The sequence below is a fragment of the Lotus japonicus genome, chromosome 4 (genome assembly GCF_012489685.1).
Source record: "Lotus japonicus ecotype B-129 chromosome 4, LjGifu_v1.2".
In the NCBI taxonomy this organism is placed as follows: domain Eukaryota; kingdom Viridiplantae; phylum Streptophyta; class Magnoliopsida; order Fabales; family Fabaceae; genus Lotus; species Lotus japonicus.
In genome coordinates this window covers 64,383,620-64,455,708 of record NC_080044.1, presented here as the reverse complement: position 1 = coordinate 64,455,708, position 72,089 = coordinate 64,383,620, and the positions used below count along the sequence as shown (strand labels likewise).

General features: G+C 35.9%; 4 protein-coding genes and 1 long non-coding RNA gene across 7 annotated transcripts; 3 read left to right on the top strand and 2 right to left on the bottom strand.

The window, feature by feature from the left end:
- The first annotated feature begins 18,681 nt into the window (after nucleotides 1-18,681).
- Nucleotides 18,682-19,981, top strand: LOC130711263 (calmodulin-like protein 7). The gene has a single exon (XM_057560807.1). The coding sequence runs from the start codon at nucleotides 18,943-18,945 to the stop codon at nucleotides 19,609-19,611; it is 669 nt and encodes a 222-aa protein (XP_057416790.1). The 5' UTR covers nucleotides 18,682-18,942; the 3' UTR covers nucleotides 19,612-19,981.
- A 9,422-nt stretch (nucleotides 19,982-29,403) lies between these two features.
- LOC130715565 (uncharacterized) lies at nucleotides 29,404-31,800 on the bottom strand. The gene is made up of 4 exons (XM_057565683.1): nucleotides 31,419-31,800; nucleotides 31,155-31,317; nucleotides 30,209-30,417; nucleotides 29,404-30,071 (listed from the first exon to the last, which is right to left on the bottom strand). The coding sequence occupies exons 1-4, from the start codon at nucleotides 31,590-31,592 to the stop codon at nucleotides 29,811-29,813; spliced, it is 807 nt and encodes a 268-aa protein (XP_057421666.1). The 5' UTR covers nucleotides 31,593-31,800; the 3' UTR covers nucleotides 29,404-29,810.
- Nucleotides 31,801-35,300: 3,500 nt separating this feature from the next.
- LOC130715564 (serine/threonine-protein kinase PBL34-like) lies at nucleotides 35,301-39,309 on the top strand. Of its 2 annotated transcripts, none has more exons than XM_057565682.1 (6): nucleotides 35,301-35,656; nucleotides 36,549-36,871; nucleotides 36,973-37,108; nucleotides 37,853-37,986; nucleotides 38,114-38,237; nucleotides 38,455-39,309. In XM_057565682.1, the coding sequence occupies exons 1-6, from the start codon at nucleotides 35,566-35,568 to the stop codon at nucleotides 38,907-38,909; spliced, it is 1,263 nt and encodes a 420-aa protein (XP_057421665.1). In that variant the 5' UTR covers nucleotides 35,301-35,565; the 3' UTR covers nucleotides 38,910-39,309. The 2 variants fall into 2 exon arrangements, with proteins under 2 accessions (XP_057421665.1, XP_057421664.1); XM_057565681.1 differs by having other exon boundaries at nucleotides 35,302-35,728.
- Nucleotides 39,310-41,712: 2,403 nt separating this feature from the next.
- On the bottom strand, nucleotides 41,713-47,613 carry LOC130714804 (uncharacterized). 2 transcript variants are annotated; one of them, XR_009011424.1, is made up of 4 exons: nucleotides 45,978-47,613; nucleotides 45,661-45,841; nucleotides 42,792-44,848; nucleotides 41,713-42,246 (listed from the first exon to the last, which is right to left on the bottom strand). It is a non-coding gene; the product is annotated as an uncharacterized LOC130714804 (long non-coding RNA). The 2 variants fall into 2 exon arrangements; XR_009011425.1 differs by having other exon boundaries at nucleotides 42,792-43,091; nucleotides 45,978-47,591.
- Nucleotides 47,614-55,270: 7,657 nt separating this feature from the next.
- On the top strand, nucleotides 55,271-67,635 carry LOC130710866 (uncharacterized). The gene is made up of 15 exons (XM_057560251.1): nucleotides 55,271-55,483; nucleotides 55,600-55,770; nucleotides 55,863-55,914; nucleotides 56,013-56,120; nucleotides 57,556-57,640; nucleotides 59,826-59,880; nucleotides 60,230-60,628; nucleotides 62,560-62,619; nucleotides 63,684-63,782; nucleotides 63,907-64,017; nucleotides 64,680-64,751; nucleotides 64,846-64,962; nucleotides 65,636-65,785; nucleotides 66,469-66,569; nucleotides 67,171-67,635. Exons 1-15 carry the CDS (start codon nucleotides 55,418-55,420, stop codon nucleotides 67,496-67,498), a joined length of 1,974 nt encoding a protein of 657 aa, XP_057416234.1. The 5' UTR covers nucleotides 55,271-55,417; the 3' UTR covers nucleotides 67,499-67,635.
- Nucleotides 67,636-72,089: the final 4,454 nt, after the last annotated feature.

Sequence of the window (72,089 nt, the reverse complement as noted above, 5' to 3'; positions counted from 1 at the left end):
GACACAAAATCAGTTCGCGTTTACAAAAGGTAGACAAATTGTTGATTGCTGTTTTATTGCGCATGAGGTAGTGGATACCTTGAAAAGTAAAAAGGGGGGCGGTTTTTTACTGAAGGTAGATTTCGAAAAAGCTTATGATAATGTTGAATGGAATTTCCTGCTGGATGTGCTAAAGGCAATGGAATTTGGCGAAAAATGGCGGACGTGGATGAAAACTTGTGTGTCAACGGCTACTCTAGCTGTTTTAGTCAATGGATCACCGACTGATTTTTTCCGAATTCAGAAAGGGTTGAGGCAAGGGGACCCCCTTTCACCGTTGTTGTTTAATCTCTGTGTTAATGGGTTGTCCTGCATGCTAAATCAGGCACTAGTAGGGGAGAGCCCATGTGGTGTGGTAGTTGGTGGAGGAATCAGATTAAATCACTTGCAGTTTGCAGATGATGCATTGCTTTTTTGTGAGGGAGACATGGGTCAAGTGAAGCGTCTTGCGATGGTATTGGAAGTATTCTTGTTTGTATCAGGTCTGAAGGTTAACTTTCGTAAATCATCTCTGATTGGTGTCAACACTCCTCATGAGGTGGAGGTTCAGGCTGCAATGATTCTTGGTTTCAATAGAGAACAATTACCAGTGGTTTACTTGGGACTTCCGTTGGGTGGGAATCCGGGAAGAGTAGCCTTCTGGAAACCGGTAATTGATAGAATGGCAATTAGGCTGGCAAGCTGGAGCTCAAAATACTTATCACTGAGCGGCTGAGTAGTTATGTTAAAATCAGTAATTGGGGCCATTCCACTATATTACATGTCCGTCTTTAGAGCCCCAAAAGGTGTAGTTCAAGAGATGGAAATGATGATGAGGCGCTTTTTGTGGGGGGGGATCTGCTGGAAATCGCAAAATTGCTTGGGTGGCATGGGCTGACATTTGCAAAAGTGTGCGATATGGCGGTCTTGGGATTGGTTCCCTTGAGTGGAAAAATAAAGCTTTGTTGCTCAAGTGGTTCTGGAGGTTTGGTTTAGAGGAAAATGCGATGTGGAGAAGACTAATTTGTGTCAAATTTGGCTTGCCTGAGCAGTTTGTCATGCCTCACCTAGATGGGGTGCGAGCTACTTCTGGATCGTGTATAGCAAGGACCTTGATGCTTCTGTGGAGGGAACAAAATGCGTTGGTAAGTGAATTCATTAATGGCTTAGCTTGCCAGGTCGGAAATGGAAGGGGAACGCGGTTTTGGAGTGATGTTTGGTGTGGCGTTTCGTCGCTGCAGATGATGTTTCCCAGGCCTTATGCATTGTCTCTAAACAAGGGGGCAGCAGTGGCAGATGTAGGAAATTGGGTTGAGGGGAGGTGGGAATGGAACTTGAGCTTCAGGAGGAGCTTTTTTGATTGGGAATTAGATCAGTATCACAATCTTTTGCAGCTGATACAGGTTTTTGCATCAAAAAGAGGGTCAGATAAGCTGTTCTGGAAAGGGGATGAGATGGGCATTTACTCGGTGAAAGGCCTATGTAGTGCTTTGGAGGAAAAATGGTTTACAGAAGCTGGTTGGGTGGTATCTAGACAATTGAGAAAAATGGTGCATGCGAAGGTGTCTACGTTCATGTGGCAACTACAGTTGGATCGAATAGCATCTAAGGCTGGACTTCTGTCAAGAGGTTTCAGCCTTCCAGATGAGGGTGCTTGCAGCCTATGTGTGGCAGATTTAGAGACATCTTCCCATCTGTTTCTTCACTGTAAGGTGATATGGCTTGCATGGTGTGAAATCATAAAGAGAGAAGGGACTTGTTGGGTCATGCCTCATTCTGTAAAGGATCTGCTGCTGATGTGGCCTGAGCTAAAGGTTAAATCTGATGCCATCTTATGGGATATGACTCCCTTCGCGTTATGCTGGTCGGTGTGGGTAGAGCGGAATGACCTAGTGTTTAATGACAAGATATTCAATGCTGAAGCCGTTTGGGACATGCATCTTGCGCGTATCACAGGATGGGTGAGAGCGTGGTGGAATCATTGTCCTTACAGTGCAAATCAAATTGTTTTGGGATTTCAGCATATTGCGCTGCCTAAAAAGAAAAAGATACGTACGGTGCAGAAATGGGTTCCTCCCGCTGCGCCAATCCTAAAGTTTAATGTGGACGGGTCGACATTAGGAGGCCCAGGTAGGAGTGGGGTGGGTGGGGTGTTGAGAGACTATCGGGGGGTGGCGCTGGGTTATTTTGCTTTGGAGGTTGGTCAAATATGGGCTTTTGAGGCTGAAGTACATGCGATTTATCACGCTCTTCTGTTCTGTAAGCAGTTCAATTTCACAACGGTAGTTATTGAAAGTGATTCGAAAGTGGCAGTTCGTTGGGTGGGGAGCAACGAGAGGAGACCATGGAGGCTTTTCCAGCTACTGTATAAAATTGAACAATTGATGCCTTCAGTGAACTGTTTAGGGGTTAGGCACACTCTCAGGGAGGCTAATGAGGTAGCTGATTTTTTGGCCAAGAGTGGGAGGGATGGCAGAGTGGTGTTGTGGCAGTTGTGTAACTGAAGTATTCTTTTCATACCATTGTGCTGTCTGGTTTTACTGCATTGCATCACTGGTATCTAGTTAAGTTGTGCAGGGAATAATTTCTTCGATATCTTTGAAGGATTGTGCAGATCCTGGTTTTTAAACAATGAGGTGGTACAGTATTAAAACAAGGTTATTTAGCTGCGGCATTATGACAATATCATGACTATTCTGGGAGCTGGTGCTGTGCTGCATTATTGTGTTGCATTTTTTTGATTGAGCAGAAGGGGACTACTATGGTTCGTGGGATTGGCTGCTGGCTTTATAATATGGAGGCTACCTACTAATATGGTGTTTCTTTCAAGTCGTTAGGCCAGATGTATTTGCATGTAGTTTGGCTTTTTGTACTTGCTATTTAAATATATGATTGGGTGTGGTCTGATGAGGTTATGTTTAGTCTTAGGAGGGATATTTTAATTTGGTTCCATTTGTAAGGGATGACCTCTTTGTGATTTGGGTACTCTTTTTCCTTACCTAGGATTTTTCCCATTGGGTTTTTCCTAGGAAGGTTTTAATGAGGCCCTGTCTCAAAGTTTCTTTGTGGTCATTGGGTGGGGTTTGTTCACTCTAGATGAGCAGGTTTGCTAGTTCATGGTCATGTTTCTCTGCCTGTTTCATGGCTTTCAATAATATGAATTTTGTTGTCAAAAAAAAATGATAGCTCCAGTGGTAAGAGACGGGGACATATGAGTTGGATAGGGGGAGGTCCAGGAATCGATTCCTGACGAGTGCAATTTATCTTTCCGATGTACTAAAAAAAATGTAAAGGAGACTTGAGTTTTACATTAAATACATTAAACTATAAACAATAAATATTTATTTGCATTTGACAAATATTAAGTATTTATTTAAAATTATTTAAGTTTTGCATTTTACAAATATTAAAAATTAAAATTATTTTAAAATTGACAAATGCTGCTACAAGGTATTTAATATTAGCTATAACATATATGTGCATTATTGAATTTTTTTTATCTATGATATATTAATAAAAATTACTCAAGGAAGCATAATAGAGAAAATAATAAAGGTCAAAGTTGAATAAATGTTTGCTGTGAGAGGCCTGGTCTATCCACTTAACGTGATCGTAGAACCTCAATGAATTAGTCTCATGGCTATTGGCTGTGAGAAAATACTCCAAAACTAAATAAGTTGAAAAAAAATTAAATTCACAAGATAATAATTTGAGTTTTTTTTTTTTTAAAAAATGTTATTTAAGTTATCACTTATTATAATTCAAAAAGTTAAAATTAATTTATTCTTCTTGGTCTTGACATGTCACACCAAATGGCTTTTCCAGGGAAAAAATATAAAAAATGATATTAAACTTAATTTCATGACATTAAACACTTACAACTTAACATTTTTTTAGTAATTTAAATATTTCATATTATTAAATAAATAAAAAATTTAATTTTTTAAACTATTTTATGCTAATAATTAAATTTGGGTAATATTATTTATTTATACAAAATGAACTATAATAATATTTATTGAAATGTCTTGACATAATTTTTTTATATTTATAGTGAAAGATATTTTAATTTTGATTATTTAACCATAATAATTTTTATATAATATTAAATAATATTTCAAGTAAGCCCGTGCATCGCACGGGGTATGATATCTAGTAAATTGAATTATGCGCTGCTCAATTAAATGCTTATAAAGGGTAGAGCAGCCCTCAACTCTTGAACTAACTTTCACGCTGAATTAGATCATCCTAATTTTAATAGTATCAGAGTTTGTCCTAGATCCATTAGTTGTGAAAACTTCCCCAATTTGGGTCACGCGTTGATATTCATTCCACGCTCCATATGTCAAACCTTGGAGGTGAGGGGGCGAGTGTGTTAGAAGTCCCACATTTGCTAGAGATGTGGTCAAATATGTACTTATAAAGGGTAGAACAATCATCAACTCTTGAGCTAACTTTGTGGTTGAGTATAAGCCTCCTAATTCTAATATGATACTATAGCCTATTCTAGATTCATTTGTTGTGAAACTCCCCATATTTAATTTGGGTCACCCATTGATGTTCAGTCCACGCTCTAGATGTCCAACCTGGGCGCGAGGGAGTGTGTTAGAGTCTCACATTGGCGATACCATATTAGAATTAAGGAGGTCTAACTCAACCCAAAAGCTAGCTCAAGAGTTGAGCGTAGCTCTGCCCTTTATAAGCACTTGATTGACCATATCTCTCTAGCGAACCCATTCAAAAATAACTCACATTAGGGGTGTCCACCGGTCGGGTTCGGTCGGTTTTGGGCCCAAAAAGCTCCACCGACCGAACCCGCATGACACAAAACTGGGCCCGTAACCGACCGTGAGATGTTTCGGTTTGGGTCGGTTTCGGGTTGGTCGGGTTATGAGGCGGGTCGGTCGGGTTCAACATAAACCCTAATTTCATTAAACTAAGAACAAAATTAGCTTATCAAAAAAAAAACCCAGAACAAGTGTCAGATCAGATCCAGTCATCCAGAGATACCAAGTTTCCCAGTGCTTTCCTCATGCGAAAGAGGTTGTTCACTTCATCCTTGTGATTTCACATCAGAATCGATGGCAATGAAGATGAGCAAACTCTTTCGAATCAGAGAAGCATGGAGGTTTGAGACGTGTGAAGGAAAAAACCATGCACTGTGGTGGTGGAGTGGCTAGGGTTTGACTTTTGAGATGTGTGAGGACTGAGGATATTCTGAGATGGGTGATGGAGATGTTGAAGTGGCGGCGGAAAGGAAGAGGAGAAGGGTGGTGGCGGCGGCGGGTTTGAGGGTTTGAGAATTGAGAGAAGAAGAAGAAGAGGAAGAGGTGAAGACTGAAGAGAAAGAGAGAGGAGCCGGATATTATTAGGTTTAGTTTGGGTGGGTTGGGTTTGGGCCTTATTGGGCCGGGTGAATTTTTTTTTTATATTGGGTTCGGTCGGTTCGGTCGGACCAGGCTCCAAACCGTAACCGACCGAACCAACCCAAATGGAGCCGGTTTTTTTCATTACTCAACCCGCCACCCGACCCGACCGAACCGAAAAGGCCTTTTTTGGTAGCGGGCCGGTCGGTTTTGGTCGGGCCCAAAAAAGTTGGACAGGCCTAACTCACATAATGGTGTTAGAGGTATTCTCTCACATCCAATTCATCAATCTAAATGACCAGTCTCCGTAGAGGATCTCGCATGCTATAGGGATTTCGAACTTAAAAAACAGCTCAAGTTTTGTTGTTTGGCACTTGAATTGGATGAATATGGAATGCGCCTTCTCGCATCTAGTTGATGGAGAGATGCATGGCAAGAGTGTAAGGATGGAGACCGCACTCGACTTGATAGGTGGCGATCACAATGAATACATGAGCCACCTATAGGAGAAGGCCAACAAGTTCTAGGACTAAAGGAATTTAATACCCTGCCATTGGATCAAAATCATTTTTATGTTAACCTTATATTTTCAAAAAAAAAACCTATCTATCTATCTATCTATAATCTATATAAAAGCAAAGTTTTTGCAGTTTGGAGGGAAACTTTGTCATTCAATATTTAATTGTACATCACTCTCAAATGAAGCATGGGTATATAGGTAAAAATGCTACTTATTTCTGTTAGATTGGATCAGGACCGTTGATTGCATCTGCAATGTTGTGGGCATCCATCATATGTTTATTCCTTTTCCTCTTCCACATTCAACAGTTACAGATTCTCATAAAACTCTTGGGCTTCAACAACCTTCTCACCTTCCAATGAATTTACTTCATGCTCACATGGGCACTCCTAAGATCAAACAGGTTTGCATGTTTCTTCCTCTTCCACCCTCTCAAGTTCCACCTTATCACCCACCTCTCCAGCTTCAACAATCTCCCTATAAAATATTTTCAACAAGCTTTCCTCACATGCACTCTTAATCAAAGACAAACAATATTCTACCAACCTGCACCACCTACGCCAATTTCAACATCAAGGTATGCTTTAGTCATTTGATTATATTTAGATTCCTATCTCAATAATCCTTCTTATTGATACTGATTGTATCTTGGAGCATTCAACCACTCTTCTTCTGCCTGCGCTCCTAGCCTCTGCAATTGCTCTTCCCAACCTATCATTTTTACTCCCAAGGTATTATCACTTCTTTCTCTTTATCCCTACATCTCATTTCGAAGTTATCATCTTTTCCATCAATTGCATTCTTTTGCTTTGGGTTTATCTATTTCCTTTTTTAACTTTCAGCTTGCTGAATTACTCTTTTTCCTTGGCATTTAATCATGTTTTCATACCCTACTCTCAAGGAAGGAAGTTGTGGTTTACTTAGGTATCACCTTAATGATCTTTGATAATTTTCTTTATTCATTTTCTTATATTTAGGTAAAAATGTCTTTCCTTTCTTTACTTTGTTTCCTTTATTTTCTCTCAAAACCAATTTTTGGTTTTACTTAGAAAAGTTTATTTCTTTGCAATTGAAATAAGTCCAATAATATTAAATTATGTTGCACTGATTTGCTAACTTCATCTTCTTTTTCGTTTTCAAATGCATTTTAATCTACTCAAACTTTGTTCATGCATTATTAATAGATTATGCTTGGACAGGTGATAGAGAAGCTCACAAATTCAGGCAGCTATGGAACTTAGTAGATTATTATGCAGTAAGAAGAGGTACGATTTGGAAGAAACTGGAGTGATGGTTCTATGATTTATTTGAAAACTATGAAGCCATTGAAGCTGCTCTCTATGCTCACTCTATCCTTACCTTTGGCAGTGAAAGGTTGGTTCACTCACCCTCAATATTCAATGTAAACTTCATTCATGTCCAAAATACCTCCGGTATCAAGAAGTTAAGAGTACATAAAAGAACAATTTACTGCCAAAAACAATTGTTTGCTCATTAGCAGAATTAGAGGATTTAAAAAACAACCAACATAAAAAAATCATAAACCTTTTACTGCCCCATGATTAGTTTTTTCGCCCCATGATTAGTTTTTTCTGGTGGGACTAAGGAACATGTTCTTGGTAGGTAATAAAGCTTGCAATTGGTTATTAGTGGAATTTAGTACTATACCGTCATGATTATTTCAGCAATAGTATTGTATGAAACACAAGGCAGAATGTAAATTCCTTATTATATATAAATGCTTTCAGAAGTTTAATTTGCTTTTGGTGAAACCTAAAAAGCCTGGAGGGTAAAATTATCCTTCTATTAACCATGACTCATTAATATATTTTTTACCATGTATATTTTTGTAATTGTGTATATTATTTTATAGGAGATCAATCATGACCGTTCGTTAGTTTTCATCTTGACCGTTCTTTGTAACCTTAATTAAAAAACCAATTAGGAGTTAGATAGAAATGTAACCTTCAATAATGAATTTAAATGTCAATTCAAATTGTCAATTCATCATTAAAAACAAAGAACTAAATCCATGAGGCAAAAAACTTTTCACATCCCCAACTCCATAAAACATGTGTAACATTTACATAAATTTAATATCTACAAATGCATTATATTCTTATGAGTGTAAAATAAAAAATAAAAATAAACAATCTCATTATAAAATTTTAAAAAAGAAAAATTTATTAGAATTGTGCTTCATTTTATTCGTGGATAAACAAATATCAAATACATATTACTTATATATATATATATATTAATTTAAATTATAAAACTAAAAATATAAAAAAAGACATATATAGTTACAAATTATGAATTTGAAAAGTACAAAAACGAAAAATGTATTAAAATGCTATTAAAATAAGTCTTAAAACTTAATATTGTGCATTGATATTATTTAGGAGTTATGTAGAAACTCAAAAGGTAAAAATCTTAAAGTTTGAATTTAAATCCAACTTCAAAGTGCTTAATCATGACACAATTCAACAATTAAATTCATGAGGTAAAAAAATTTCCAATTCTACACTTCTATTTACATGTGATTACTATTATATATAATTTATAAAATAAAAAAATATTCTTAACATGTTATTTCATTATTTGAGAATTAAAAAATAAAATTGAACTAAAAATTAATTTCCAATTTTAATGTAAAATTAAAAATAAATAGAAATGTTTCTAAAATTCATCTAAAGAAGTTTTCTTTGATTTACAAACAAAAGGTGGTTACATATTATGAACTAATGTCATTAAGTAGTTCTTCATTTCTAATGACTTGCTATATAAATGACTGAGATTGTTCATCCATCTCGATATTTGTATGAACTTCGTGCTCTCTGAAAAAAAATCTCTCACATAAACTATTTATCAATCCAAATATTCATCAAATTTTGACATTGTTTCTCAGCTTTTAATGTTGTTGCATGTGCCCAAACCTTAAAAATATATTTTACATTCTTTGAGAAAGATGACTTACAGATAAAGCTCGCAAGCATAATTTATTTAGTGATGATCTTCTTCCAACCACACAAGTAAGTGTAGTTCATATCAAAATAAATTTTAGTTATATTGTGTCAGAGTTCAATTAATTATAATGCAATAATTTTTTACACTACTACTTATAATGTTGTTGTAGATTTAAAACTTACTACTCTTCCGATGCACACAAAAAAAAAGATTTAAAACTTACTACTGAGGAGCAAATAAAAAAATTTGTATTTTAAAAAATAATCACTTTATTCCAAAGCAACAACAGGTCATTAGTCGCTTCCCCAAAATGACTCAAATTGATAGATCCTCAATACCAACTTCTCAAAATAAGCTTATTATGGATGAATTATGTTATGATAGACAAGATCTAACAACATAGCGTGTACATCTTCATATCAACAACATAGCGTGTACATCTACATATCAACATAACGGAATATAAAAGTGTTTATGACACAATCATATCAGCAATTAATTATGATAAATGGGTATAATTTGTTTCCTATGGTTATGGCGGATTAAAGACAATTTTCATTTGGAGAGCATTAATCGCAACTATAAGATCAAAGGACGAAGAACTCACAAGCATTATTTTCAAGTTGTAGACTGAACACTCAGAGATATTATAATATTTACTAATAAGCAGAGTTCCAACCAACTTTTCGGAGGAGAAGTTGATGTTTAGGTCGAAAAGTTGTTGTGTGGGATGACAAGAGAAATTCAAAGTTTCAACCTCCATGAAAATATTGTATCACAATTTTCAAGGAAAAAAAATTAATTCAAAACAAAAAGCTAAAACCAGCTGAACTAGATATTGAAACAGAAACATCAAAATTGGCCTTCACCATATATGGAGGAGGTCGAGCCCGGGCCAGAGGAAGCTCTCGGGAGGTTAGGCGCATATGAGGTATTTGTTGTCACCAAAGATGGTTGCAATGCAGCAAAGCGTCACAACAAAGAACCCAATGAAGCGGCAGACCGGTGATAGAATATTTTATTTTGATCCTCCCGAATGGAGTAGAAAAGAGACATGAAGATAGCTGCACTACCAACATCAGCCAAGGTAAAATAAAAAATGGCAGATAAAACTCTACATATAGATAATACAATCCACTATATTACCAAGGCAACACGAAAACGACAAGGGTTGGAAAACAAGACAAGTTAAAAGTGTGTGGTGTGTCGTCGCAAGGGAGACAAGACACCGCAAACACACTAAATTCATCACAAGGCCACGACCAAACAAAAAAAACACATTTATTACAAAAAAACTTCAAAAATTCTAATATAATTAATACAAAAATATATTTTAGAAAATAACGTAAAAATATAAAAACACACAAATTAAATAAAAATGAATACTAGTATCAAAAATACTAGTTAGGAGGATAAAATTCAAGATCTCTCATTGTTTGTAATTGAAATCAAAGTATCAATTTGTTTTTTTTTTTACTCAAAAAAAAACAATTTGTTTTTTCAAAATTTCCCATAAACATGCTCACAACTCATGAGCCTCTAATCTTCTTGTACGGGCATCATGAGCCTCTAGCTATACCACTATTTCTTCTTGTTCCGGCAAACTTTGGATGATCAGAGAATTTCCAAAACGAGGCACGAACATACACAGCGCAGAGGTAAAAGAAAACGATACATTTTGGAATAATCCAAAGCCATACACTAGTTGACAATTTTTCGTAGTCACATCTTTCAAGGCTTAAATACCCTTTAGGTCCCTGATATTGTAAAGGAAATCAAGTCTGGTCCTTAAAAAACTTTCGCATCAAATTGGGTCCCTAAAATTTGTTTTTTTAATCAAATTGGATCCGAAGTCTGATGTGTAATATTTTTTGTCCGGTCAGCTTTTCCACATGGCTTTTTTATTTTTCCATGTCATATAATTAATAGATTTTTTTATTTATTCCAACTCATTTCCTAAACCTAATCCTAATCTTTACTTCACCACCGTTCTGCACGCACCGCTGCCATACTCCCCACCCCACAACGATTCACCACCACCAGCAAGCTGTCGTTTCCTCTCTCGATCCCTAACCGCACCCCCCACACGAGAAAAAGTAACTGTGTTGGAGTTCCAAAATTGGTGGGTTTTCTGGATCTTGAAGGGCAGGAAAAAGAAGAGGTGGGATATGGGTTCAGTGGTTCACCAAGCTTCAAACCAGCCTCCACAACCAGCAAATCCCCAAAGCCATGGTCCTCTTCCCTTTTCCCAGAATCTTCTTCTCTCGCTCAATTGCTCTCCTTCTCGCACCCCTGTTTTCTGCTTCTTCATCTTCTCCTTGGCTCTAGATGGGGTTTGTGGGTTTCAGTTTCTGAGCGGGGGTGGGTTTCTGTAGTGGGTTGCGATGGGTTCTGGGTAGGGGTGGGTTGCAGGTGAGGGTGGAGATGGGGGTGGACAAAATCTGCTACTGGGTTTACTGTTCTTGGTATCATGAACAAGTTGTTGACAGTGGTGATTAATTTGGTAATATGGGACAAGCATTCAACATGGGTGGGTACAGTGGGGCTTTTGATTTGTATGCTAGGTGGGGATATGTATCATCAATCCACAAGCAAATCAAAAGCTGCAAAACAAGCAAATGCACAAGAAAAAGACGAGGAACAACAGAAGCTGATTGAGATGCAAAATTGGTGGGTTTTATGGGTTCTGGGGTGAAGAAAGGGGATTCTTTTATGAGATTTGGGGGTTTTGGAGAGGAATGAGTTGTGGAGGGAGGAAGATAGTGATTGAGATTGCAGTTTTTCTGGATTTATGGTGAGTTTGTGATTTGTGAGTTTGAACATAAGATGGTAGAAGATGATTAATTAGGATTATTTAGAGATTAATTGGGGCTAAGATGATTAATTAGGGTTTAATATTAATGTACAATTAATCATAACAAGTGGCATTACTTAAATTTACAAAAAAATTAAATAAGCCACGTGGAAAAGCTGACCGTGTCAAAATCTTGACACATCAGACTCACACACACTTCAGATCCAATTTGATTAAAAAAATATTTCTAGGGACCCAATTTGATGTGAAATTTTTTCAGGGATCAGGTTTGATTCCCTTTACAATTTCCGGGACCTTAAGAGTATTTAAGCCCATCTTTCAATTCTTGATTCCCACACTGTATCTTTCCAGTTTTCCAATCTCGTCGATGCAGGTGGTTAAATATTTATATTTATTAATTAGCCAATGTCCATGTTCCTTATTAGGAGTCAGTTTCTTGATCCAATACCCTACCACACAAGGTCACAAGCACATATATATACTTGACCCCATGTTGTTTTTCACCCAAAAAAAATTACACTTATTTTATTGTGTATGTACTTAATTATCTTGATATATCTCCAGTTCAGTGTTATTAAGCATTCTCCCCCAAACACGGCTTTCTCTCATTGTTCCGATACTTTAGGTAGATGAAGATAATATGTGTTTCACATGGTGGAAGATACACTGTGTGGCATGGCATCATGGAATATTAATGGTGCATAAGAATGTCATATTCAAAGGTCTTTTAATTTTTTTTTTGTTGGTTTGTTCGAGTAACCATGAATGCATGATTATAAATGACGAAGATTGACAAAAAAATGATGAAGGGTGAAGAGTTTAGGTTCGAACTCTGAGTAGTGACTAATTTACTAACATTACTAACAACTAACATTTGCCCAATCAAAAAATATGAGTAAATCAAATTAATATGCAAATAAATGAACTTTTTTATATGGAGTCATTGTCGAGCTATAGCCTAGCCCACCTGAAGACTGGGCCTTGCCTGCTATTCATTTAAAACGAGTGTTATCAATGATTATGATCATCACCCAAGTGCCCATATAGCTGATAGTAGTGAGATGAATTTCTCGTCCCACTGTTAGGATGACAAGAATTTTTTTCATGCATTCACAAGAGTTAGTAATAGTTAAGCCTTCAAGGCTCCAACCACCTGCTTAATGAATGAAGTGATGAATTATATATAACGCCACTCGTTTAATGCAATTCATCTCATATACACTCATGATTCTTCATACAATTGGCTAAAGTTAAGCTAGAATTATATATATGTATATTTTGGGCGTTATTCGGTTGTAGCTAGGAATTTGAAAACATGTACCAATTTTTTGAAGCTATTGCTCTTCAAACTTTGATAAATAGTAAATTTCAAAAAAAAAAAACTTTGATAAATAGTAACCATTAAGAGCTTGCTTGTTAAACAAAGAATTTGGATTCACTTAGAAGGTGCAAGGTTGAGTGAGCAGTGGTTTCATGACCTTCATATTAAAGAGAAATTCAAAGTCTATGAAGAGCAATAATGACTAAATGATGAGTTATACTTTTGTAATTGAACAATCAAATTTGTATTTATAAAGCTTATAACATGAATAAATAGTAGATACATTTATCCTTAACTTAGCTATTGTGAATAAACTTCCGGGATAATGACTATGCCTAGGGGGCTTTGGAGATCTTTAAATTATTACACTTGGCTGTGCATCCTTCAAGCTGACCAGAACGATAATGGACATTGTGTCTATTTAGGTCGTTTAAAGAAAATGTTTGCATATCATTTAATATTTGTCACACATCATAACTTGTGATTTTAACCGGTTAAATTTTAATTGGTGAAACAGAATTGGAGACACAAAATGAGACAGAAGATTTGAATCCCTCACTAGTCACTAGGACTTCTTTGCATGCCAACCCTGAAAATGTGCAACTTCTCCATCCCCAAACTTCCTAGAGGGGCAAAACCATGCAAGAAACCCAAAGAGATGTTATATCATTTACCCTCATAAAGGATTTGGAGAAGGATTCCAGCCCCGAGGGGCCAGCCATTGCCTCAATTATATGTTTATCAATGACATCAGCACCAAAGTGGGGGAAAGGGGAATCAGAAGAAATTATTCCACCTTCGGACAGTAAATATATAGAGTTCTTATACATAGACATATAAATTAAGACTGATTGATACCTTTTCGAGACACGCATTAGCGACAATTTTTAACCATTGCAGACTTTTGCAGTAGTTAAAACTGCTGCTAGTAATTGTGTGTCGGAAGGTGTCGGTCAGATGTGTATGTTCATTAATCATTTCCAATATATCAACGATTGAGTTCAGTAGTTTAAACATAGTGGGGACATGGTTGGACTCAAGTCACTCAGCACTCAGCTGGAGTTTGTCTTCTTGTTCATCTTCATAGAACCAAATTCTGGGTTTCAAACTTATCACAGTGCAAAAGTAGGGAGAGTTCTTAGGCTTTTAGGGTTGCCATGCACTCAGACTCAGACTGGGGACAACCTAGCATACATAGCAACGGCTCAATTTCAATTTCAATTCAATGACCTTATTTGCAGTGTCACACTCCCACGAATGCTACCTTTTCAGATTCTCTTTTTTGCCTAATGCACATCTTTTTTCCAAATTAAGTTCAAGTTTCAGGGAAATACAGCTAATAGGAAACGTCATTTTAATACAATAATGCATTCATGGATCTTATCAAATGTTTTCAGTATATGATGAAAATTAATTAATAGTATAATTTTTTGTTATATGATAATATGAAAAATTATGACACTGCCGGGTCAGTTGCACATGTATAAATAAAGCAGAGATGGTTGAGGGCATGTAAGGTCAATTCAGCTACTCATCATATTTGGTACTAGTGCTGTGTAATTGTTATCAATTAGTGAGGCCCAAGCTACAGAAATACTATAATCTGCATCGAAATTTAATGTTTGAACATGGTTGGCACATTAGCTTATAAATAAATAAAAGATGCTAGCTTAGTAGTTATTGAAGTTGATGTTATGTTTCAGGGCCAAGAGGGGGCAGAGAAATCATTTATCAGGGATACCATATGTATGCAATGTCCCTATTGTTATACTATTCATCTAATTCTCTTTCGTCACTAAGTACTAGCTAGTACCATCAAGCTAGCTCCTTTTCTATAGCATGCCAACGGGGTCCATGCTCCACAACATGTACACCTCTAATGGATTCAAATGATCTTAGTTCTGCATGCCACCATATATATGTACATTCATTTTAGGCGCCTAAGGTAATTTCATTTGAATATGGGGTAACTCACCTTCTTAATTAGATCTTAGTTGCACCTTTTGAAGTATAGTAGGACTTTCTATATAAGAAAAGTTTATCTTGACATTCCTAATTCAATCACTTTGGTCTAAGTGAGATAATAAGACAAAAGAGAAAAAATGAATGATATGATATCGAGTGTGATAGAAAAAGAAGAGATAAAAAAAGATGAATGATATGATCTGATCGATATCAAATTATACATTCGTGGTTGTCGTGTCCGTGATTTGGCTCACTCTATAATTATCAGCTAAATGTCAATGTCTTTGGGATTATTTTAAAGAATCTATTCTTATTGTCGTACATATAGATTATTTCTATAAGTTTTCTCAATTTCACAATATTTGACACTAATTTTTCAATTTTTACAATTTTTTCCTTTTTAGTTCGGTTAAGACCAACACTAATGTGATGCTAAAGTGGATGTCGCTAGCGTCAGCAACTTCTCTAGTGAGTTGCGTCAGCTTAGAGCTGGTCAAACCGACGCTAACACGTAGCATCGGCCTTTTAGCCATGTCTACAAGTTAGTTTTGACCATTTTAACGTCCTCAAACACCGATGCTAATTCAACTATAACGTCAATTTTAAACTTGTTTGATTGTTTTTGACAAACGAAAGTGAGCATTTTTCTTTAGCGTAAATATCAAACATTGTATAATATGCATATATACACCGAATTTTAAGAAACCTCGAAAATGGACTTGAAAATTATCTACTTTGATTAAATTTATCATAATATTCACAACCTCAACAACCATCACCAACTTTGACTTTTCTATCTAGTCTGTCTTTCCGAATCACTAATGAAAACAATAATTATTTATTCACACCTCAAAATGAGGTGGAATGAGGTGGAGGAAGAGAGAGATAGGAAGAAAAGAAAAAGTAAGAGTGAGAAAGTATAAAATGTGATAGATGATAAGAGGAGAGAGATAGAAATAAAAAGAGGTGGAAATGAAGTGTATAAAAAGAGAGGTGTGTATATATCATTACCCGAATATGGGCTAGATCCCATCACAAGAAATGGAAAAGTTTGAAAGGGTAATAGAGTGATGAAGTTGTTTGTGTATGAAAAGGAGTAGGAAAGTAGTAGTAAGATAAGTTAAGAGTTAAGACGATAAGAGGGAAGGGGTTAAAAAACAGACAAACTGGGCCTAATACAGCCAAGAGAAGTGAGAGCTAGGTGCTAGCGCATGATCATGATCAGCTTTGTAGTAAAGGAGGTAGTAGTACAGTGAACTGTGCGAAATAAGATGTGTATAATGATTTAGGAAGTAAGAAAGGGATCATCGAAAAGAAAGAAAGAAAGTAAATGAATCTGTGCGTGACTGTGAGGCCAAGCGTGTGGCAGCAGCAGAGTAGCAGAGTCGACAGAGCATCACTGAAGAAAAGAAAACGAGGACAAATGCATCAGAAGCACACAGAAGAAGATAATAGGGAATATATATGCATTTAATAAATTTAAAAAATATATATAAATATGCTGATGATGACTCATTTACCATTGCTGAATGGTGATACTTGATTTGAAACATGGGTCCCATGTGAACTAGCTAGCTATTCTCCAAATCAGAGCATTCTGGTTCGGGGCATGGTCAATCTCAATCCATGACCATGCTATAATTCTGTAATATTAATATATGTATGAAATTATGAGTATGATCATCACTCACTCACTGCCATATATAGGTACACGATCGCGGCATCTAATGATTTGTTGTGGTACGGTCACGGATACCATCGCATCAATTCTTTTTCTCTTCTTCGACTATACATATAAATTCATATATATTCTCAGTCACCATGCTCAAACTCAAACACATTACAATTAATAATGAAGTTTTAGTTAGTAACCAAGTTAAATGAAGCAACCAAGTGAAGAACGTGTGGTTGGAGTTGGGCCAAATAGGTTGACAGTGCCAGACCAAGTCTAGAACGGAACGTGGTGAAGGGTGATGCCCTGATGGGAGTGGGACCGTGGTAATAAGAAGGGTGGAAGCAGGAGCATGTGAAAATTTGCCGAATGGTGGAAAGGAAAGGTGGACGTACGTTAGAACGGGACGGGGTTGATAGAGAGAGATGGAGAGGGTGACATTGTTTTTACCCGTATAAAGTCGTCCTCATGGGTCCGGTTCTCTGCCTCTAACTGTTGTTAATTAAACAGCCTGTATCCTTCAACTTAATCCCATTGTTTACAATACTGGACCGGACCGGTTCAACCGGGAATTAGTATGATGACATTGGCAGGTACAATCATGTGAAAAAACCGGTTGACTCTAGAATATTGGTTGTAGTAAAAATGGATTATGATCTCAGATTAACATGTAATGTTTGGTAATTAAGCTAAAATTATTATATATGTTTATGATTATATTCTGTGGTTGGTTTAAGTGACACATGTTTGATTTCTTTAAAAAATGTATCATGTTCAAGTCTTGTGAATGAAAAAATAAAAACTCATATTAGGAGAGTTATAACTTCATTATGATTTAAATGTTTCCGACTCGAAAATGGTACCTTCCAAAAGAGGATGCTAGTAAGTAGAAAATAATCCTTCTTATTCTTGAAAAAACAATTTGAAAGGGATCTCCATAGCTTTCCTTGGCAAACATTAATTTCCGTTACCTGATGATGATTGTATTGGTGTAAAAACTGTTGTGGGAACCACTTGAAAACCACGGTTCAAGACATAGCTCCCACAAGAATGGAGCATTAGCAGGCCCCCAAACTGTGGTGGTGTTCTTGGGCTTCTTTTTGTAGGGACTTCATTATATGCGAAATGCGACTATATCGGAAAGGTGGACCAGCCCCCATCTTTCTTCTTTCATTTTCAGTTTATTTTGTGGCTTCAATTTTCAAAAAAAATAATAAATCCCTGCTGAAAAAATTCAACAATTTTATTGCTAAAGGAATGAAGGCCCAATTTGAATGACCACAGGGAAGGGAACCAAGTTATGACTAGGTCCATATTAGGCCCAGAAAGAGATTCAGGATTTATCCTGATTTGGATTGGCCTTGGATCTTAACAAAAAAAAAACTAATTTCATCTTATTATGTTTGTCAAAAGTTTTTTTTTTGGTAGATTTTTTTTTTCTTTCTAAAATACCATTATAATTAAAAAGGCCTTTACACATTTTTTCAGTAGAGTTCAATTTTCATGAACGGTCATTTTTTGCACTCCCATGCATCCCATAGTTGTTTGTCACACCATACAACAAAATGAAAAAGTAAAATTTCAAACACTCATCTCTCTTATATTTCTATGGTAACAGTAATATTCACTCTCAACACTCCACTTTTGTGACAATTTTTTTTTATGGAAAATGAAAAATAGAAAAAAGTAGTAAGTAGTACGTGGTCCAGGAATTTTTTATTTCTCTCTCACTTTAGTGGGGAAATTGGGTATCAATCAAACATGGAATTGGAAAAAGTAAATGCAAACCCTGAGAAATTCCCGGTGGAAACGGAGGTATGTGTTGTGGGGCAGCTAAAAGAGCAGTGAATGGATTCTATTATTCCACATCACATGATTGGATGAGATACTAAAGTGGTCATCATCCTTCCAATCCATAACAACACTTGTGGCTCAGTACTGTTTCTGCATCTTAATTATTTCACCACTGAATGGATATAGTTTAGCTTAATGAAAAATACAACAATAAACCATCACTTTAAGCTTTTGATTTGTGAAGAATATCACTCAGATTTGCTTTCAGATAAGACATCGCTACGTAATAAACTTTGATATTTACACAGAACAAGACGTTACCGCGTTCACGCGGTTTGTGGGATCAAATAAAGCACCCCAACCAAACACGCGTAACTTCTTTTTGTGTGCAACACATGTATTCTTTCCGCAACAAGTGTAGCATACTCTTAGCTCCTAAATTCTATACTCGCTCCCCTGCTTCCTCTGTTTCCTTATCCCTGTCCCTTGTTTGTTTGTAACACCATGCTTGACCAAAACATGGTTCTAGCTTCACTGTTTCTATCTGTGCTGTTCATTGCAGGCCTCATAAACATGTTCTTCTACATACCTACCAACAAGATTCCCGCGTGGCTTCAAATCTTCTTCCCCAACAACAATGCTTGCAAAACCAAATTAACTGCGGCATCATCTTCACCAGCTGCGACCAATGTATTGGAGAGGAGTGAGCTCAGAAAGGTGTTTTCCACCTTCGACAAGAACGGTGACGGATTCATAACAAAGCAGGAGCTGAGGGAGTCACTGAGGAACATGAGAATCTCCATGACAGAAACAGAGGTTGATGATGTTGTTGTCAAGTTCGATTCTAATGGAGATGGGTTGCTCGATTTTGATGAGTTTTGCTTGTTGACTATGGCAATGAGTGGAGGAGATGAGAAAGAGGGTGGTGGGGAAGATGAAGTAGAGGGGAATTTGAAGGAGGCTTTTGATGTGTTTGATAAAGATGAAGATGGGTTAATTTCAGTGGAGGAGCTGGCTCTGGTGCTTACTTCTTTGGGATTAAGGGAAGGGAAGAAGATTGAAGAGTGCAGAGAGATGATTAAGAAGGTTGATATGGATGGAGATGGTATGGTCAATTTCAACGAGTTCAAGAAAATGATGATCAATGGAGGAAAGCTTGTCTTTGCTACATAGTCCATTACATGCTTTGCTAGTCTCCCGGTCTTGCCCTCTGAGACGCTGCTCGCATAAGTTTCTCCCTGAAATTGATTCTGACTTCAGAATCAATTGTAGAAAGGTTTCGGAAAATGCAACTACTCTTACTAGCTTATTCTAAAATTACTTCTCTCTTAAATGTGAAAATCTATTTTTAGCACACAGTGTTACTTTCCCTCCTACTCAAATCCACCATGATAACTCGAAACACAGAAAATGAAGCCCTCATCACTGAAAGTCTGTGTGTATTACATGTAACACCACCACTTTGAAGAGATACATGAAATGTAGTGCTTGCTTTGATGTAATATGTGTGTAATATATGTGAATTCCTGACTAGTTTCCAAGACATTGTATGGTTATGGCTATGAGTGACCCACTAATGTTCTTCTTTCCTATTTTCTTTCAAGTGATTTATTTCATTTTCTTTAATTTTGTGTTAGTGGTGGATGGAGTTGATACTGATAACCATCTCTATTCAGCCTGCAGTTGAGACACGCAGCTCAAACTACTAAGTCTTGAAGTTCCCATATTCTCTTACTTCCATGAAAGTGGGGAGTAGATAAATGCATTTTAAGCAAGTGGGTTGGTGTAGTGGTTCAGCACTTCATCCTTTAAGCAAGTGGGGGTTCGAATCCCAACTCTCGCGAATAGAAAAACCTCATTGGCCAGCCCCCTACCGCTTAGTGCGCTTACTGTGGGGCGAGGGATTAGTCTCACAGCTATCGGCTGTGGGGATACCTTGGTCAAGATAAAAAAAAAAGATAAATACATTTTAAATATTTTTTGTTAAGCTTTAGTAACCTAGAAGAAATGAGACAAGCTAGCTCAGAGTTCAAAAGCTTGGGCCTGAAAACGTTTAATTTTTTCAACCAATTTTTTTTGGTTTAATTTAAACTGCAATTTTCCTTCTCTACTAAAATGATTTTATTAAAAATGATTTAAATTAGAACAACCTCAACCAGTTGATCTATGAATTTAGTGTTAAGTTTGTTGAATCTGATAAAATATTTCTTGTGTCTTATTCATTGATAAACTTGTACAATATATATAGATGTTAAAAGATATTAAAACTATATCTATCTAAATCTAAAAGATATAATCTAAAAGATACTAATCTATAATAGAAACTTATATTTGAACCATATCTCTATTTCTAAACTAAATCTTAATAATAATATTCAACACTCCCCCTCAAGCTGGAGCATAAATATCTAATGCATCCAGCTTGTTACATATGTATTGTATCCTAGGACCTCGTAAAGACTTAGTTAACATATCTGCAAGTTGATCCCTAGATTGAACATAGGAAGTCTTGATGACACCTGAGAGGATCTTCTCTCTGATAAAATGGCAGTCAACCTCTATATGTTTGGTCCTCTCATAAAAAATTGGATTCGAGGAAAGATACAAAGCTGATTGGTTATCACAAGCAAGCTCCATAGGACCTAACTCACAAAACTTTAACTCCTGAAGCAAGTGCTTTAACCAGAGCAATTCGCACGTAGCGTTAGCCATAGCACGATACTCTGCTTCTGTACTAGACCTTGCTACTACTGTTTGTTTCTTGCTTTTCCAGGAAATTAGATTTCCTCCAATAAGAACACAATAACCTGTAGTGGATCTTCTATCACTAACATCCCCTGCCCAGTCTGCATCAGCATATGCAAGGACATCAGTATGACCCTTGTCTGTATAGACAAGCCCCTTTCCAGGTGATCCTTTAATGTATTTTAGGATCCGAATGACTGCATTCCAATGACTATCACATGGTGAATTAAGAAACTGACTCACAACGCTAACTGGGAAGGCAATGTCAGGTCTAGTCATTGTAAGATAATTCAACTTCCCAACTAACCTTCTATATCTCCCTGGATCAGGATATGGCTCCCCCTGATTAGGAAGAAGCTTCACATTGGGGTCCATAGGTGTGTCAACAGGTTTACAATCAAGCATTCCAGTTTCCTCTAGAATATCAAGAACATATTTCCTTTGAGAAATAGCAATACCTACCTTTGATTGTGCCACCTCAATCCCAAGAAAGTATCGTAACTGACCAAGATCTTTAGTTTGAAAGTTCTTGAACAAGTGTTGTTTCAGCTCCTCAATACCCTTTTGATCATCACCTGTAATGACAATATCGTCCACATACACCACAAGATAAATTGATTGATTGGATGATGAGCGTTTAAGAAACACAGAATGATCGGCTTCACAACGAATCATGCCAAACTCTTGAATGACTTTGCTAAACTTCCCAAACCAAGCTCGAGGTGACTGCTTCAAACCATATAGAGATTTCTTCAACCGGCAAACCTTACCTAACTCCCCCTGAGCAACAAACCCAGGTGGTTGCTCCATATAAATCTCCTCCTCCAAATCACCATGTAAGAAAGCATTCTTAATATCAAGTTGATACAACGGCCAATGGCGAATGGCAGCAATGGCTATAAATAAACGAACAGATGCCATCTTAGCAACGGGAGAGAAAGTATCACCATAATCCAGACCATAGATCTGAGTGTACCCTTTAGCAACAAGTCGGGCCTTTAAGCGGTCCACTTGTCCATCAGGGCCAACCTTAATGGTAAAGACCCATCGACATCCAACTGTAGATTTACCATGAGGAAGTGGAAGAAGTGTCCACGTATGATTGGCCTCCAAGGCAGTCATCTCATCAATCATAGCTTGTCTCCATCCAGGATGAGAAAGTGCTTCTTGAACAGTTTTAGGTACAGTAACAGAAGACAAGGCAGACACAAAGGAACAATAGGAAGGTGATATTCTGTGATAACTGAGAAAGTTATAAATAGGATGAGGATTAAGGGTGGAACGATTACCTTTACGAAGAGCAATAGGTTGATCATCAAGAGAATCAGGGAGGACCGCAGCAGGAGGAGATGTTGGAGTTGGAGCTGAATCACAAGTCTCAACTGTAGAAGAAGGCCCTGATGTGTTTGATCGTCGTCGCTCATAAGTAATACCAAAACGTCGTGAGTCAATGAGTGGCACAGGTAATACCGGGGAATGAATAACAGGGTCAATAAAGTCCGGCGAAGCCACGTCGGATGCTGAGTCAAAGAATGGTTTATCCTCAAAGAATGTAACATCCGCACTCACATAGAAGCGGTGTGTAGTGGGTGAGTAACACCGGTATCCCTTCTGACAGCGAGAGTACCCAAGAAATATACATTTAATAGCTCGTGCAGTCATCTTGTCACATCCAGGGGAAAGATTATGAACAAAGCAGGTAGAGCCAAACACCCGGGGAGGAACAGCATAAAGAGTGGCTTGAGGATGCAAAATACTGTGAGGGGCCTTATTACCAAGAACAACAGATGGCATGCGATTGATTAAATAACATGCTGTAAGAATAGCATCACTCCAAAACTTCAATGGTACTTTAGCAGTTATTAATAAAGTTCGAGTTGTGTCTACCAAATGACGATGCTTACGTTCAGCCACACCATTTTGTTGTGGTGTATGAGGGCAACTGGACTGATGAATGATGCCATGAGATGCCATGAATGAAGTAAACTGTGCAGAAAAATATTCTTTTGCATTATCGCTGCGTAAAGCTCGAAGAGTCTTGCCAAATTGATTCTTAATCTCAAAACAAAAGGTCTTAAAAACTTCAAATAACTCAGAACGATCTTTCATTAAAAATAACCAAGTACATCTTGAAAAGTCATCAATAAAGGTAACATAATACTTAAATCCTAAAACTGACGTAACACGACTTGGACCCCATACATCAGAATGAACGAGGTCAAATGGTGATACTGCAGGACGACTAATACTAGATGGAAAGGATGCCCTAACATGTTTTCCAAGTTGACATGACTCACACTCTAATGTCTTCAAATGAGAAAGCTTCGGAACCATTTGCTTCAACCTTTCAAGACTTGGGTGACCCAACCGACGATGTAAAAGATCAGGAGACTCAAAGACTGCGCATAGTGTTGATAGATGAGGCTGCATGTAATAGAGACCACGTGATTCATATCCAACTCCAATCGTCTTCCCTGTACTCCGGTCCTGTATAAGAAAAGAATCAGAAACAAAGGTTATCGAACAATTCAAACTACGAGTAAGTCGACTTATGGAAATTAAATTAAAAGGGGAACCGGGTACAAATAAGACTGAATCTAAGGACAAAGAGGAAAGGGGTGAAGCTTGACCAATGCCCATGACTTGTGCTTTAGATCCATCAGCAAGAGTAACACTATGAGGTGCTTTAGGAGGTGTCAAATTATTGAAAAGGGAAGGATTACCAGCCATATGATCAGAAGCACCGGAATCTAAAATCCACGATCCTGCAGATTGAGAGAAACAAAGGGTAGAATTACCAGCATGCGCTACGGTGGCTGAGGAAGAGGATTGTTGAGCTGCCTTAAGTTGAAGAAATTCCTTGTATTCACTAGGAGAAAGACGATGTTCCTCATATTCGAACTTTTGTTCAGTAGCATGTACCGAAGATTGAGCAACAGTGGCAGTTTTGTTAGGAAACCCAACTATGTGGTAGCAACGATCCTGAGTGTGGCCGTCCCTATCACAATAGGAACAATGAAGATTGCCTCTTCCTCTACCACGACCTCCATCTCTACCTCCATCTCTGCCTCCACGACCTCGACCTCGACCCCGACCTCGACCAAAGGAGTTAGAGGCCAAAACAGATGACTCAGAAGCTGTGTGAGAATCAATCTCTGGTGGCGGAACCCTAATCAAACGACCAATAAGCTCGGCAACAGTAGGGATACCAGGATTTGTCAAAGTTTGATTCCGAATAGATTCATAGTCTTTATGGAGGCCATGGAGAACAAGTACCATGAGCAGATTATCAATTTTCTTTTTCATTTCCTTTACATCATCCTTTTCCAACATCAGTTTGACTTCATCACAAAGAGATTGAGCCTTCTTCAGATAGGATGGCAGATCAGTATCTGTCATATGAAGAGATGATATACCTCGAGCTGTCTCATAAAGCCTCTGAACATCATTAGCATAAAAGGTTTCAGCTGTCTTCCAGATGTCGTAACAAGTTTTGTAAGTGCGAAAGTGAAGCATCAAACTCGGTTCAATCGACTGCCATAACAAGGATACAAGCTGAGCATCAACTTTCTTCCAATCGTCTCTTTTAGTAGCATCAATGTCAGAAACCTTGGTAGAAAGATGGTCAGATAATCCCTGACCAACAAACCAAATGTCAACAGCATCACGCCAACTCAAATAGTTCTTCCCATCAAGCTTTTCCGAGGTAATTTTAGGAGATCCGGAAAAAGCATAAGACACCAAACTCTTCTTCTCTTCAGCCATGAGGAAAAGAGGAATAAAATACCAAAAAGACAAAGCACCAATAAACAAAATTGGGCAAACGATGAGAGACGTCAAAGAGGACGTCTAAACAGGGTCAAAACAGAGCACCTAAACCAAACCAAACCAAACAGGTGCAAAATAGAGCACCTAAAAGAAACCAAACCTGACTAATGATGAGAGACGGCACAAAGAACGTCCAAACAGGGTCAAAACAGAAGACCCACAAACCAAAAGTGGCCAAAACGGAAAGAGGAAGGCCGGCCGGTCACAACCGTGGCAGAACGGCGCCCGAAAACTGGCTGTAAGGCCGCGCGTGGATCCCACGCGCCGGTGAACCTGCGGAAGTGTGGAGGCGCGTGGAGGTCTGTTTGGCGGCGGTACTCCGGCATATGGTGGATCGGCGGCCTCTGGCTTGATTCCGGGTGGCTGTGTCGTCACTTGACAAGAAAGATACTAATCTATAATAGAAACTTATATTTGAACCATATCTCTATTTCTAAACTAAATCTTAATAATAATATTCAACAAAGTTGTTTGCTAAATAATAAATATTTATACTTTAATCAAACAAGTAATTTATAGGCTCTTAACCTTTTTTTCCCCTTTAATTGGAAACCATTGCAAAAATAGCATGTAAAGGTCTCTTAGAATTACATTTTATTTTTTAGCTGTTAAGGAATTAAAAAACATGACAAAAACCTTATGGGAGTCCGTCGCAATGATTAACAGTGATTGTTTGAACCCCTAAATAGAAAGTTTGATTCTTAAGAGTCACACAATAGGAGAGACCTTTGACTTTTCCATACATAATTGAAATTGCGAAAACAATTTAATACATAAAAGATGGACCAAAGACATACAATATTGGTAGGGGTACATCATTTAGGTGTAGAAACCTATAGTGAGATTGGAAAAGAAGGGAGATAAGTGATAAATGATTTAATGTGATAGAAAAAGAGTGAAAGAGAGGGAAGTTGCAGTTTTTTTTAGAAAGATAGTTTCCATTTGACGAAAATTCAAGGGGCACAAAGGCCATTGCATGATCCAGAACCAAAGGCTCAACCGTCAGGGCCACTTCTTCAATCCAAATTGAATTGCTAAAGTCCCCTAAACGACTAGCTAGGTGATCAACCGCCTTATTACCAGTCTTATGAACAAAACTAAATTCAAAAGAAGCAAAAATAAAGACAAAGTATCAGGGCCTGCTCTGGGCCTGTGCAGCCCAGGGCCTCCAAAAAGAAGGGGCCTCAAAAAAATTCTCATTAAACTTTCCCCTAAAATAAAATTTAGTTATAATAATTAATGTTCAAGATTTTATTAAAGACTTGAGTTGGTCTAGTGGTTAGTAACTGTGTATGTTACTTTTATGTATCGAGTTCAAATCCCACCTTTTGGCTTTTGACATGTTATTTGTTAATTAATTTGAATTGAAAGAATTCAAAAATTAAAGCATGTGACCCTGGCGGGTTGCAAGAGGCCAGTTGCCAAACGAACCAACATAATAGTTATGATGAAATTTCGAACGTTAAAATTATTAGGGGTCCATTTTTATTATTTGCCCAGGGCCTCCAAAATGTCGGGACCGGCCCTGCAAAGTATCTACAATCCACAAGAATAGAAAACAAATAAGAACAACCAAGATCCCCTCTATGCCAGGCTTCAAACAATTCCAAGCAATTTGTTTCCATACACACATTTCAGAAACCAAGCTGTTCCCATGCCCATCGAAATGTCGTCGCCTTCGCAAGCAAAGAACAAAGAGCATCTATATGAGGCACTGCAGCATTTGGCATGATTTCGCTAGAAGATTTCCTTGCCATGCACCCAAACCCGACTCCTCTCCCTGCAGACCAGCAAGCATCAAAGTTCAGTTTAATTACCTCTGGGCTGAGCTTTTCCCACATGGAAGGCAAAGCGGACTTGCGAAACAGTTGCGGGTGCATCTCCGCTGGAGGAGTCAACGAACCAGCCCGCGAAAACACTAGTTCTAGTGAGGGTGGCACACTGCAAAACACCACGTTGTTTCTCGCTTCCCAAATCACATAGCAGATTCCACATAACAAGGCCACACACCCAGCATCAAGTCTCCGAACTAGCTCCTGAACAAACACATTGAACTCCACCTCCTCGTCGAGCCGCAAACTGAGTGGGTTTGCAAACCACCACCTTCGAATCATGGGATAAAACAAAAGCACATATGTTTTGTAGTAGGAAAAAGATTAATAGAGACATTCATAAAATATGGACACCTTTTAAATATATAGGTTTGTGGCGGTTTCTAACCGTCCTAACTTGCGTGGTTAGTCTTTCTCTTTTAAATGCTTTCCGGTTATAGTGATTGAAACCCCCCCCCTCCAACCCAAATGTCGGAAATGTGTCAAATTCTTGCATATGACTATCTATCGCGATTGTTTGGGAAAATCTTTTGGTTCTTGAACTTCAGTTACAATACTGTTACCCTGTGGTTGCCTTTATTTTGTGCAGTTCCTTTTTTTTTTTTTTTGAACTCAACAGTTCCTTTTTCTTGTCTTCTATTTATATGATTAAAGCAATTAATGGACAAATGTCTAACTTTAGTCAGGCAAGAAAAAATAGAGCATTGAAATTGTTTTTAATTTCTTTAGTTAATAATTAGATGGACCCTGCTGGTTTGATTTAAACCTTAGGAGTAAGTAAATAATACTATTATGGCCAAATCATGTTTCAAAAATAAACAACACTGAAATTAATTAAACCTTTATAAAGTGTTGTTCAATATGATGTGAGCTGACACATTTAGATAAATTTGTTGATGACATCTAGTTTGTGTCTCTAGCACATCTAGTTAGCCTTTTATAAATGAACGCTTTCTTTTTGTACCAAAAAAGCCATTTATAAATGAAATTAGGTAAATAAAACATTGTTAAAGCCTATTAATTATTAGATCAGTATAAAAGGGAATGAAAAACTCACGCTTGAGCTTATACACTGAATGCTTCCTCAACCTCTTCATTTGGGTCGGTTGCGCTTGTTTCTTTTTCCAGTTATATTTCTAAGTGCTTTTGGAAAAGCAAAAGTGCACAATGCATTAATTTTACTCCGAAAGAGTAATGCTTGCTATTTTTTCATGGTCCACTATTATATTTCCTTTTATCCTTTTGTTTTGCAGACATCAAGCAAGAAAAAAGCTCACTGACTTATTACCTTATTGATTGGCTTTGCTTGCTTGCTTAATAAACAAGATTCCGGTTCTACAATAACATAAAAATATATGACACCATGATGTATGGACTAGATTCGAGTATGTTAAAAGTGAATTCTTTAACAATGGTTTATCTTTGGACCCAAAAAAAAAAGAACAAAGTTTATCCCTAAGCATCTTACTTTATCAACAATACTAAGTTATGGTTGTGTTTGAGTAATTTTAATAATTTACAAAACGTTCTTGTATATTAGTTGTGTTTTAACTCTTTTAATTTTCTTTTAAACAATTTAAGGTGTATACTTTAGATTTTCAGAGTATATATAAAATATAAATACATACATATGTTCTCGTTATGTTTGAGTAATTTTAATTACTTATGTAAAAGTTCTTGTATCATTGATGCTTTTTTTGTCAAACATTGATGATTAAACATCTTTCTTTGAAATTTGGTGTGTGTATTTTTAGATTGGTGAAAATGAGATGTTGTTAGCATTGGGTGTAATTGGTTTGGTAGTAGTAATATATATGATCTCATATACTCAAAATATATAAAAATCTACAGAAATTAGGTTACATAAATTTCGCGCCACATATAGATGCCACAATCCCTACTAAAAGCATAATTTAACATGTTTGATTTTCAATTGAAAACACATTTAGTGCATTAAAATTCGACAACTCGCGTTACGAGGCACCAAGACCTCTGTTGAGTTCAATTGAAAACCTAGCATGTACTAACATCAGAAAGGTATGAGCACACCCGTTAGCCTCTGAACAAGCACACGCCCCTCCTACTACCACAGCACCCTAATGGGCTTAGAGGTACCTCCAATTTCATGGTTGCCGTTTAAAGGCTTCAATACATTTCCTCGGATAATCAAAACAATCTTTAGCAGCATCCCCTAAACCTTCACTTAGTTCACTAGCTAACTTATACACACTAACACTATTCATTAAATGTTCAAAACCCACCCACCACCATAATTCATACACGATTGCAATCCATCATGAAATGGCAGCAAATTTGAGCTTACATGAGCAGCTTCTTAATGCCATATTTCAATATGAGGAATGAGAGGTTGATCCAAACATGCGAAAATTGGTGGTGGCAGAAGAAAAACGCCAACAGTAGATGCAATTAAGATCCTCTTGGGAGCTCAGATAGTGAGATGAGGTATGCCACATTGCCATGACAAATTTCCAAACTAAAAAAAATTAAGGCCAGGGACGTTGCTCCTTGGAGCTGAAACGAAAAATGTCAGACGCAGAGATGAAACATAGCACATATCAATTCTGATTTTTTAAACATCCCAAAAGTACATACAATCATACATAATACATTCCACATACACCCTATATTTCTCACAATCTCTCTTACTATCACTTATCTCTCTTCTCTCCCTTTCTCTCTCATTTAATCTGGATGTACACTTCCAAATAGGAAGGACATTCCTTTTGCTGTATCCACGCACTATTAACTAGTATAACTATAAATCTTCACTATCTCCCACTAATTAAAAGTGGAGGGAGTATAAATGAGGGTAAGGACAACATGAATTCGGCTGAACAATCATGTTATGATTCCAAAAGCATGTTCTGTTCCTAAAATTCATTACTTTGAAGGCTTCGTGGTTATTTAAACTACATAAACAGACAGCTGACAATTGTTACCAGGTGTCTAGAAAACGTCAGGATGAAAATGCCCAGGGATAGAACTGCTTTGTTCAGCCTGCTTTAGGTGCATTGTCAACGCATAGTTGTTCACCTCTAAAGTTCTAAGCTGCTCCTGGTACTGGGATACTAATTGTTTCAAATCTTTTAATTCTTGATTCTTATTTTCATACTCTTTCTGGCGTTCATGCTGAATACAGAGAGCTCGTTTTAGAATAATATTTTCTTGAATAAGGGCTTCCACTTGTTCCTTCAGCATCATATTTTCCTTCAGTAAACCAAAACATAAGCACATCAGGCTCAAGAGTAAGGAACACAAAGAATAATGAAAATGAAAACGACAGTCATCTTTGCAAGGTATCTGGGCTGACAATGACAATGCAAGTAACACATATAACAACTTACCCGCTCTGTTTCTGAACGTGATCGTTCACAAATGGATTTCTCCAAAGCCTCTAGCACTCTTGAAGCTCGAGCTTTGGCATCATCCATGTTTGAAGCACTCATCATCTCTCTCACAAAATGATCCACCCATTCGGCACCATTTAGAGGATAACTCTGTCCAGCTACTTGATCTTCAGATGCAGCATCTTCTGTGTCACACTTTGTTTCACCTATAACAAAATAGCCAATTTTTCCCATCAATAAGTGTATTATATGATTTATATCACCATCTTTCCTAAATTCAATCGAACATGTAACATGGAAGTCAAGAGACCAAAAAAAACTGTTATTACTTTATAATGCAAAGAACTAAAACTACAGGTCTATACTCTATAAACTTGTTTCACAGCAAAATGCATGAAAAGAAAGGGAAACTATCAGCTTCAAGCAAAATCTCTTTCCCCCTTCTCAGTTCTAGTACTATAATTTTCCTTTTAAAACTATCAAGTCATACAAATCAGGTATTTTTAATCACCATGCCAAGGTGAACCAACTTTAGAGAAATAGACATCAGATCATTGCATAGGAACATGGTTCAAAGCTGCAATTGATCATCACAACTTCACAAGTCACAACAAATAGATAGAATCATACCAATGATTATCACTACTCTCAACCTACAAAAGAAACCTGCTTTAAAGAAAACATAAGTCCTAGAAAACTTGATCAAGTCATCGATTCAACAAATCCCCATCCTGCCAGAAATAGTAACAACAAGGCTTTGAATGTAACAAAAAGATGCAGATTGTGATTTCAAGTACTTAAAAACAAAAACTCAGAATCCACACAAAGCCAAATTATAATTGGATGCAGAGTAAATCTTTAAAAACAGAAATTAATGCTCATCAAGCATATATTGCAAATTCAACTTAAGAACACCCTCTTGCTACTTTACTCTCAAGCTCACCTTGTGATTGAGGTTGATCATTCAGGTCAACAGCCACATGATCAGACCCAGTTGCAGCAGAATCTATTGACTGATGAACAGAACCTCCCAACCGAAGCTCGTTCAAACTTCTGATAGCAGAATCCAGATCATTCCCACATTCCTCAAGAGCTTTCTCCAGAAGCTAGAATCCAAATCACGAAATGGGTCAGCAAGAAAATCAGTCAAATCAATTCCAAGTCCAGAAAACACAAACAATATTGGAAAAATAGGAAGATTGAGAACCTGGGGATCCATGAAGGGGAAAAGGGTGGTGAGGTGGTGGAGGAGGGAAGGGAAAGAAGGAGGAGAAGAAGAAGAAGAAGAAGAAGAGGAACAACGGATCCTCTTGGTGGAAATGGGAGGAGATGAAGGTTGGAACAAAGCAGATCTCTTTCCACAGACAATGATAGCAGACATGTTTTGGAGGGAACGATCCTCTCTTTGCAACAACCGTTTGTTCAGTTCATGCAAACATACACCAAATTTAACAATTATTGGGTTGCTATGTGTGTTTTCTTCGATTTTGATTTGGATGCAATGTGCAATGCAAACCCTAACATGTTCAGATGAGATGATCAACCATAAAGCAGTTGATAAGGTCAGGATCGTCACACACCTGTCACCCTCCACCCTTATACTTTACTCAATTACTCCCACCTATTTTGTATAAACATTCGGTACTGGTCACCCTTTAGATGTAGTGAGATTCGAGATTTAGTCATAGTTAAGGCTCATCATCTCTCCCGCAGAGTGTATCGTGTGGGAATCGAACCCGAGAGCTCTACCCGCACACTAAGTCTGCATTGACAACTAAGGTACCTTTCTTGCCCTTCTATTCTCTTGTTGATTTGATGATGTCTAGGAAATGAGAATAGATATAAGAAGAGAAAATTAGTCGTGACTAGATGAAAGATAAAGTAAAATGTGATTCGAAATAATGTTTGATTTTTAGTTTGGAAGTTCGTTTGTGACATTGGAATTCGATATCACACATTCTAATGCCTTGAACGTGAAGAGGCTTTGAACCTCCGTTGGGTGAAAACATATTCAAACTGAAAACCAAACAGATACTACACAAACTGTTTTTAAATTACATGTTTATTTGCGAGGTTTTAAAACACTCCACAATAACCTTTTTTAACTCTTCATATTTAGTGACGATAAAAAACTGTCATATGTTGAAAGTATGTTGCGATAGACCAAGATTCACATAGTAGTGATGTGTCAGTGTGAGTATATATATGGTGGTGCCATTGATTATGACCCACAAACTTAGTAGGGGCAATTGGCATCACTCCTTTCCAACAAGGTTTGTCAAATTGAAAGCATAATGTAGAAAAAAAGAATAGGGTCTCAAATTGCTTTTCATCCCTCTAGCATCATAGAATACAATTTTGTTCATAGTTGTTGATGAAATGACCTCTCACCAAGCACCATCTTCCCCACTCACTCTTTCCTTTCTCCCTTAAATATACCCCTTCAAGAGAAAACCCATATATAGAGCCATTGCTCATCCATTTTGGAATCTATATATCTCACCTCAATGTCTAGAGAGAGGAAGAGTGATGGGAAATATTGCACTCAAATATGCTCTTTACCATCTTTGTGTTAAGTTTGACCAAACCATAATATGACCCTCAATTGTTTAATCAGTGTAACTTAATTGACGCCTAATTATAAGCATTTGGAGATTGCTTATACAAATCACAGCTCTTTTTTTGTTGTGGAAAGATGCTGCTCACAACTAACAAAAGCTTTAAGAGGAAAGTGAAAGCAATGTAGGGAAACTCCGTATATATATATATGTTCGTTCAGCACCCAATAAGGTTTTGTATGTTGTGTTGCAAGCCCCAATAATATGCCTATCCTTGTCTTTTACGGGATCAAAAATTTCTATTGAGCTTTGAATAATAAATCATTGAGAGTTTGCTTGCCTCAGTTCTATAATTGAAGAAATAAAAATAATTTATAAGCTTCCTTCTAGAAACTAGTCCAATCTGATTGTGAAATATACCATAAATCCACTAATTATGTTTCTTTTTCTTTTGAATGGTAGTTACTAGTTATGTTTCTTACTACCAATCAAGGGTCGTGAAATATGAATCTTACCGTTAAGCAGCTAATTATTTTAAAAATTTAAGTTGTTGGATAAGAGCTATATGAATTAATTTTATATTATTATTTCTAACACGCCAACTCGCAGAAGAGCTCGTAGGGTTAAGACCTACACTGGAATTACTTATTTGACACAGCTCCACAATTTGCCCCATTGACAATTGCGAAGTGAAGTGTAAAATGCAAAGGAAGTCATAGTCACTTCTAGTCGCTTGACTGTCACAAGATCTAGAGATGAAAACAAGACGACTTCCAAAAGAGATCACTCCATCCTTATTCTGTTTATGATTTGACAAGTATGCAACTCATATCATTCTATTTTGTGTTCTATAATTATGTATTACATCTTACTTTTGCTATAAGGGCTACATGAATAACTTTATATTATTATTTCTAACACGCTCTCTCACACAAGAGTCTGTTTGAATTTTCCTGCCTCGAACTCGAAGCGTGGACAATGATAGACTCACCTATCATGTGCAAATATTCAACTTTTTTTTAGAAGAATTGATGATGGAAAAAATTAAACTCTAAACTGCTTGGTCATAGAGATTTTCATACCATATTAATCAATCAATTATCCATAAAGTTTAAAATAACTCTTAGGAGGTATGGAGCTACTAAGAATTGATCAGAATTGATTTTTCTACAAATAATTGACATTCCAAATCAAGGAAGTATACTCTTAACAAGATATATTGCGTGCAATGAGTACAATGAATGATCGAGAACAACATACCACCCTTCTGAACCCCTTGACACAAGCAACAAGGTCGTGTAAAGGCATGGGCAATTGAGACAATTGTCTTAGGCCCCTCAATTGTCTTAGGCGCCCCCAAAAAATAGTATTTATATAATATATAATATTAGGATTTGAGAGATAATGAAATAATGAAAAATTATGTCATACTAACTGCAATATGAAAACTAAGAAGTGCAACTTTAACAATTATTAGCAGTAGTAAAGCATTAGTAAATTTACATTTTCTAAAATTCTAATAAATATATGTTATTTTTCCGTTATCAAAATTTGAATTTGTGATTAGTCATAAATGTTAGTTTAAATCGTATCTGAGTTCATCGATATTACAAGATAAATTGAATGAATTAGTTATGTTATCTATTAAAAGCGAAATGTTAGAATCGTTTGATTGTAAATAAATGATTTTGCAGCTTAAAAAACTAGAATATTAATATAAAAGAGAATTCATAATTTACATTATTTATTAAGTCTTTTTAAAATTAGTGTCAAAAGAAAATCACTTTAACATTTCTGCCTCAGGTCCCAAAACATCTATACATGGCCCTGCCAAGCAAGCTTGAGACCATGCATGTTGCTAGGATCTCCATACCTCCATGCCTAAGGAAACCACAATCCGAACACACACAAATTTCGCAAACACTCACCTAACCCAGATCGCAAAGGGCTACCACAACAATTATAGCCCACATTTATCGCAATGGTGGAGGCCTCCAAGGGTATCCACGATACCCTCATAGTCGGAGAAATCACAGTAAGCCTCCTGCATGCACTCTTTGAAGGTTAGAGTTGATGTTATCAAAGTCGTTCTGTGATTGATAACTCGATAGGTACACAACCTTCCAAGACCTTAAAAACATTATCTATTTATTGGACTTTACGAATTAGCTTTTTTTTAGGCCGGACTATCACGATCCATAGTTCAATAGGTACATAAAACAATAGAAAATTAATTCTATTTATCTTTTATTTTAAATGTTAAAACTTAAATTATAAGTAGTACCATTTAAAGGACAAGTTATTCAACCATGACATTATGAGATGAGATTTAGAGAGCCAAAAATCCTTTAAATTAGTTTGAATTCCATTTTTTTTTGAACTACCTATCATTAAAAATTCAAATAGCAAATAAAAATTTAAAAGTTCACTTTATGTGCAAATTACTTAAAGTTATTATAGGATTATCTAGACAATGATTAAAACTTTGTTAGACATACATGAGTTTATATGTTTTTTGGTAATTTGGAGCCGGCAGGTAAAGACAGAGGAGTAGAGAGAGAGAGTGTCTCATTCCATTCACCCCACACACACAAAAAAGGTGGTGGCAAAAAAGTTCTTTTTGTACACACTGCGATGATGGCGATCATGATGCCTGTAATCTCCAACAACACAACCACAACAAACACCACCACTACCTTCCAATTCCATTCTCTTTCTTTCACTCGTAGCAACCATGGTTAATCTCTTCTTCTCTCTTCTCTGCAACAGAGCATGAGTGAATGATTGAATGAATGAATGAAACTTTTTAGCAACCATCCAGCCATGGAGATAGAGCAGAAGAAGAAGAAGTGCGGGTGCTGGAGTGTCCTCAAACGTGGCGTTAGAGGTGCGTGCAAACCCTCAGATTCCAGAGACTCTGCTAACACTATCCCTCGTACTAGTCTCGTTCATGATGCAGGTACTTTTGTTTTGCTACTACAGAGTACAGATATATATACATAGTATAGCAGCCACTTTTTTCATGCTGCAAAATTCAGTTTTCCATTACGTTTTTGTTTTCTTTCCTTTCTCATATTGAATCTCCAGGACCAGTGCAGTGCCTGAGTGTCAGAATCAGAAATGCTACTATGTTTTTGTTACTTTCTTGTTTATGAGGCTGTTCATCTCTTCCTTCTCCTTCTCAAATCCTCTCTCTCTATCTATGAGCAACCATTTTGTGGAGTTTTGAAGTTTTTGATTCTGGGTTTTGCTTAAAATCATCAAATTTTAAGGGAAGTTTTTATTTTGGTTTGAGGGTGGTGGGTATTTTTTTTTAAGGAGTTCAATTATGATGTGGGTGGTTAAAAAGATGAATTTTTTTGGTGTGCTTTCTCTCTGTGCTTTCCCAGAACCCTTTTTCTATTTTCATGTTCTGTTAAAGCAGAGCTGACAGCATAATTCCTTTGAAAGAAAGCAACATAGAGCACGCTTGGAAACTAGTCCCTCTTGTAAAATTCTAAAGGATTTCAATTTTTCATTCTATTACAGAGGAATAAATTTTCTGATTTATTTAATTCTAGGGATTTTAAGTATTTTTCTTAGTTATCAATTTGCTCTAAATTGGGCTGCCAGAATTTGTAGTTGAAGTAGTCCGTTTGGATACGAGTTTATTGGAGCTTATCTAAAAGAAAATGCACTAAATAAGCTTCAATAAGTGCTATTTGTTTTTCATTCATATGCAATTATCATCTATCTATTTCTTGTGTAAGCCTTTTCACACATTCTTCATGTTGATGCAGCAACTGAGACGCGGTACCTGAATGCTAGCAATCGAGAACTATTTCCTCCGAATGAAGCTCGACTATCTTCTGATAATCCTGATCCCGCTGCGGCTCAGGAGAACAAGGCTCCTTGCCAGCTCCTTCAATTTACATTTCAAGAACTAAAATCAGCAACTGGAAATTTCAGACCAGATAGCATTCTTGGGGAGGGTGGCTTTGGCTATGTTTTCAAAGGATGGATTGAGGAAGATGGAACTGCCCCGGCGAAACCCGGGTCAGGGGTTACAGTGGCTGTCAAAAGCTTGAAGCCAGATGGTCTTCAGGGTCACAGAGAATGGGTGGTTAGTAAAAATATCTGGTTTGGGTTAGTAGATTGATATCATAAAAGATTGTCTAGGACATTATGGAGATTAGACTATAAATTGGAAATTTGTTTATGCAGGCTGAAGTTGACTTTCTTGGACAGCTTCACCATCCTAACCTTGTGAAACTTATCGGCTACTGCATTGAAGATGATCAGCGGCTTCTTGTTTACGAGTTTATGACCCGTGGCAGTCTAGAAAATCATCTATTCAGAAGTGAGTTTTCCTTGAAGAGTCATATGGAATTTCATACTTAAGAGTTTATGTGAGAATGATTTGTAGGTTTCTAGTACAAATCATTTCTTGTTGCTTGAAGAATAAACCAAAACATGAATTGCTACCAAGTGATATGGTTTGGTTAATCTGTAACTTTATACGACAATCATTGTAGGATTCTTTCTTCATCCACATATGTTTTGTGTTGGTTTTACCCCTCTCTGGACTATTCATTGGAGCAACTGATGATTGGTGTTGAATTCACAATTTCACATATAATTACTGCATTTACATACAACTTACAAATCAGCTACCTTAATGTGATGTCATTTAAGACCTTTGTCAGTTTATAATATAATGATATGTTTTGTTGGCTGTAGCAATGACTTAGGAAAAATTATACACTCTAAGGTTATCAGAAATCCTCTGTAGAATTACCAAATGAAATACCAAGTATTTGGAGGAAATGATCAAGAATATTTGTATCCTATAAAACATATTCCAGTGTTCACTGGATGCATTGAGAAATTTGCAGAATCTTTTTTGCCCTTCTTTTCATGAGTTAGTTCTCTTTGTGAAACTTGTTCTTGATCACTTAATCACTTTTCCTTTTCACTCTTATTTTCCTTTTCCGTCTTCTACTTCCATATCCTTTATGAATTTGATAACTAGCTGTTCTGTTCTGGTCCCTATCCTTTTAATCTTTAACCTACAATAAGTGCTGATTTTGCCTGCATTTTGAAGGAACCGTACCTCTTCCCTGGTCCAACAGGGTTAAGATTTCACTTGGTGCAGCAAAAGGATTGGCTTTCCTCCATAATGGTCCAGAACCAGTCATCTACAGAGATTTCAAAACATCAAACATTTTGCTTGATACGGTATGTGGTTAGTAATATCAGTTTCTAAGAAGAATTGATAACCCAAAAAAAAGGTTCTCTGAAATTTTCTTTCTTTCTTGTTTTTTTTTTCTTACCTTTGATAAGTTATTAATGTGGTGTTTTACAGGAGTATAATGCAAAGCTTTCAGATTTTGGTCTAGCAAAAGCAGGCCCTCAGGGGGACAAAACACATGTTTCTACTAGAGTTGTTGGCACTTATGGTTATGCTGCTCCAGAATACGTCATGACAGGTATGAATTTTTTACTAAGTAGCTTGAAGCTCGAAAGGATTAGGAAACTCTAGCATCTATAACCTCTAGAACTTCTATATTTTGTGCTAAGAAGTTGTATAATGGATTAGAATTCCTGCTACAAAGCAGAACATTATGCAAAAGCAGCACATGGCAATGTGTTATCATTCAGACTGATATAACTAATTGTATGGTTTTTTCTTTCTTTTTTTACCAGGACACTTGACTTCAAAAAGTGATGTTTATAGCTTTGGAGTTGTGTTGCTTGAGATTTTAACAGGAAGAAGATCGATGGACAAGAAGCGCCCGAGTGGGGAACAAAGTCTTGTTTCATGGGCTAGGCCATATTTAGCAGACAAGCGAAAACTCTACCAACTCGTGGATCCTCGCTTGGAACTAAATTATTCTTTGAAAGGAGTGCAGAAAATTTCCCAGTTAGCTTATAGTTGCCTCAGTAGAGACCCCAAATGCCGTCCTAACATGGATGAAGTTGTGAAGGCTCTGACCCCATTGCAGGATCTTAACGACCTCGCAATCTTGTATCACTCTCGTTTATCACAGCAAGGGAGAAGAAAGAAGAAATCAGATGGAACTCCACATTTAACTTACACTCAGTCCAAGAGCATGAGGGCTTCTCCCTTGAATACCGGCAAGCAGCATCACCATCGATGATCGGAAGCGATCCTCTTTATTGCTGGCTCAATCATTTTGATTGAAACCAAGGTGGTTGTTTTTGTTGTTATGTGTGGACATGGACATTTCAAACTTACCTAGTTTTTGGGTGTTTAAAATCTGTCAGGGCCAGAAGAATGATGGAAGAGTAATGATACATTGATTTTCTTTTGGCTCTTATATTAGAGAGCTAACACTTGCCATTTGCTAATGCTGTAATTGAGAAATCCTGTATCTATATGAAAGGCCTCAAGTCTCAGAAAATTGTTTGCAGCTGCCTGAATCAATAGTGTCTAGCAGTGAAAATAACATTTCTCTACTTTAGTGCTAAAATTTTTATGCTTCATTTTAATTCTATTGAGACAAATCATAGTTCTTGTATGTACAATAGATTGGTTTACTTCTAGTATGCTTTATTCATTAGACCCTAAATAGCAATGTGTGTTTGAATACCAGTACGATGTAAACATACTTTCATCTCAATCCATAAGAAGAGTTTCATTCATTTTTTATCTTGAAGTGAGTGCTAACATCGGTATATATTGGTGGCTTGGTGCTAACGGGTATCCAAATAGCCATAATCTATCAATATTAAATATCAAGAAAGAATCCATCCAAATCAGCATATATGCTTGATGCCAACATACAAAGCATATGTCTTTATGCATAGCATAATTGTTTGGAGACTGCCTTGTGTTTAACTGTCTTCCGTGACAATTTGAATTGAGATATAGAACCAGAATTTTCTTTAGCTTATTCGTTTTTATGAGAATTGTGGTGGCTACAAAATATGATGTTTATACCAAAGCAGCAATTATTTATAGAATCTGCTTGTACCTGTCAGTAGTGGAAACTTATGCCACTTCTAGTACCTATCACGCTAGAATCTTTCCTAAGCTCACACCATTCTTTCTTTTTCAGGTTCACCATTCACTAGCAAGAGAGGCTAGGCTTCTTTTATTTTTGAGTACATGCTTCTTTATTTTTGGGGTGCTGGCATTACACATAAGTGACCTAACCTGGTAGAGAATATTTTGATAAGCCATCCATGCTCAAATTAGAGAATTCAAGAAAAAAATGGTGATTATATGTGTACATAACATATGTTTTGTAGCGGACATCCAATCGACATACAATTTAGCAGGATTTTTAACAGCCGCTAGCCGCAAACATTAGCGGCAGTTAAAAATTGTTGCTAGTATATATGTCGATTGGGTATCACTAAAAAATGTATGTATAGCTAACATTTTCAGGAAAAAAAATCCACGTTTGATATGGGGAATTCTCGTGACATAGGGCTTCAAATCATGACTAAGCGGCTAGGGCCCAGTGCAGACCCAAATCACCAATGAGCCAACACCAAAGAGTTAACTTTGTATTCACGTCTCTTAATTTCCTTCAACTATCTCATTCATTCTTGCTTCAAACTCACTTGAATTCCCAATATGAATGTGTTTGAAAATAATATTGAAAAAGTATAGCCAGAAAATTGATGTTGTTCTCATAAAGTAAAGTAAATTTACTAAATTTACTTTTAAAGATAAATTTCTAATATAGTACATAAGATGATGTCTACTTAGATAAGAGGATCACAAAGTTGATCATTGAACTGTTTGTTTTTCGTAAAATTAAGAAAAGAAGACATCGTACTCTTTGTACTTAATTAATTTGTGGCTAGACTAGATTCTTGAACTCACAACTTTCAATATTTACCCCATCTAGACTAGTAATCTATGACAAATGAATGAATAGTGCAATGGCAACCCAATCACAGTTCTGTGTCCTGTGAAAAGTCTATGTCATATATTTACTACTATACTGTAGTTAAAGTTTCACTTACAAATCCACATTTCCTGCTAGAAAGAAACCCAAGTAAATACACCAAGAAAACCAAAAGGTTACATGATCTAATATATATCCCAACATGCATTTTAAGATTCAATTGGACAAAATTATATTTATTTTTCACCTTATCTTGTCATTATTAGGAGAAATTGAAGCAAATGCTTATGTGCTGTCCATTTTTTTTTATCCATAGCCCTCCTTAATGCCTAAGATTTACACTAGTCTTCTTGGCCCTGGTAGTGGTTGTAGCACTGCAAAAGCTAGCTTCTAGGTAAAGTTAGGTCTAACATGAATTCTCAGATGATATCAGAGTCTATAGATTCGTTTATTGGAGACTAATCAAATATGGGCCACTCGCAGGCTGCAGCTGCAAATTTCCAGCTCCCAATGTCTATTTCTTTTAGACTTGGTTACCTTAAAATTCAAGTTAAGGTTAACTCTAACTCAAAAGCCTTTCATGGTAGTTAGGCCTGCCTAACTCAAATTCTGAGATAAAGAAAGTAAAAATTAACTGTCAAATACAGTTAGTTAGGTGTTTGGACCTGGGAAGCAGTGAGACCTAACATTGCAATATCAAACACACACGATCGAAAAAGTGTAATGATACCAGATTCTTTCTTGTTTTTCTGAAATTATGAGAGTCTGGATATATACTTCAAAGGGCAAAACTCTTTATCCATTATTACTGTTCTTTCTCTTTTCCTCCTTAATTTAAGGAGAAAGTGTCTCAGATCCTTGTAAGATAGTCTATTTCTTCTAGTACGGTCCACAGAAATGTGATACGATGCCTGTTTTCATGTTTAGTTCCCAGGAAATTCATTGGAGTATGAAAGATATCATTTTGAGCTAAATTAGACCCATATGTACCTACAAAGCAACCTTCATATACTAGTGGGAAAAGGTTTGATTGTTCTTGTTGTCTAGTGTACAATCTAGAATCCTAGATGCTTGTGATCAATCACAGAAAGCATTCTTGCCATTGGCTAATTTTTAAATGTGTAGCAAGACTTGACAGCATGTGTTAACTTCAAAATCTTCCTCCAACAACAATGTAAACTTTAATGAGTGCTGTTGTTAAAAAAAAAGACAAAGGGAAAACTTGTTACTATAAATCTATAATGCTCCAGTTATGCGCGAGGTCCTGTTAGGGGTTAGATCCTCTTTGTGATCTAATGTATGTTGATTCCACAGCTCGAACTTGTGCTTGCAAAGCCGTGGCAGCAACCTTACCGTTGCATCGAGACTGGCTCTTTGAATAAGTATTGTTGTTATGAACTTATGGAGGCTAAAAAATGGCTGCAGGAAAAGAAGTCAGGATTAAATTCAAATTCAGATTTAGGTTATGGAAGTCATAATTTGGATTTGGTTAATTACCACACCACAAGTTAGTGACTGTTTCTCTGTCTCAGAGTTTATGGACAAACACATCATCATGTTTGCACATTCTATATATCTCCTTCCCCATTTCCCCTTTCTTCATATAACATGTATCCTGGAAAGTCACGTATACATCATTTTAATACTTCTTTCATTATGACACTATTTCATTGACTTCTTTACTGGAAATTTATTTAGATAATTAGTCCCTACATTTTGAACTGACATTGCTGTCATATCGTATAGTTAAACCAGAAAATTTATTCTTACTGAATTTCATGAAATTAAAATCTTGAAAGCTAAGAGACAGAGTAATTAAAAGAAAATTGAATATAAAGTCATTTTTATAAAAGAAGACATAAAATTAAGGAAGTCTGAGATAGTTAATGATATGGGACTTTAACCATGCCTTATGTTACAAGTTCTTGATATGGTTCCTATTGCCAAACATAAGAAAGATTGTTTTGCAAGATAAATTGCTAATTAAAAAATTATTGTACTACAGGGTAAATTATGTGATCTCTCTTAGTAGAATTTCGAATATTGTTTGTTCTTGGATATCATATATGGAATAACTTGATAAACTAAAATCCTTCTTGAACATTTTTATAATTAATCAGATTAAGGAGGATCAATTTCTATGTCCTCAAGCATTTTTACCTTCTCTCCTGCAGTTTAAAGTCTGACATCTACTTGCATATTGTTCAACTTTGACTGTTAGTTTTTGTATGAGTACTCTGATCTTCTAGATATCATTATGCACGCCAAAACCCCTAGCAGAATGTTGTATATCAGGTAGCAAGTAGTGACCACACATCATAGTCTTCATAGCATACAAATGGAAAAGCCCACGTACATGAATATGATGGGCTGGTAATGGACCGCAGATCCCACATCACATTCATGATGATGAGCAACTATGTTGACAAGATAATGATCCATTAGTACTCCATTTTTTTCCTATAGAAAATTAGAAGAAAAATGTTAAGGATCTAATCTGGCTCACACTGCTTTTTCTTGGTTTTTTTTACTAAAGTAACGAAATTAGACTAACAACCCTCTACATTTTACAGTCAAATCATCACTTGCCTAAGTCACAAAGTTTGAATAAATTGACTAACGGACGATTCATCAGCACATTGTGTCTCAGGTGGCCAAATTTAAAAGTCCAAATTAGTTTATTAACAGCCCGTTTATCAGCACATTTTGACTCAGCTAACTTCAAGTAACTACACTGTTGAGAAAATTCAAATTAGTTCATATAGTTAGTAGTACTCTATGATCAATTAGCACATTGAGACTCAGCTAACTAAAACTATATTTATATTTGAAAAACTTAAATAAAATATTCAGTCGCCAATCCATCAGCACTTAACCGACCCATTAGCCGAATATTTTATATTTTCTAGTGCCAACATAATGTTTATATTTGGATAATAATTCATACTCACCTCAATTTTACCTCTACCTATTTGAATAGAAGAGATAAGTGAGAGATACGATGAGTGGTGTAAAAAAAACATTGATTAAAAGAAAAAGTTGGTAAAAATATGTTGAAGAGACAATAAGTGTGTATCAAAGTCGATTGATTGATTGACGAATTAGGGAATAGGGCAAAGAAAAGAAGATACGTAATTTAAATCCCTTAAGTTTGGCTATCAAACATGTGTTACACACTTATTATTTCTTCATGAGATATAAGTCCATTTATACCATTTTGCTTTTTTATGTTGATGATACGTTAGTAGCATCTTTAGATATGAACGTGATAAAAAATAATTGAAGATGTCGATGTCAAAATAATTTGACATGAAAGACTTGAATCCAGCAAAGAAGATTCTTGGAATGTAAATCACGAGAGATAAGCAAAGAGGAACTTTGCAGTTATGCCTGGCGAAATACATCAATTGTGTTTTGAAAAGATTCAACATGGGTAAGGCCAAGCCAGCTAACACACCTTTGACCAGTCATTTTCACCTATTCAAGGACCAGTCCCCTTAGACGGAGGAAGAAAGAGACTACATGGCTAAGATTATGTATGCTTCAGTCACCGAAAGTTTTATGTATGCAATGTTTTGTACTAGACCAAACATTGGTCATACGGTGGAGTTGTAAGCAGGTTTTGGCAAATCCAATCGATGCTCTTTGGGAAACAGTCAAGTGGACTTTAAGGATACTAGGCACTGCAAAGAAGTGTTTACAAGGCTACGTAGACGAAGACTTTGGAGGTGAAGTCGATCATTGAAGAAGCACCACCGGTTACATTTTCACTATTGGTACTACACCTGTCAGTTGGATGTTGCGAATACAAAAGATTGCTTTTATCCTCTATAAAGGTTGAGTATGCAGCAGTAACATAAGCTAGTAAAGAGTTGATATAACTTCAAGGATTGTTGATATATAGAGTTGTGAATCAACTAGGGATGAAGTGTTTTGCGAAGTAATAGTGAAAGTTTAGTACATTTTGTAAAGAATTCAACATTCTACTCTAGGACAAAAGACATTGATATAAGTTACCACTTCATAAAATCTTTGCTTTACGGAGAGGTGCTAACATTGAAGAAGATTGTGGGAAGCAAGAACCTGGTAGACATGCTAACATAGGTGCTGATCATTGACAAACTAAAGTTGCATTGATTTAGGTGACATGATAACATACCAGAGATCAGAGAAGAATATTGCATTGATTTAGGTGAGAAGACGAGCTTTTTTTTTGCCTGTAAAATGACCCAAAAGCAAAGCAATAAAACAAAAATCCAATGCCATCAAGAAGAAAAAAGAGAAAATACCTTGGCTTCCAGGTGATCTCCAATAAACAGTTTAGAATAGGCTAGAGTACTATATTAGAATTCAAATTTGGTCTCACTAAATCCGAAAAGGTAGCTTAGCTTAAATGTAAGAGTTATTCTAACCTTTATAAGAACTATTTTAGTCATATTTTCAGTGCGTTTATCATGAACTCAAACACATGTGAACTTTGCTCTACTACCACTTGTTAGATCAAGCATATGCTGCGTTTGATCGAGGAGCTTTGCAGTGCACACATACACATTCACCAATGTTGAGTTTACAAACACGCCTATATGTACCACGAGTTTTAGCGTGATTGATGACCCTCAAGAAACAGCAATTATATATTTGCAGTTTTCAAGTTAAATTTCCTGCATAAGCTTTATCAAAACAAATATTGTGTTTAGACTTAATCATCAAATTATACTATATATGGTGCATGGTTTACTTTGGAATTTGATCAAACAATAGGCTAGCTAGAAGGTCCATTGTCTTGTATTTCAAGTTTCTTACCTATCTACTTAAGTTCACTTCCTTCACAAACTGATACAAGCCTCTTGGTCTAATATGGAAAAATATGATCATCACAAATAAAAAAAAGCAAGTGCATGGTCTAATTGATCTTCAAGTAGCTAGGTAAAAAGAAAAGGATGAAAATTTGTATATATAACTAGAGTACTTATTGTTATATTCCAATATACATTAATACTTTTTTTGATGTTAATGAAACCAAACATACCTTCAAACACAGCAACATGTTTAAGAAGACCTTCATAGAGAGTAGTGCCCAAAATGAATATAAAGAAGGAAAGAGTTTTTTTTATGATGAATCTGGACTTGGTATACATATGCATGGCTACAGTGCTGATCACAGCCTCTTCTCTCATTTAACTTTTGTCCCATACTTCCTGTCATATCACCTTGAAATTAGTGTAAATGAGAATCAGAATATACACATGCAATAATTTTGATGTGACTATCATACTCAAAATAAAACCAGAAAAACCAGCACCAATAGCGTAAGATAATGAGCATAAATATTGCATATATACTTACCTTTGTACCATGAGAATATTTATGTGTCAATCACATTCCTACTGCATTTGTCTTGAGCTTCCATAGCACCATATAGTTTCATGAATTCAAAGATTGCCCCAACCAAGAGGGAAATGTTAATTTGTTATGATATAATAAGATCCACCATTCAATATTGGGAATATTATTCTGACAAGAGAAGAATCTAATGAGTTGGGATATGAGTTGGAAAGCTAGCAACAGAGGCAGAGCTCATGAATAAGAAAAGTGATATTGGCGCGGCTCAATCTGAGATCGTATTTTACTGCTTCTTCATGTAAATCCGTCTTCAGATTGAACCTCACCAACATCGCTTTCTCTGCTTCCCAAATCCCAAACATTATCATCATCATCAATATTCTCTCTTAGCATAGTACAGAACGAAAGCTGATGATCAGATCAATCAATATATATTCCACCATGGATATGACCTGACAAAGATCCATGTTATGTAGGGTTGAGAGTTGGAAGAAAATTTCAAGTGGTTTTCATGGCTACCTCACCAATAGACTATCTACCAAAAAGGAAGAAAAAGTAGTTTCAACTTTCAACATTAAACAATATCCCAAATGGTCCCATTGTGCACCTAATCACAATTATTGAGTGTCCATTTTGCAAGTAAAGCATGAATTATATGAAAATACAAACCATGGTGGTGGAGCTGGATCAGGAAGAGGGTGATGATATGATATGAGGAACAATATCACTAATTTAAACTCTCCAATTGATGGGATAGGAGGAGTCACTATCAAATACCAATGCACTAATTCTGGTGCAACCATATATGCACTAGCAGCATGCCTATATGAAAACTCATAAAGTGGAAAGCACAAAACCCTTAAATAGATTTATATTCCAAGCAAATAGAAGTGGGTTCTCCACATACTCTACCAAAAACTGGAAAATAGACAAAAGACAGAGGCATGGGGTGTTTTATTGCCTTTGCTAATTTGTCCTTATATCCCTACAATACATAAAGCTTGAACATTATTGATATTGGTTCTAATCCACCCTACAACACTATTGCTTCTCATGCAAGCCTCAATTAATAGACCATATATATATAGCAACATAAGAAGGAATGGTTATTATTTATGAAATGATGCAGGATCAATAAGTGTAAGAAAAATAAAATCTTCTCATAGGAATTAATACAAACACTGAAGCTTCATGAACAGAGGGAGGTTTTTGAAAGGGTTTAGAAGATGAGAGGTGAAGTGAGGATGTTTGAGGAGCAGAGAATGAATGTATATACTGGTAGGTTTTGCCTCGGGATGAGAATTAAGGTGAAGAAGGTGAGTGGAATGATGTCAAGGGGGAGCAACACTTACTTTAGGGTTTGTCATGCTTAGTTTGTACTCAATAAAAATCAACCTCTTGTGTCTTTGCGCATGCACCTGAAATATTCTTCACACACACACACAAATGAAACACATCTCAAACAACTCTTTTAATTTTGTACCCTTCCTTTCTAGCATTAATTATTGTTTTTAACTAGGACCCTTTTTAGATCATGCTTGCTTGCAATTGATCATATGCTTTTAGCAAAAGAGAATAAGATAGTTGGCTTATATGTTTGTTTGCCCTCCCTGGCTGTAAGAGCAAATCATGGTTTTCTTAAAATATCCATTAATTAAAGGAATTGAATTAAGTTACTCATTCTCTTTACCTGTCTCCTTTGGAGGGATGGGGAAGAGACATATCAAAAAAGAAAGAAAAAGATCATTCAGGTATTCTGGCAGGTAATCATAATTGAAACTTTTTTTTTCTTTTTGATCTTTTTTTTTATAGAAAAAATGGTAGGGTTCGGAGAGGCCTCTCCATACCTGCTCGACAAGATGTCAATGACATACTAGGATCTCTGACGGGGGAGAATTATCTCATCTAGTACCCTTGTGGAAGCTACCAAAGGTCCGCTCCAGTGGTATTCTGGAGCACCCGAGGATTTTTCTGATTGAGAATCTTGAAATTTCTATCCATAGGGGATTTGAACTCACACTCTTATGGGTAAGGCTCAAACCCGAGTCTTGACGGCTAGCTAGATGTAGGTTAGCCCTTTGGATCTTTATATTGTTGTGACTAATCTCACTTTTTTTTTCTCTCAAATCAATTTGATTATCCCATGTGTTTCCTACATGATCTCTATGAATCACATTTGGTAATGAATTAGGTTAAGTGAGTGTTTGGAAATTATGTAAATTTTCACAATGAAAAGTGATAATTGGAGAGATTATTCCTAGTACACTTTTATAGAAGAAAAAGTGATGGTAGAATGTTTAAATGTGGAGCCAATAATGTTGCTAAGTTGTGTAGCATGACATATCCTTTTGAACTTTTAATGACCAACCCTTTATCTCTGTCATACAATGTCTAATTAATATGGTACTTTTGGTAATGTCCAGATATATTAACATAATTGTAGTACATGTTATTATGGATTTCAGGTAGAAAATAAAAAGGTGTGGTCAAACTGTGTGTTAGTGGCAAGAGAGAGAGAAGAAGATTGGGAACAGGGTGCAGAATGTCAGTGAAGTGATTCTGTCTTGAAAGAAGTTTCGAAAACGTAGAGTGTGTTCCATCATCTTTCACACAAAGAAATGAAGAATCACACACATACACACACACACAATTACAAAGAGAGGCAAGAAATAACCAACAAACAAAAGCGCGCGGGGACACCGGCGCCAAAGGGGCCCTGCCTTGAGCCTGCACTAGGAGACACTCTTCTTGGGTTTTGCTTACCACTTCCTTTTTTTCCTCTCCATTCTTTACCACTTGCGTTTTTCTTTTCGTCTAATAAACATTATGGCTTTTGCGAATGTGGTCTTATTCGAGCTGATAACACTCATATCTTGATGGGTTAGGACTGGGACAAACTCTCCTAATAAAGTTTTTTACTCGAGTCTAAGACTTTGCTTCATAGTATGTGTGGTTCAACAGTAAAATGAGAGGAAGGTCATGAGTTTTAACCGAGGGGAGGTTAAGAATTTTTATTTTTATTCTGTTTGGTTAAAAAGAGCATAAAGAATGTGAGAGGAAATAACTTATTTCTTATTCTTATTTAGTTCATCAAACGAGAGCGGTGGTTTAAAACAAATTCATTTGTTACTTTTACTTTTAAGCGAGTTTTAAAATTGAAGAAGAGAATTTTTATCTAACAAAATATTTTCTTTCAAAATCACCCACTTTTGGAGGGAAACAAAACCCCTCTTTCACTTCACTCTCCTCTTTTCATAAAAATTGAATCAAACAAAACCAGTTTAAAAAAACTCGTCTCCTCTACTCCTCTTCATTCCCCTCCGATCAAACATGTCAAGAAAAATAGGGATTCAAATCGTCTCCTTGCTATGCAACTCCTGCAATAGCAAATTAACCAATCACATAATAGTTTTCATAATTCAATTTTCCATTGATCAATATCAAGTATCAACCATTCTATATAACAATCAATATACAAGATTTTGTAAAAGAGGTTAGTTTGAGACTATTTTGATACAAATAAATATGTATCACTTGAATCAGCTTATAAAAAAATGTATCACTTGAACCATTTTATTGCTGCTTTTCATTTTTCATATCTATAATGCCATCCAATCTATATATTCTTCTTCCCCTCTTTGAAAGTTTTGGGATGTACAAAAGACTCTTTTATAAAAGAATCCCTTGCATCTCTCTATCTCATGATTTGTGGCGATAAGTTCGCGTGCCACTACCCAAACATATTCCCCCACGCCTTAAACCATGCATTCCATTTCCCATATTTATTTCCTCATCACCAGATCCTAGGACTTTCCATTCAAACTCTTCTTTCTTGGGCTAACTAAATTAAAGGCTGAAGGATGGTCAAAAGCTACCTAGCAGCTCATGAACTCTTGGGGCCTTACCTTTCATTGCTTAGTGCACTAAATAACTAAAATTCTACCCTCGTGCATGGTTGAAGGTAGGCAAACATAAATTCTCTATGGTCAGAGGTCAGAATATGCTGGTCTTTTAAGCCTTAATCAAAAGGGCCCCCAAGGTGGAAATTGGACAAGGACACCCACTTTTCTTAATATAACCAAAGACTTCCTAAAGTATATATATTGTGGGGTCGTATTGGATAGGATAATGAAGAAAGCTAGCATGCTTTCCTAAATATTACTGTTCAAGAGAATATTTGAATGACTACATGCTGCCTTTAAAAGTTTATTATTCCTATTTATTTATCTATTTGAGAAATCGATTTGGCTAAAAACAGGTTAATATTCACTCATGTGTGCTTAATTGGTTTATGTCATTATGTGCACATGCATGTTTGACTCCTATTGAAAAATGTTTTGGGTTAGAGCCTTGTGTGAGGAAAAATATTTGTTAGAGAGCTAGTCTCGCTATAACATAAATGTTCTCGACTTAAAAATGATTGTCTCCTATGAAAAAACTTGTAAAATTAGTAGCCTATTTGTTAAAAAGGAGATGTGTATGGCCGTATGGGTCTAGTAGGATTAGAAGCCCATTTGTGAAAGGATGTATGGACCCCATTGGAAGAGTAGGTCGGATGGTCTAAAGAAGAAAATAATTCAAATGGAAATGAGAGATTCTCATACAATAATCTATTGATTCAGCCACATTTTGTAAACACTAGTCTTTTTTTTTTGAAAGGGTGAATTAGGTGACCAATTTTTGCATTGCCTAAAATTCCAGACAGAGTATATGCCAAGAACTAAATGTATGTGTAGCGGAATAACTAATGAACTCGATTGAAATTATAGCACAATTATAATATATAATTCATTAGTTAATTAAAAATCTTTATAACCAATTCAATATATAAAACCTTGTCCCTGAATGATAACTCAAGTGTTAAGAGCTAGGGACATAAGGGTTCGGTTGGGTGGGGGTGAAGGGTCCCGGGTTCGAACCCGGAGGAGGGACTAATTTACTAACATTTCTAACAACTAACATTTGTCTATCAAAAAAAAAATATATAAAACCCTAAAATTGGAATTTTTCAAATTAAGAATCAAAACTAAATTTAGAAGGAGATTAGGACTTAGAAAGATTACACCGTAATTTATCCCGTTTCGCCTTTCACCACTAAAGGCTACATCAAGTAATCTCCAACGTACCATTGAGATTTTATTACACTATGTGACCATGAAGATGCATGTATCATATCAAAATAGAGTTTTTATATGAGAGTGAAAGGAGCCATTAATTATATGAACCTAAAATTATAGGGTGTAAAAGTTTTCAATTAAAGACTAGTAGGAAGAAAGAGCAAGATATATCCTTGGGGTTTGAATAATATATGGCCTGAAACAAGGGAACGGAATCAAGAGATAATAACGAGAAAAACTAATTAACTAAAATAAAGTACTTTTTAGCGATTGGAATGTGACGGGTATATGTTTGGGTTAAGCAAGGCAATGAAGTCAACGATGGTTGTTTGTTTGCGAAGACAATAAAGACACATTTCAATACACGAACTCCAGTTGCTTCCCTTTCCTTGTCTCTCCCACTGTGTTCATCTTAAATTGTGTATATAATATACATGAACTATTTTCACTTTGCTCCTAAAGAGGACATAGCCTACCACCTACCCCTAGAACTAGAACAACGTTAGTTTCTGTTTAGTGATAGCATAACAGTTGCTCAGACGTTGCTTATGGCTACTAATGACTGGTAGTGGTAGCAGACTTCTTGGAATCGAAAAATGGAACTTCTGAAAACACATTGATTATTTTGTTGCTTTGTTTTTGTCAATGCTAGGATAACCTTAAAAAACCAAAAATCTCTATGAATATGATAGACCATCACTAACTGGGCCGCGGGCTCTAGTTCCACATTTATGGTCCAATAGGAGTAAAATGGGATCAAAGTGGCTGGATGATTTTATTGGGTCTTTGCTATATTGAGATTGAGATCATTACTAAAGCTGTAGTTTTGTCTTTTAGAACAATCTTTGCTCTAAGATCATGTGATTCTTGTCACTTGTTCTAGCTACGTCCCTAAATTCAAGGAAAAGAGAACATAAATTTGTATGTTAACCATTTTCAGATTTGGCCTGGAAATTGAAAATACAAGTTTCTTTATCTCATATTAGTTTGTCTTTTGGTAGCTATGTTTTGGTTTTCTTTATAGATGTAGAGATCTCTACAAAATTTGAATTTTTTATTTTTTTTTATATTGGAAAGATAAATTGCACATTTTAGGAATTGATCCATGAACCTCCCCCACCAAACTCATTTGTATTTTCATATGCATTCATGCGTTCTTTAAATGTTAAATGATGATATGTTGGATGTGATAATTATTAATGCAAGACTTGCTTCCATGACTCAACGTCAAGATGCATTCCAATGCTCACCAAAAACGGTTAACATATGTTCTTATTTGTTTAACAGATAGAGTTCATCTGCTACCTCTTTAATAGTGACAAATTCGCTCTCACCCACCTCTCTCCATCCATCCAAGCTCCTAACCACCACCACCACAAACCCCCATACACCAAAATCCTGAATTCTTTTGATGGCATAAACCCATTAGATTGGGTATCTTAGGAAGAGTAGTATTTTACCCTCTATCATACCCCTCGAGCAGAAAATAAACTTTATCTCCTTATATGAAGGGAGAAGCACTTGACTTGTACAAATGGATATTCATAACTCACGGCTCTACCTGGTTAGAGTTCACACCAGAGCCCTACTCGCCAGATTTGGTCTCTCACCCTAAAAAAATCCCCAACACGAGCTTTTCAAACTGAAGCAAACATCTACATAGGTTTCAAAAGTCTATCAGATCAAAACCATGATCTCATAACTTTGTCAAATTTAAGATAACATAAAACAAGTCTTCTCGACCATTTTTTTAAGGACTTTATCTATATTCAAATTTCAAGTCTAAAAATGCTCTTAAAAACCAAGTTTCGACTCTTTATTCTTATATTTCACACTTGATGAAATCTTATGCTAACAATACCCCGATGAGAAGAACAACCATGACAATTATATCAATCATCTCAACTTAAGGGTGAAATGATTATATCCTGCTCAAACAAGACTAATTGAATAGTTTTAGCAAAATCGCTCTCAATAATCATATGAGGAAAATTTGATGCTAGCAAGCACTATATTATCTCCACCTAGGAATAGCTCAACTACAAGAGGATTAGCTGAACCCAAAATTTGGCAAAACCCTCATATCCACCCACCGACCCACACTATCTCTCAAATTAAAAGAGGATTAGCTGTACCAAAGTTTTAGGATTAGATAATAAAAACGAAAGAATTTTGAACCTATTCCTTTATCGAAATTGAAAATTTCAAACTCTTTCCTACAACATATTATATGCATATACCTTTCACTCTTTCAGCCATTCTTTTTTTTTTTTTTTGAAATTTACCTTTCGGACATTCAACATAGAAGTTTTGTTTTCTACTACCTCTTAACTACGTTTCATACAATTATTTATGTTTAAATTGCACCGTAAAAAACTCTCACGGGTACATGAAAATGTTTTCGTGTTAAAATGGACATGAACATTCACATGATAAAATGGTATGACAGGGAGGAATATTTTACATGAAAACACTTTCACGTACAAATTAATAGACACACAACAATATAAATTTATGTTAAAGTACACTATGAAAATATTTTCATGTTAAAACGGGCTGAAACATTTACATGATAAAATGCTCCGATGGGAAGAAACATTTTACATGAAATACTTCCATGTACAAATAAGTAGAAACGCAATTTATAAAAAATGCACTATTTCACAATATAATTTCATGTTAAAAGTGCACTATATAAAAATATAGTCTACTTAAATTTTTATAATTTTCAGGTAAAAGCTCTCACGGGGAGAAAGAATAAAATATTTTAATGTTAAATTAAAACTAAAATAAATTTTTATATAATTTATTAATTTTTTCTTATACTTATCTAATATATTTTATTACTCCCTCCGTTTCAAAACTATTGTAATTTAAGGTTATGTACAAAGTTTAACAATTCATTAATTGATGTTATAATTTGACTGAAACACCCTTATTTAACATGAGTTATATGAAAGAGAGAGTGGAAATCATTGGTCAACTAATTGGTGAGAATTGTGATTGGTGGAAATAAGAGGTAGTACTTGAGAGATACAATATTAAATGAGTGCATGAATTGAAGAGAATGAGATAAAGTGTTTTGGATATGTAAAACAACAATAGTTTTGGAAAAAAAAAAAGCTAAAACTACAATAGTTTTGGAACGGAGGAAATAATAAATAGCATAATTTATATACAACATATTTTCCCGTGCATTGCACGGGTATACAACTATAGTGTACATATACAAAATATACAAATTTATGCAATAACTTTAAAGACCACAAGTGACAATGCAACTACATCAAATTCAATATAAATATATAATAAATTTTAAATAAAAGTAAATAAAATTAATCACACAATGTGTGAAGTCTACAAAATAACAATTTGAAACGTAAAGTACAACATTCAACTCATAAAAATATATGAAGTTCAACACTCAAAATATTTTGTCGAGCATTCAACTCATCCAAAAGTGAAATTTGTATCGTAAGTAATTCAATATTTATAAGTGTGTTATTGTATTTTAACTTATATATACAGGGCGGGGACTTCGCAGGGCAGGGAGGGTGATCCCATCCCCGTCCCCAAATTCTTATCGGCGGTATTTCTGTCTCCACCCCTATTCCCACGGGGGAAAATTCCCCAAAGTCGGGGCCCCAAATGGGGCAGTCCCCACGGGGATCCCCATCTTCAAGTGGAAAGTGTCATTTCTATGTAAGATACATACTAATATACTATCATGTTTTTTTTCCAAAATACATACCATCACAATTTAAATGAATTTAAGTTAATTAATTCATATATAAAAAAAAATAATGAACAACCTAAAATTTCCGTCCAACGCACGGACCATCACACTAGTATTATAAAATGGTTTTGACAAAAATTAAATTAACTAGAAGACACGTTAGTTTCAAAAATACTCGAAGACACGTGAAAATAATTTAGTGCCAATCAAATAATTTAACTGGATAATTTAATTTAACACTAAAAAATTAAAAATGCATAATAATTAATAATTAATAAATAAGTCAAAAACAATAACTGAAGCTTCTTATAAGGCGGTGATGGAAGAAAATCAGAACGGTAAAAGAAATTCGTCAATCTCAACCGTTTATTTCATGTGCTGTAGTCATACATTCCACGAAAACACGAAATGAATTCGTACCCGCGTTATACACAAACAAACAAGTTACAACACATAGAAACGTCTCGCATTTTCCTTCCTCATTTCTCATTTCTCTTCATTTTCCCTCATCACCGATTTTCCTTCGTCTCGAAGAAACCCCTCTCTATCTCTCTCTCACACAGTGTTCTCAGTTTCATGCAAAATCGCCGATGCTAGAATCAGAGCTTCACGACCTCTCCGACGACGCCGATTACGCCGCTGCGTCGCAGCAACAAGTAAGACCACCACCGTCCTCCGATCAATTAGGGTTTTATCGATTCAATTTCACACTGTTTGTTATCTTATCAATCGACTGAATTTTGTGAATATTTATTTAATTTTTGGGGATTAGGGTTCTTCTAGCACGATGCTACGGAGCGATAGCGCCAAGCAAAGCTCATCGTCCAGTGAGCGAGAGGGTGCTGAGATTGTGTTTTTGAAGGATAATGTTGCAATTCATCCGACTCAGTTCGCCATCAGTGGGAGACTCAAGTTGATTAAGCAAGGCGCTGCTTTGTTTATGGTAATCAAACTTTGGTTGTTTGTTTACGCTTACTTGTGGTTTGCAGTTTGCTGTTTATTTATGTGAATGAATGTCTTGTTTTCGCTTTGTAGACTTGGTTGCCTTACAAAGGCCATGGTTCAGATGATGGGATCTCTGATAAAGGTAGTTTGCATTTAGAGTAGTAGACTGCTTGGTTTACTTTGTTTACTGCCTCATGCGGCGTGGTTTAAATGTTGAAGTTTGTTCTGTTTGTTGTTTAGACAGAAGCCTCTACACCATTAGTGCGGTGCCCTTCACTGACATCAGGTCCATTCGGAGGCATACCCCTGCTTTTGGGTGGCAATATATCATTGTTGTTCAATCATCAGGTGAATTTCTGTTGATGAGACTAATCGATTTATATTTTTTGTGGTTGTTTTCAAACAAAATTATGTATTGTTCCCCTCGCTCTCTGCTATTTATCAACCAGGCAACTTTTATTTGTGGGGCCATTTCGGGTGGGGGTGGGGGGTCACATGCGATTTGATGGTATGGTTGCTAATTTGCCATAAGGTATTAAGGTGTTAATTTCTTAGTTTTGGAATAAATGTTAAGGAAGCACTTCATAGGATGGATTCATCTAAATGGTCAGTAAATTAAAGTTGCCACTTGCGTTATGCACATTATTAGTAAAAGTAACAAATGTTCCATTGGATTTAATGTGCAAGTTGGCAGCAACACTACATCAAATTCTCTGAAATTTGACCTGACACAAAATGAGTAGATAGTCATAACTTGTTCAATCATATATTCAAACTTAGTCATCAAATGTTGGGAACTAGGATTCTCAAAATTGACCTGGAAAAATGGATAGCACTTATTTTATAGGCCAAGTAAAAGCCTGAAGGGAACCTTAGCCTACACATGCCTGCCTAATATAGGAAAAAACTAAACTGAGGACTTTTGATTTGAGAGGAATAAACTGAGAAACTGTTTTTCTCTTTAACCTGGATATAGCATGAGAAAAACTTATAAGTATGGAAAAAGGTTCCTTGATGTAGGGGATAAATTAATACCCAGTATTTACTTGTACATATGATTTATTGTGAAGCATGGATAGAGTACTTGTAAAAAAATTAGGCACAGGGTGCTGCCAGATATTTGTTATATAATTGTGAAAAAATTAATGTATGTAAGAATTAATGCTGTTAATAAATATCAGAAAGTGACACTATCTTTCCTTTTAAATAATACCTTTCAGAAAATACAAGCATATTAGCTGTTTTGATGTTTTTTCCAAGTTGAATACATTTTAAGAATGTTTTTTTAGAAGTTGACATACTTTGTTCTGTTTCAAAACCATCCTGAGATGTTTTTGGCTTTTTGCCTATTCTGTTTCATCCCTGCTTCTGACATCATAACTATTAGCTAACTTATATATTAACGTAAAACTTCCAGTTTTTGCCAGTTTCTGAAATATCAAGCATTTGTTCCTACCCTTGGTCCGTATCATCCAATTACAATGATTAAAAAAAGCATGTTCGGTTTTTCAATTTATCTGCCAAGTGAATACGTATCTGCTGCTGCATTTAATTGCTGGATGTATGTTTTCTCTTTGAAAGTCTGTTGTGGCTCATTTTTTTAAGTGTTCTCGGCCAAGTGAATACGTATCTGCTAGCTGTATTATTTTTAAGTGTTCTCGGCCAAATTTGGTGAATTAGATGTTTGTGTTTGTTTACAACACTGTTTATTTCTAAGGCGGGATTCTATACCTTTTGTTCTGTTTTTGACAGTTCAATCTTGTGTGAATAAATATGTATGCAGGACTTGCTCATCCTCCACTCTACTTTTATAGTGGAGGAGTCAAAGAATTCCTTGCCACAGTAAAACAACATGTTCTTCTTGTGAGGTTAGCTTCTGGTTTGACGCCATTATTTTTTTTCATTTTGTCACTTAGCTTAGTAAATAATATAGTCACCATTCTATTGATAATATGCTGTACACCATATTAGAATTTACCTGGGAACCAAGAAAGCTTGTGGGATCGTTATGAGGCTAAGTCTAAGCTAGCAAGCTCTAATAAAAAGAAGTTAATTGATTCCCATAGCTCACTTGTATCGTATCAATAAAAAGCCAGGCTTGCTGAAGAGTTCTGAAGAGAAAGATGACAATAGAATAATGGAATAATAAAAGGGAAAAGGAGAAAATTGAAAATGGAACGGGGGTAAAAGACTGTATCATCATATCATGATGTCTGACCTGGATATCATTTTTTCTAAACTGATTGTTTGCGTAAATTTTCTATTTGCTTATTCCTTCATGGGAAGATGTGCCAAGAATAACTAATACCTTCACAAAGACAAATGTTTTCATATAGTCTCACTAAGAATGACATGGAACATGATTTTAAGTTCTTTGAGAATACCCATATGTGCTGTTGAATTTCTCCCTACTGGTTGTTTTTACTCTCTCTGTTCTTAAATCCATAGCAACAAAAACAGTGGCAACTACTAGTTACTAGACTTGCCCACAAAAAGTAACTATTAAAAACACTCAAGACCCTGTTTGTTTGAGCTTAAAAGCCTTATTTTAGGAATTAAAAAAATAAAGGATTTGTTTTCAGAGCTTTTATTTAAAATAACAGTTACTTTGCGTTTGGTTGCAATCATAAAAACACATTTTACACTGTTTATTTCTTAATGCATGAATCAAGAGGGTTTTCCCTTATCCTTGGCATCAGCAAAAACAGCGTTGTTATTCATTTCAATGGTAGTTGGTTTTTTGTTGTTTTACCAGTTAATCATACACCAGAACTCATGTGCTGATTATTTGTTAAGTTCTCAATGTCCTCGCTCTAACTATTATAAGAACTGATTAGTGAATCCATTTTTATCTGTTGTCTATTGGGGACTGGACTACTGGAGAGTGATAGATCGGGGAGCACAAGAGTGAATTTTTGCAGACTATTTTACATCAACACTTTCTGAAAAAAAAAAAAACCACTTATTTTAATTTGTTTGTATTAGATTTTGATAAAGAAGTAGAGTCTGCAAAGAATAAACAATTTAGCTTTTCTCTAAAAGCTGTTATGAGAAGCTTTTCAAAATAATCATCTGCAATAGATGGGAGTAAGAGACACAAAGTAAAATGTGTTTTTATGATTGTAACCAAACACGAAGTAACTCTTATTTTAAATAAAAGCTCTGAAAACAAATCCTTTATTTTTTAATTCCTAAAGTAAGGCTTTTAAGCTCAAACAAACAGGGTCTTGAGTGTTTTTAATAGTTACTTTTTTTGGGCAAGTCTTGTAACTAGTTGTTGCCACTGTTTTTGTTGCTATGGATTTATAAATGATGTTTTTTGTTTTGATGTATACCAAATTGATGAACCACACTGTCTGATTGTCATCGACCACACTGTCTGATTGTCATCGTAAAGCTTTTTATATGACTTCACTATATTATTTGCAAGACTTTATCATTCTTAGTTTCTTGTATGTGATCTGCCGTTTGACACATTTCGTGATACCTTAGTATGCTTTTGAAATATTGGTGTCTTTGCCCGTTTTCCACACACTGTAATTGGCTAATTGCAGATACCCATGGCCCTTTTCCTCGTATGCATCAAAATTCAAAATCACTCTTTTATGCCACCATCTCTCCAATAAAATTGCAAACATATCGTAATTCATTGCCATGTTTATTGCAAGAATAAGGGTTCGTTAGGCAAAGCAGCTTAATTAAGCACTTATGGCCATAAACGCTTATTCATAAGCTATTTTAAGAAATTTAGTGATATAAGTTGAAAATAGGTTATAAATAAGTAGAATCTGAACAGCTTATGAACATAAGCTCAAAACAGCTAATAGGTAGGCCATAAGCTATTACATAAGCTCTCCAAAAACACTTGCATAAGCGTTGACGTTGTAAGATAAGGTCAAATAAGCTCTTCAAAACGGGACCTAAATACGTTAAGACACTTATATCACTTTTATTCATTTTTTCTTCGCAATTTTGTTCTTAATTTAATGCAAAAGGTAGACTTGCAATCATGTGAAATAATTCTTTTTTTGCTTCTTATGCTGCACATTTCAGATCTGCTGAAGATGCAAATGTATTTCTTGTGAATGACTTTCAGAATACACTGCAGGTGTGTGCTGTGCAATGTTCCAAGTGACTTTGTTTAGTTTTAGTAGCTGGATTATTGATCCTTTGGCTTTTAGCAATATCAGCAGCATGTATAGAGGAAAATATTTCTGAAAAAAGGAGGAAAATTTACCTCACTAGTGATACGAGACCATGAGTAACTTTGTCTTTTTCTTAAATACACCAAAAGTCAAATAACTTGCCTTGCTATCAAGAAAGATTAGAAGAATGAAAATGTTTAGCTTACATTTGAAATTCCGATAGGCCTCTGAAGTATTACTTGATTAATATAAGATTATGTTATTTTATTTTATTTGGCTTGCTGAATTTTCTAATGCTTGGTTGACGTCCAGAGGACATTGTCTTCCTTGGAGCTGCCAAGGGCTGTTTCTCTTGCATGCGGACCTTCAAATACACCTCTCAATGAATCCTCTTTGAATGAGAACCAGGAGAACGGTGATAGTGGTGTCTATAATGGAAGTGCCAGTGTTCCTCAGTTCCATGGGAGGCCAAGACATAAAGTTCAAGATCCTGCTCGGGACCTCTCTATTCAAGTTTTGGAGAAGTTCTCTCTTGTCACAAAATTTGCCCGTGAAACAACTTCACAACTCTTTAGAGAAAACCATAGCAATGGGTTTAGTGTCCATGAGAGGAGAACCCATATCCAGAGTAACCTTGATCCTCCGAAGAAGTCTTCCAATGTTGCAGAAAACATTTCTGATGAAAGTCCTGCTGTCTTAGATTCTCAGGAGGTAACCCCCCTTTCTTTGGTGCTAAGGTTTTGAATGTACAACATGAAAACTTTGTGACGTTGTTGCAAATATTTTTTTTTGATTGGAGATGTTTGGTGCTTACTTTATTCATATATTCTACCCTGAATAAAATTAACTTCCTAAACAGTGGGATGCCATTTTAAAAACAGTGTTATGTAAAAGGTCCTCAGCTATGTGTAGTTTTTGGAATAAGTGTGCATTTTCATTGAAATAGGAATTATTATTTATCTATTTTCATTTTTTTTTTGTCTACTTTTACTTCAGTATAATGGGTTATTGAATATGGTTATGACTTACATCTACACATACATGTTAATCTTTTGGCATCTCCTAATTTGTTGTTTGTCTTTCAATAGCTACTATCTTTACCATTATCTACTTGGCTGTAATTTTGGCAGTGTTTAGAGAATTATTGCACATGCAACCTAAGCTTGGTTAAAATAAGAGTACGTAGATTAAGGGTTTTTTTATTCCGGTTCAAGGTAGTTCTTAAGATGATAAAATCATGCCTACAACAAACCTAATCCATAATGCATTTGGGAAGGGGATCTTTAAGTCTCTTAAGGTGCATCCAGTGCGATGATCTGTGGCCTGTATCTTTTAAGTGTACCGACAGCTGAAGCTATGCCAGTAAAATACACTTCATAAGAGATAACTAATCTCTTCAGTCTTAATGCAACTCCCACTGCTTGTGCTAATATTACGTAATTTGAATTTATATTCTCAGACCAACTAATGTTGACCTTCATCATTAATAAACAGAATGTTTCATGTTTGAAACATGAACATGGTGAGAAAGCTGCCACCAGTGTGGGGAACTTTTGAGCTTATCAGTTGTAAGGAGGTATAGGAAATATCTAGTTTATGGGTTCACATGCCTTTAAATTTTTTCATCACTGGTGAGTGTGAATGTGATAGTGAGCTTGTTTAAGATCTTTAGTTTATTGTCATTGATGGATGTTGGGCTCTTGATGAATGTTATAGTCATACACCAGTCATTTGCAGAGTCCTCCTGTGACATACAGCACTGACTGGTTAGGTTATAGTAAAAATAATTTGTCTTTCTTCTATATCTCTTCATCTATTTGGTAAATATGTGAAACCAGTGTAGATACCGATCTTAATTTTTCTGTCAACTGTCTGGTTGGCTAAACTTCTAACATTAGATCTTATGGGTGTTAGATGCCCTTGTGAAGCTTCTGGTTTATTTGGCTACTAGGATATGTTGACTTAAGCAAAAATTAATTCCTAGTGAGTATAAGAGAGTAAGATAGTCAAATATAACAAAAGTAAGATCTAAGGGACATGTAGGTGCAGTTGCAGAGATTGATCTCTGTAAAGGATAACTCCACGATGTGTGGTACCAATAAGTGCAGATTTCATTGAAGAAAGGAATTATTCATTAACATTAAAAAAAATAAGAAATTAATGAAACTTTACTATTTTGCATAATTTGCCATATAAATTAGCTACTCAAACTCAACATTTATGGTAAAAACTAAAATAAAATATTTATTATCCAAACCCAATCTCTTTGTCTGACCAACTGTTTTTATAAATTTGGAGCCATGTTTAGCATCTCATTTAGCAAGTTAGCAACATGTTGTGCACTACTTTCATTTCAGTGTGTAAAACGCTTGAACAATATTATTTTAAGGTTCTAGAATTTGTTCAAGGGTAGTATAGACAATAGTAAAAATTGTATGTCATTTGGCTAGTTCACATTGCATCTTGGTGGCATGTTTCAATCTGTGTTAATATAGTAGTCACAACCCAACATAATATCTGTTCTGTATGATTATGGATTGATTTAGGATAGTGCACATTTTTGCTAAACTTTAGTGTTTTTCCCTGTTCCCTTTTATACTGTGTAATCTTAATTGTATCTTTTTTTGCTTCTGTTCTGGCAGTTTGATAAACTATCACTGGTATGGGGAAAACCACGGCAACCCCCTTTAGGTTCTGAAGAGGTATGAGTTGTATATTTCATAAACGATTAATGCAAGTTTTCCTAATGCAAATGACATAATCTAGTAGGATTTTTTCTTCTTGGGGTCTGTAGCTTTTGGTACAATAGTTTGTTCTCCTGGAATTTCTATTAGCTTGCTCTTTGAGGATCAGCAGACCATCTATGTGAAAGTAGTTCTTTAGTAGTTAAATGTTTATTTTATCTTCATTCTTCAATGATTCAATCAGATGCTTATAAACTTATAACTAGTTATAGATAAAAAACATTTTCTTTCCTCATTATCTTTGATGAGATATTTGAGGTAAATAAAAATAGTGGTACATTGCAAATAACTACTCTGTTAAAGTTCGTGTTAGAATAAAATGCATTCATTTATATAATACTTGACATCCCATAGGCAGGGCTGGATGTAAGTTAGCTTAGTTGAATAAACTATTGTAATTGATTATACTATGAAACAGAGTACAATATATATATATATATATATATATATATATATACACACACACAAGAGTAATCCCATAAGTTTAGGGATAGCAATCACCTAAAATAAGGAAAGGGTCTACCTATCATCAAGGTAATATAGTTACAATAGACAAGATATATTGACTCCCTATTTACTGTATTTACAGTATATCTCAACAAGCTTGTTCTCAAACTACCCAACCCTTTCTGCAAGTACTTGATCTATTGGATATCAAAACTATCAAAATTTGATGTTTTCCGTTCTATTCCAAATTTCAAGGAGGTCCTGTCACTGTCACAGACATGTTATGATAATTGAAAATACCTGAAACATGAAGGGGGATCGATAGTTTTGGAGGGAACTGAGAGAGTGAGTAAAATTTCCATTTTGGGGTTAAGAGAGCTATATAGTGTTTATAGAACTGAACAAGGCATTAGAAGGTTTCATGATAATCTGTCATTATATTCCTTTCATTCTAAAAAAATTTAAATATGGAATTTCTACTGGAAATGAAAAATGTCCATTGTCATTCATGTTATTTATCCAGAAAGTTTTCAGTTGTTGTTTGCTTATTGTTTGTTGGTGTCAAACATCTGCAGTTGATTACTTTCTTGGATTCTGAAGGGCGAGTCACAGATTCAGAAGCTTTTAGGAAGAGAATATTTTATGGTGGACTTGACCACAAATTACGAATTGAGGTTTGTGTATTTATTCTGTGATGAGTTTTTTGGGTACATAATCTGTGATGAGTTTAAGGCTAAGTATTTTTATCATAAATTAAAATATGCACTTCCTCTGATAAAGCTTTTATATAAATGATAGGTTTGGGGTTTGCTTTTGGGATACTATCCCTATGAATCAACATATGCTGAGAGAGAATACCTGAAGACAGTTAAGAAGTCAGAGTATGAAACCATAAAGAACCAGTGGCAGGTTTTCATTTATCCCAATCTTCTTTTTCATTGATATAATTGAGAATATTTTTCCAAATCATATGTTAGGTGCAGCTGATCATATGAGGTCAGTTTCTGTTGTATTAATACTTATTATCCTAAAATCATGAGATTATGAGATTATCAGCTAACCGTTGGTTTCTTGTTTGTTAAATAATTAAATTAATACCATGCTAGAAGGACTTTACTTTCAGCATTAAATAAGTCTACTGATGCAACACCGAGGATACGGTATCTAATATGGGTGTAATGAGTCAGATTTGGATCAAATATTGTTAAACCACTTGAAACCACATTGTAGCTGCATCTGATATTTTTCTTCTCACCTGGAACCAAGCTAGAATTTATGTTCTGCAGTTACTGCTATCCCCAGTGATCTGGGTTTTGGATTATGTGACCCCGAAATAGAAGATTGTACAAACCCTAACCCTGCCAGTTACACAAATATGATATAATCTGAACCTGGATTAAGTCATCTGATTCCTTTTGTCAGTTTGTTTTCTTTTTCAATTAATACTTGTGTGAGGATTCTAATCACGGATATATCTGCCGTATTTTGCATTAGTTTTCTCCTGTAATACTATACGCCCTCAACTAAGCCTTTTTCAGAATATGAATTTGTTTGTATAATTTTCTATGTAGAGTATCTCCTCAGCACAGGCTAGAAGATTCACAAAATTTAGGGAAAGGAAAGGGCTTATTGAGAAAGACGTGGTAAGCTGGAAACAAGTTTTAAATTGAAATGATTGTAAATTAGCAGAAATTGATGATCGTGTAGCTTTAACTGTTTTTTCTCGTATTTTTGAAGGTGAGAACTGATAGATCACTCAATTTTTATGAGGGGGATGATAATCCAAATGTGAATGTTCTGCGAGATATCCTGTTGACATACTCATTCTACAACTTCGATCTTGGTTATTGTCAGGTACTATACAGTGGATCTTGGGCTTAATCTTATAATTACAACAGCAAATAAATCCTTTTACCAGTAGGTTTGAGCACAATCTTAATTCTTCTGAATAGCTGTTAGGTAACCTGTAACTCCTCCTAAGTAGCTTGTTAGTTTGAAATTTTTGTGGTTAGCTAGAGAGGAAGAGATGCCTGGGTTTTCATGGAAGGAAAGAATAGAGGTCTTTTGGTTTAGAGTCAATATTTGGAGTTAAGATCTCAGGCCTCATCATTACCTGGTAGGATATAGGGTGATTAACATATTGGATGTGTTCTGTATCACATTTTTCCTGCAGCAGAGGCAATTTCTGCAATGAAGGTTTTCCTTTGTCTTTCTGAACCCGTATGGCAGTATCTAGCACTATTATATTAACCCAAACATTTTGTTCTGATCTTTTTTTTTTTTGAAGTTATCAGCCCTATTGGGTATCTGTGCGGTTGCTGTAAATGTTTTATGATTATTTTATCAAACAAAGAATATTATGTATTTGCTGTCGTCAGGGAGTGTCTCAATAACTATTATCCTTCCAAGAACCATCATGTGTCTGTTTATTGCTTAGATTTGCCATCTTCTCTTCCTCAATCCCAAAAATGAACAGGTAATAGTTGAGGGGTATGTTCAGGAAATCTTATATAATGCTAATTTGCAGGGTATGAGTGATCTTCTGTCTCCAATACTGTTTGTGATGGGTGATGAATCAGAGGCATTTTGGTGTTTTGTTGCGTTAATGGAGCGCCTTGGGCCCAATTTTAACCGTGACCAAAATGGAATGCACTCTCAGCTTTTTGCATTATCAAAGGTTTTACTCTTGTTCTCTTTCCCCCTGACAAGCCACATACACAGACCTGATTTTTGCTTTTTGATCATTGAAGTCCTCAAATTTTGTATGTTTACTCTTTTTTTTTGTCTTCAGTGGCCTTTTCCTAACATTATACAATATATTATTTTGTAAGATATGTACACAAGCTCATTATGCATTCATCTTATAAGTAGTTGCATATACAGGGATGTACTTGAACGGTTTGACTCTGAAAGATTATAAATGGAGGATATTGTTCTGATTTTCCATACCTTTGATACTTATAAAGAGGTTGTGCTGCTGGCTCTGACCGGCTTTACTGATGTAACTAGCTTATGATGATTCTTAAGTTGTATGAAAATAAAAATTCTTCAACTTTTTGCCATTTAGTCTTGCCGGTATGTCTGATTCTGCAATATAGAGAAATTAATATGATATCAGTCACCCATATAATCTATATGTATTCTGATACTTTTATTGGAAATCGATTTTCTATTGATCCTTCTGTAGCAGAAACTGGCATTGATACTTTTTGATGATCTGTGTGTTATGTTGTGTTTATCTGTACCATCCGATCACATGTGTTGCATTTTTGGGTAACTGCTGGTCTCCACAACTCTGTAGGAAATTTATACTGAGATGCATTGCTTTTGCCGCTCCTAACTAATATTTCTTTGTTGCAGTTGGTGGAGCTGCTGGATAGTCCATTGCATAACTATTTTAAGCAGCGTGACTGCTTAAATTACTTCTTTTGTTTCCGCTGGGTTTTGATTCAATTTAAAAGGTTAGATTTCTTGAATTGCTATACTTGTCATTGTGCATTAACTTCTGATACATACTATGTTAAATGTGTTTAGTTTCTATGTTATCTAATGTTGTTGTTTTCTCTTCAAATCTTTTTGATTTACATTCCTCACTGAATTACATTCTGCCTATCTGCTTGCTAGAGATATTATTGCCTCATTTTATTGCCTCATTTCTATTTAACCTAAATTGAATCTTAAAAATTGATTTGGGACTTATGATAGACATGTTGTGGACAATGTTCTCTAGTTTGCTAATACTTTGAAGTCATTGTGCTTCATTTCTGTCTTACAATGTTCAACAGTCCAAAAGGTTTGTTGACCCATGGCTGAAAGTATTAGTGTGGTCTCTCTTCTCATGACAGTTTCTTCAACATTTAAATTGGGAGAAATTACACTCTCCAGAGATTATAATTGGGAGATTTTGTACTGTCTGTTCTCGTGGAGATTACAAATGAGTTATTATTGGTGTTTCTAATTTAAGTTTCTAGTCTTGGTAGGTTTAGCCTTGTCTTGAATCATCAGAAACATTTTTCTGCAATGCTTGTTGAGACTAATAAAAAGTATTGATTGAAATTTCAGGGAGTTTGAGTACGAGGACACAATGCGCTTATGGGAAGTATTATGGACGCACTATCCGTCCGAGCATCTACACCTCTATGTATGTGTGGCAGTGTTGAAACGATACCGAAACAAAATAATAGGAGAGGAAATGGACTTCGACACCCTCTTGAAGTTTATTAATGAGCTAAGTGGTCACATTGACCTGGATGCAACCCTCAGAGATGCAGAGGCTCTATCCATATGTGCTGGTGAGAACGGTGCAGCTCGTATACCACCTGGAACCCCACCATCCTTGCCTGTTGATGATGGTTCATTTTACGTCCAACAAGATGATGAAGTTTTGTAAATAAATTCACGGTTATCTTAAATATCTTTAGCGATACATGAATATATTGATCTCATTGTGTATTGCCTGATTTGATTACAATATGGTCTTAGCATATTAAATGCAATTCTTAACTAGATTTGTACTTTTGAGTCAAAGCTGGGGCTGAGTACAACAATAAAGCTAGATAGTGCAAACTCGTCCGGTGAAATACAAAAGGGTTAAATATGTTCGGGGTTCCTGAACTATAGTCAGAAATTGGTATTCGTCCCTCAACTAAATTTTCATTGCTTTCCATCTTTTAATTTGTAAAGCCGTTTGACTGTCATCTCTTTACCGGTTCTTTGCTTATTTGGCATGTCAACTTGCCGGTCAAGTGATGACATGTAAGTGTTTTTTTTTCCTTCCTCTTTTCAAAAGAATTGAGGCTTCCCCTTCCCTTCCACCACAGTAACATCCACTCTTTCTCATTGCCCCCTTTTCAGCCCTCCTCGTCCTCCAACCCAATTCCTCTTCCCATGCTGCTTCCACCTCTCCGCTTCCCTCTCCCGCTCCGACGATCTCAACAGTTGGGCTATCCTCGACTCCCCCACCACCACCCACAAAGGTATCTTCGATCTCTACGTTTTGCTCTCTCTCTCTCACTCAAATTATTGAAGCTTCCAACTTGTGTGCAGCGTTTCCTTCGAACTCTATAGTGGGTGTTGGCACTTCTCTCGCTCTTCTACTTGCTCTATTTGGTACTTTCTTCCTATCCAAGAAAGGTTCGATGTGAACAAAACTTAGAAATTAGATAATGATTGATTATGTTTCAAACTCTGGCTAGAACACATTTGATTGAGATAATCTGAAAGAACCCAACTGGAAAACCTTGAAGCACAAATTCGGATATGCTTTACCTAGATTGTAAATGTAAATTGAAAAATAAAGGTTGAACCTTTTGCTGATATTGAGCGAGTTTGCTTCTCTAGGTCTTGAGAGCGAGAATTGCAGGATTCACATCGGTTACCTTTGGCTTCTTCACCAAACCCCAGAACACCTTTTTTTTTTCCTTAAAGCCTCAATTTTTTTAAACCACGACGACTGAAACGACGCGAAAAATCCAGACCCGGAAAGGAGAAGGGTCAGTGGACATATTCCAAAATAGTCGAGCAGGTCATTCATTGGGGATCCGGCCGCCTGGGGAGTACAGTCGCAAGACCGAAACTCAAAGGAATTGATGGGGGCTTGCACAAGCGGTGGAGCATGTGGTTTAATTCGTTACAACACGCTAAACCTTACCAGCCCTTGACAATTTTTTTAAAAAAGAGAAAAGGGGAAAAAAATTAAAAGGTTACGTAGAAAAAAGAAAAAGAAAAAAACTGAGATGTTATCACTTGACCTGCAAGCTGGCATGCCAAGTAAGCAAAGAACGAGTAAAGGGATGCAAATCAAACGGCTTTTATAAGTTAAATGATGGAAAGCGACAAAAGTTTAGTTGATAGACGAATATCAATTTCTCGCTATAGTTCAGGGACCCGAACATATTTAACCCAATACAAAATGGAAATTGATGCCCCTCACACCAAAATATACAGAAACATAAACTAATTCAGGAATTGGAATTTACATTTTGCAGACTTAGAAGCATTATTCCCAAATGTGAAAAAGAAAGAAAAGAAAACATTAGGACGAGATGGCTATTTACCAATTTTTGACAATTCATATTCCTTGAACCATGATGGCAAGGCTAATTCGGCTCTAACTAAGTGGGTATACAGAATGACAATTATCCAGTACTTGGGTCAAATAAAATTCTCCATTATTGTTTTGGTGATTTACTTTCAACCATGTCCATAGTAGTTCTCATACCATAATTTAGATTCATTCATTTCATAATCTTCAACGTCATGGAAACTATAAGAAAATAACAGTTTGTGTCGCCCAAAACCGAAGACAATCAATTCATTATGTACTCTCCAACAGAATATACCAGCCAAAAAATAAAGGTCATACAAATATATACATATATCAGTCATTTGAGTACATTATTGCATTGGAATTTTAGCCATTATGTTGGAAAACCAGTCAGTTGCCAGACAGATCCAAATTAATGATATTATAAGGTTAAAAACTATACCAAATAAGTTATGATGAGTAAAACCACACAGATTTGCATGAGAAGGGCAGAGATCACATCAGAAAGCAGGTTATTTGATATTTGACATATCAGAGACTTGATAACAAGTTTAAACTGTAGCAAATGGATGATTAATCGTAATCATTCAGATTTGGTAAGAGCATTGCAAAATCCAACCAGTCAGTAAAGAGGTGGACCTATAGCTACACATTTTAAGCCCTAATGCTCACAATGATGGTGTCATGTGTTACATTGATAATCACTTACTGAACTTATCAAATCAGTACACTTATACAACTTCAGAAAACCAATAGATTCAAAGAATGAATGATGTAAATATTTGCCTCATAATCTCCAATGTTCAGCTCATCAAGCAACTCAGTTAAAATACAAACAACCTCGCAGTCAGCCGTCATGGTCACAGTTGGGCCTACAATATCATCAATTTGATACGTTTTATAAGGTTTTAGCCCCTTCAAAGCCACAAACCTAGCAAATGAAACAAACAGCTCATCAACATCTCAATTAAAATACAAACAACCTTGCAGTCAGCCGTCATGGTCACAGTTGGGCTTACAATATCATGGTCGCATTAACGTTTAAGGTACATTTGCTCTCATGGTTTTTTCCTTCCTAAGATCTTATCAATTTGATACGTTTTATAAGATTTTAGCCCCTTCAAAGTCACAAACCTAGCAAATGAAACCAACAGCTTCAATGAATGAACTTCAAAGAATGAATGTTGTAAATATTTGTCTCATAATCTCCAATGTCCAGCTCATCAAGCAACTCAGTTAAAATACTAACAACCTCGCAGTCAGCAATCATAGTTGGGCCTACAATATCATGGTCGCAATAACGTTTAAGGTACATTTGCTCACGTGGTTTTTTCCTTCCTAAGATCTTATCAATTTTAAAACTGACGATTAATAGTAAACACAAATTAATTTTTCAATTTTTAAAATCTAAAATTAATGAATATTTTATTTATTAATTATAATAAAATGTAAATTTACAAGTACAAAACACCACTACTAATTACGGATAAAGTTGCACTTCCCAGTTCTCACACTGTATTACTGACATTGCAATTAATATGATTTCATTTTTAATTATTCTATTACCTCTTTATATCTCAGTAGTATATATATTATATATAAATACCAAATGTTTTTTCCCACGGGCCTAATTAGGCAATTGCCTCAATTGCCTTAAGGCCTACACGACCCTGATAGGTATTAAATTCTACTTAAATAGAGAAAAATGTAGTTAATAGAAAATAATTGTGATTGGTTAATATAAAATGTGATAAGTAAGAAAAAATTATTAAATGAGAGTATAGTTGGAAAAAATTAGTAAAAAATGTATTGACTTTCTAAAGCAACAAACATTTTGAAATACTCCTATTTAAATGTCTAAAACAACAATTCTTTCTAAAATTGAGAGAGTATCAGTTTGTGCCGCCCAAATCCGAAGCCAATCAGTTCATTTTGTGCTCTCCAACAAAACAAACCAACCAAACCCAAAAAAAAAATTAGAAAAGAAAAGTGGACCAAGTTAATTAATGAGTACTCAAGATTTTCCTTTCCTTATCTGGCTGATTCACACTGATAGATAGATAGACCCTGCTACTACTTGTGTCTGGCTTGTTGAGTAATCACTAAACACGCGCCCCACAAAGAAAACAATAGCATGACAATGTCCAACAACCACACCTTCATATCCTCCAATTAAGACAAACAAATTCAAAGGATGTGGCTGTGTGTACCTCATGGTCACAAATCAATGGAGACACACTCTATGCACCCTATTATAGGAGGCCTCAACCTACTCTTAGGCCATGCGTGCAATGTCAACAGTTGAACGAACCTTCCCTGCCTGCAATTTCAGATCGACCCACTCAATTGCCCAATCCACCGGACAAGGAGGCAAACTCATAACATTATTATGAGCTAGAATTAATGTTGTATGTGACCTTTGAATTTCGTTGTACGTATATGGTGGTCCTCTCTCATCATATCTTCTTCTAAAGGGTTGGACCATTAAAACACGTTCATGGCATTCAACTATTTATTTTCAACTCCGTGATATATATATATATTACTATTTTGTTTGACAAGGGATGATAGCTCACATTGTTGAGCTAATGATAATTGTAGATGAATGATTAGAGTTTGAACTCCAATGAGAGATTATTTATTCTAATTAATTAATAGCTAACATTTGTTTATAAAAACTATTTTGTTTGGGAATTGTTTTAGAAGACGCTCAACCGATCACTCCCGAGTTGATCACGCTGTCTCCTCACCCGATCAATTACTAGGACGATCAGCCCCGACCAACCCCAAGTAACTATGGTCTAGCAACCAGGACAAAGACACGAGACTCGAGGATGTACTTCTAGACATTCATGACCGTCTCGAATTGTGCAATCCAAACTCTATAAAAACCAAGTTTGGAAAAGATAGAATCTTCCGGGCACGACAGAAAACG

What these genes read in the sequence shown, in the direction of transcription:
- LOC130711263 (XM_057560807.1), top strand. Translation starts at nt 18,943, where the DNA reads ATGCTTGACCAAAACATGGTTCTAGCTTCACTGTTTCTATCTGTGCTG.
- LOC130715565 (XM_057565683.1), bottom strand. Translation starts at nt 31,592, where the DNA reads ATGTCTGCTATCATTGTCTGTGGAAAGAGATCTGCTTTGTTCCAACCT. An exon ending in TCCCCTTCATGGATCCCCAG is followed by an intron (nt 31,318 to 31,418) that starts GTTCTCAATCTT and finishes TTTGGATTCTAG; the next exon opens with CTTCTGGAGAAAGCTCTTGA. An exon ending in TGATCAACCTCAATCACAAG is followed by an intron (nt 30,418 to 31,154) that starts GTGAGCTTGAGA and finishes ATTTTGTTATAG; the next exon opens with GTGAAACAAAGTGTGACACA.
- LOC130715564 (XM_057565681.1), top strand. Translation starts at nt 35,566, where the DNA reads ATGAAACTTTTTAGCAACCATCCAGCCATGGAGATAGAGCAGAAGAAG. An exon ending in AGGGTCACAGAGAATGGGTG is followed by an intron (nt 36,872 to 36,972) that starts GTTAGTAAAAAT and finishes TTGTTTATGCAG; the next exon opens with GCTGAAGTTGACTTTCTTGG. An exon ending in TCCAGAATACGTCATGACAG is followed by an intron (nt 38,238 to 38,454) that starts GTATGAATTTTT and finishes TTTTTTTACCAG; the next exon opens with GACACTTGACTTCAAAAAGT.
- LOC130710866 (XM_057560251.1), top strand. Translation starts at nt 55,418, where the DNA reads ATGCTAGAATCAGAGCTTCACGACCTCTCCGACGACGCCGATTACGCC. An exon ending in CAACATGTTCTTCTTGTGAG is followed by an intron (nt 57,641 to 59,825) that starts GTTAGCTTCTGG and finishes TGCACATTTCAG; the next exon opens with ATCTGCTGAAGATGCAAATG. An exon ending in CCATAAAGAACCAGTGGCAG is followed by an intron (nt 64,018 to 64,679) that starts GTTTTCATTTAT and finishes TTTTCTATGTAG; the next exon opens with AGTATCTCCTCAGCACAGGC.